A 66061-nucleotide genomic window follows, 5' to 3' on the forward strand; every position below is an offset into this window, starting at 1 on the left:
GAGGTCAAGCGAGGTCAACTGCCACCAAACAGTCTTGGGTGTTGTAACGCCTTGCAATCATAAGAATTTGCTAGGGCAAAAGTAAAAAAAAAAACTGCTTCGTGGCATTTTTATTAAAACAGGTAAAGGCATGCATATCGCATGTTGTAGCAAAATTAAAAGTTAGAAATAAATGACAATTTACATCTTCACTGCAGAAAAAAAAAAATAATTATGAATTGTGTAACATAATTAATGTTCACCTTAGGCTCACATTATACTGATTTACTTTTTTACTAATTAAGAGGTAAATGTTGAATATGTATCGGTGCATGAACAGGACTAGCATATATCAAACACTGGAAATAAACCAGGCACAGTGGTATGCGTTTCCTTTTCCCATTCCAAGACATTTCAGGTGAGTTTTTTTAATACGAAATGTATTTTTGGGCCTTTTTGGGGAATTATAATTTTTTAAAAACTGATAAAGTTTCAATATCAAACAGAACAGAAGGCGCGACCAGAGACAACCAATTAAATCAAATATCTCTTAGTCGCTTCCTCTTCCGGGTGAAGAGACTCAAGAGTACTCTGGCACCTAGCAACGGGGGAGGGAGGGTCAGGGCGCCTGGATCCTTCACTTTCTTTTTTCTAAAATGTAACTTTTTCTGATGAGGAATAAACTTTCAAGCTTTCATTTTTATTTGAATTTTTCGCTTTTAAAACTGTTGTACTCGCCCGATACCCGTGTTATTAATGTCAATTCATCACAGGCGAGACAATAAGCCGTGCAATTTGCGATTTCTTGGTATCACTTGCATCATCTGAATTGTGGTTGGATATGTACATTCCTGTGGTCTGTTAACAGAAACGGATGAACAATTCTCATCATCTACGTTTTATGAAACGCGTCTTTAATTAGTCATCGGTTTTTACGGATAGATTGTAATAGATTTCAATAAAGGTATGCAGTTATTGTACCTCGACCACAAGAGTTGTTTGTCGGTAAGATGATACGGTATTATGTACCGTAATACAGTTGTAAAAACCCATCATACCTCACAAAGGTACAAATCAGGAAATGTTAAAAAGGATAAGGAGTCTTTTGACACTGTATGAATTATCGGTGAATGACTTTATAACTTTTTTAAAAGACTTTATAAACTTGCTAAATGATGATTTCCGTATCAAATATCTAAAGTTTTACAGTTTCGCTCTGGTTTTCTCCCCCCCCCCCCCCTAAAAAAAAGACCTAGCACGGAAACATGTACATGTTTTATGGACACGGTTATGATTTTGTGTGATTATAGCACGATGCCCATGTACCGTAACGTTCACCTGAAACTTTATGTTTGCAGGCTAAATGATTGTCCAGCAAACGGTCTTATCGACTCTGATTACAAAATGTTTGATGAAGTGTTCTTTTCATACTTGGGAAATAATCAAGGGGTTTTTTCTCTTTTTTCCGAGATGCAATGTTTCACAAGTTTTCAAAATTGAAAGCTTCGAATATATTTTTATGATGATCTAAATATATCCCGAAAGCCTTTGGTTTTACAGCCTTGTATAAAATGACCATACATTGTATGTTTCATTACAATAAAGAACGTCTGCTTTCAATCTAGTTGAGCATAAAAAAAAATTCAAAATGCATGTTTCTTTTTAACTGTCTATGGAAATGGGGACAATGATAGCTGAAAAGAAAGAAGAAAAACTGGTAATGAACTGAATTGACAACCACTGATCATGATCACAATAGGTCACCATGCAGGGAGAATCAGGTGACCTCAACATGCATGTGCAAGGCATTATTATATGTTAATTTTCCTCTCCAACGACCAACATTGCCCTTTGTCAATGAGACGAATTATTGCATTACACAGACTGAAAGTGATACAAAATCAAAGGCGCAAAACAACTGCCAGTGAAGCGATGTTGATCGTGCAAAATGCGAAAAAGAATGACTTTGATAGCATTATAAGAAACTTGTAAATCAAAAGCTCACGGCTAATTCTTAGGTACCCCAGGACGGGTATACAGTGACAATGTAAAGCCACGGAGTTATCACTACAACTAAAATGTTTATTTTGCCACATGTACGAGCTCTCGAGATTTTGTAAGTCAAGATTTCAACCTCTATACGCGTTTTGGAGGCGGGAATCTAAGGAATGTCTTTTATATCTCCTCATATGAAGATCCAATTAGTTCTTTCAGGCCTTTTATCGCCATATTATACTAATACGATTGGTTCTGCTATCTGACCCCCTCCATGTATAAAATGCAAAAGAATTCTAAACAAGATTTTTTAAATCTCAACATAAATTTCTATTGGCGAACTTTGCAACTTGTTGAGATAATAACGAAAAGACGCAAATGCTAAAAGGTAAAGCAGATAGTTTAATATGTTCGGCTCGGTTTCCATCTACTGCGCTGTGACATGCTATGTAACGAACTAATGCGGGCCGTCTCGGGCCTTATGTTGCCAGCCTTTCCAGACCGACCGATTCCTGAAAGATTACATATGACCCTTGATAAACCATATTCTGCAATGCCTGGACGTAGTTCTGAGACAGGAGGAGCCGAGTGTTTTAATTTGCGTCGGTCATTCACGTAGACGCTTTGGTATTTAAAACAATCTAATAAGGACAATGCTGCCTTTTTCATTCAAACAAAAATTACTTACGTCATGAAACAACAAATTTCTTTGACAAATATTATGCAAACTCACTACATATTTCCCAAGTGTCCGAGAATATTGCGACACGGTTAGCTACAGTGAATACGGTCCCCTTTGCGTACTTTTGGTTTGTTTTTATGTCATTTTACTCGTTTACAATCAATAAAAACGTCTTAAGTACTATGTCTTAGACAGTCTCTCACACTATTTTCAACACTTTCGGTGGTACGGCCAGTTTATAGTGTCATAAGCGGTCCCGCCGTTTAATTACGCCCACCAAGGAGACGGGATGACCCGTCTGCTCGATCTCCAAGGTCAAGACTTTTATTTCCTTAATTAGAGAGAAGATTCTGATTCGGACATCATAAATCTTGACTTGACCCCCCAGACCAAAAGCTGTAAGTGACCAAAATTGTGTGGTTGTGGGCTAAGGTTTCCTGCAGGAAATTTCAACCAACCTTATGTTGAAATCTGAAGGTTGAAATTTCTATTTATTCAATCATTGCTCTTAATGGATTCTTGAATTCAGATTTTGTCTTTGCAAAATAAAGATGTTTAGAAAAAAGGGGAGGGGGTGATCATACATGTATTTAGTTCATTTTAACGTTAGCAAGACGTTGTGCAACGAGACGTAGACAGGTACCCCAGACAATTCTGTAAGAAAGAACGGACGTGGGGGCGTTGTGTACTCTATTAGTAGGAACACATTCGCCGTCTTTTTGCTTTTATGTTTTTGTTATAAATGCAAGTTTAATGACTTCTCCTAATTTTTAAAGCAAACAAAATGGCAAGCAGTTGTACGCAGACACTATACCACCTAGTGCTTAAATGCAAAATGAAAAGGCATGCAAAAGATTAAGATCAAGGGGGCACTTTTAAATAATAATTAGACATACTGCTATTTTATTATCAATGTTCAAAAAAATCTAATAATACACTTCATTTACGAAGGTCAGAGTAACTTTTATGACGTCACTGGTATTCTATATAGACTACTAGGATAAAGTTTTAAAATAACAGCTAATAATTAAAAAATCAAAATGAACTAAGAAATGTGGATGTTTCTGAGTTGAATTCGCTCTGTGGCGTCTGACAATGGATGACCCTGCACTTGATTACTTCGTTCGTGGTTTCTTTTTAATTTGTAACGCCGTTATATTGTTTCAAGGAGAATACCACATTAATCATACGCCAGAATCAAAAAAAATGTTGAAAAGGTGTAGGTTTGTCAATTATCTTTAAAAACAAAAGAAATGGGACCACGAGTGTCTGTAGACTTTCCTACACGCAAAGACTGATGATAAAATACGGTCAAATTACACAAACAGTGAAAATAACGACAACACAGAAGAGCGCCATTAGCATATTAAACCAAAAAAGCACCTTGTCAATATTATCAATGGGATGTTAAAAACCTGCATATCAATAAAAATAAAACGAAAATAGATTTGATTTTTTTAAATAAGAATATGAAATATCTATAGAAAAGTTCGCAAAGTAGATAGAGAACGTGCATTACCCGACCAGATACTGAAATGTATGAATGCATTGGGAAAATTTTGCTGTCTAGGTGCGCATGGAATCTTTGGGGTCTACCAAGTGCTAAATATTCTATCTTGATTATCCAAAAGAAATAATCGCCAAGTCATCGTAGATTTTTGCATAACACAAACAAGATAGTATTGTAACAGGGGTAATGAGGTATAGTATCCGATATATTGTGCGAATGTAACGCGACGAAGAGAGGGGGAAGAATTTTTCCTGAGCGGAACAGGTGACTTTTTTCATGCAATTTAACGACCTAATGAGAGACTTAAGACATTCACTTAAGACACCCCCGGGTACTAACGAGCATAGCACATTAGACAATGACTAAATGCTCATTTAACTAACTTCAAACAGCAAAAACTATGCTCTCTGGAGTTTACGTAGCGAGCAAACAAATTCCGATCCTCCCACACTCGCATCCGAACTCCATCTAAATTACTCAATCAAGATATCTAATTTTACACAATTTAATTAACGCGCCAAAGTGTGAGTCAGGTAGTTAATTAGGAATGCGGAGGATATATTTGTAAGAGCTTTTTAATACAAGGAAACTAATGCTCTCTTTCTGTACAACATGTAAAAGAATATCTTATTTGATCTTAAGGTGGAGAAAAGTTTCACACCCGATTTGACGAACAAGGTTCCACTTTGACGTTAATGTGATCTAAAGGGTTGCCTTTTGCTGACATAATTACACCATTTGTCCAAAAAAAACCGGCGCTATACGGAAATAGAAAGTGAAGTTAAGGGCCCTCTTCTATTTAGAACTACATGGAGATATCAGTTGGATTTCGCATACCCGTGCGATCAATTTTTATTAAAATTAAATAAAGCACTGTCTGTCATTCAATAGGACTGAAATGTGACAAAGAAACCCCCAAAAAGTAAGAAAAGAAAAGAGGATAAAAATCCAGCAACAAATTAAAACTTGGGGTTGAATAAAGGAAATGCTCTTTTGATGTATGGGAACAAAATTAATTAATAGGGGTGGGCGGGATTAATTCCCCATTTATAAAGCGATTACATTGCAGAATAAGGGCTTAATAAATTGCCCAATAGCCGTCCCTGATTTATTGGTGGACAGGGATAATTCATCTTGTCATCAAATTATACCCTACCATTGAGCGCCACCTTTACAAGATCTTTGTACTTAGCAGTATGTTCTGTAAAGAAAGTTGAGCATTATCAATTAAAAAAAGAGCATCCCCTATCTGCCATTTACGTAACGGCAAACAAATCGCGCCCTCCCATTATGAGTTACTGGTACAGTTAAATGCAAGACGTGCAGAAAGAAGAACGCAGAGGGATTATCTGTGAAGTTGTGTTTTATTGTAAAGCAAATATTTGTTCCATTCGATGCACTCATAATCTTTGAGAGCCGAATTTGCAATCTTGGATTCATTTTTTATTAATAATAAATTCTTTCGAAGAAAGGAAAATATTTTAAACATTATCACCAATGTCCTCTTACATTATTTTTCGCTTTTGTCAACATGATTTTTTTATTAAATTACTCTTTACCGTACTGCCATTATATATGTGGTATAAAATTTGCAAAGACAGAGTAATGTTTGAGGCTGTCCATAACAACATTGAAATATGGATGCCGGAACTGCATGAAATGGCGACCCCTACCGGGATTCTGCGTCGTTATGTATTGTTTATTACCTAGGGTGCATATTTACTACAAAACAGTTCGCCACGTAGTCATTGCTATGCCAAATATGCCAACCACATGCCATCCCTGCTAATTGGTTGTCTAAATTTGACATCTATTGCACGGTGTTATGTGAATTCTTGCATCACTACGTATAAATAGTACACTTAAAATCATTTTTGACGTGTGCATGTTATAAAAATATATACACAACATGCTTTATATTTTATTTGATATTAACACGTTCATATTCTTTGAACATATATATTAAATGGGAAAATAAATTTACTTGTGTAAATATGAAATTAATTTACAATATTTTCTTTTAAAGTGGATGTGTTATTCCTACCAAAAATATCTTAACAAGCAAAACAAAATCCTTTTAAAAAAAACTTAATGAACTTTGCCAAACCTCCTTCAAATTGCTTATTCATGGGGAGGGGGGGGGGGGGGGGCTCATCACCTCTTGAAATTTGTTTACAACACCAATTTTCAGGGTTATATTTTCTGTCTCAAAATGATGTTGGGGACCAGTTTACTTATAAATGTAATAAATACATATCATGTAGTAGAAAACTTCTTTTTCCAAGAAAGTGTGTTCTATATTTTTATACAAAGCTCTTCTACTCATGCAGATTATTATAGTCTAAAAAGAAATAGCCTTGACCCTCCAACCCTAGCTGTTTATATATATATATATATATATATATATATATATATATATATATATATATATATATATATATATATGTATATATATATTGTACTAGTCGCTAAGACTTGTAAATAATGCAACAGGTTGTGTTCCAGTTTTTTTTTAATATTGAAACTGTTTAATATGTTTTCCATGGTCAAATGTCTTCCTTCCTGTGGATATATCAAACCCCAATAACCATTGTTGATAACTATTTATAAACCAAGACGGATTAATATCCTATCACAAGATATAACATTTCTAATTATTGTTTTAAAAAGACCTGAAAATCGCAATAACAACGGTGATATCAGCAGTTCTGTATTAAAGGAAACGGCCGGAAGCGACGGGGAATTCGTTCCCAATCCAATTCTTATTGCGAGGCGCCACATTTTGGAATCATTTATTGACCAGATCATTGTTATATTGCTGTCTGGCGGATTTCTTTTTCAAGAAAGTACACAAGGCAACATTTTGAGCGGACAACTAAGATCTAAGATCACATGTTATATTAAAAGTTTCAAATCAAAGATTTCCAGATTAACACGACATTGTTAATAATAAACAGTTTTTAATTATCGGAATTATAACGTTTTTATATAATACATATGCTGCAAAAGTTATAAACATTTACATGCCTAAGAAAACGTATGATAAGGGGATTCAGTGAGTATTCTTATGTATGGAAGTCTTCAATATTTATATTTTGTTTAAATTAAGACGATTGAGAGGGAGTATAGAGACTTTCAAATAGGAGAAATGAAGCAGAGGAAACTCTGGAGAACCGGACCTTCACAATTGCAAATTGGAGTAGATTAAAAATTATTAGGGAGTGAAATCCCTGCATTATTGAGGTTCTGTTTGCAAAATCTCGGGGGTTTATATAAGGCGATAAAGTACCAATTAAATGCAATCGCGGACTCTTATAAACACACACTTGCGAAAGTTGGCGGCGAGAGAGCACTTTGCAAACACAGATTTTATTTACCGGGAACAAGTTTAACACAAACATACAAAAGATAATGTGTTTTGTGTCAAGAAAAGGGCTGTTAAAGGCGTTTGAGTTGCCAAATTTAGCCGTATTTAGTTTCATGAATACATTTTCATAACTTGGGGGTTTCTTTTTCAGTGCTTGCAATTCACATTTGCCGAAATGCTACTTGTTCAAGAATTACAAAAGTTGTATGGTCACTAAATAAATGCTCAAGATGGACACGAGCAGGGTGAAAACACACAGGAGGTAGTGGCCCTGTCTCCGCATCTAGCGTCGCGAGGGTCATAAAACCATGTCCGAGCCCAAAGTCTGAACAACTAGTCAACTTGTACACAGCGAGTAACTCCGTTCTTTCGGCGGAGCGTTGATTTACGGTCCATGTATGTCGCCATTATAAATCGACCGGGACGAGAGACCACCAATCAGGATTTGTAGATTTCAATAAGAGGGGTCTGTAATTTCGTTAATTGTAAAAAGTGAAGCGGTCATTTACTTACAGCCGTATGATTATCACAGTCGGAGCCCGAGGGAATCCGAGTGATTTACCAGCATCCTGTTCCATTCGATACAGCAAGATCGCCTTTCTACTCAGTTTAGATTAAGCGGTTGATATTACATATAGCTTTAAATTAGCAAAAGAGGCCGTAATTAAGCCATGACATTAAACAACGTGGCGGATAGCTGGCGGGGTGAAATACTTTAAAGAAAAGATCATCTTAGAACGTCGCCAGCAACTCCCTCGGAATACCAAACGTCGTTTGTAGGTCCTGTGATGACGTCATGATATATAATCCTTGTCTAGGCACTGTCCTACGCATATTGCGGAGGAAAAATGAAACAAAAGAAACAAATCTGTCTAAACTTCAAACTTAATTTGAAAATCTTGTTTTTGATCAGAACTTTGAAGTTTGGTACTTTGTTCTGTTGAACTTTTAAAAACAGTGAGTGGGGGTGGACAACTTTAATATATCGTGAGATTGGGAGGGGGGGGGGGGTATTTATCATGATTGGAAGGAGAGGGGGGTCCGAATGAACGTTGTTGTTTGAATACCATCTGTGGTCAGGGATCGTTTTGTTCCTGAGGAATGTGTAAATGAAATCATTTGTTATCTTTTTTGCTAATACATCATGGATCACAAGTAACATAATAATCCGGTAATCACAGGTTACCTAGTAGACTGAAAGTTAATACAGCTCTCTTCACAGGTGATATCAAATTAGCCGTACATCTTCCGAGGGCACCTTTCAAAAAATTGACAAAGCTTGTTGGGTTTTATGCAATAAAGCGTACCGTTAGTGACTTTGTGAATCAATTTTAGGTGAGAATAAGATTTAATAGCATGTCAAACTCGAAAACAGTCTGAAGGAGAAGAAACTTTTAAAAAATAATAAATTCCTTTATTTTGATATAGTTCCTGGCTTCAACTAACCACATAAAAAAATTTAAAGATTCCTTCTTATTTTTGTGAAATTTTGTTTACAATGCAAGCATCTGAGCCAACAAATGTCTTTAGACGAGGTTTGAATCTCCGGCAAATAGTTTGCAGATTAGTAAATTTGTTAGCTTTTTATTTCGAGATAATTTTAATGCGCAACTACTATAAAATTGACGCAAAATATCATCATAACATATAACATGCTAATCTCCAGTTCCCAAATTAAGTTTAACGAGGGTGAAAAATATGCGGCGCGCAATCCAAGGCACCGCTACCTAGTCTATTGAACAGGTATCTGTAATGTACAAGGAATTCCATTTATTGGGAAAATGTTGTTTATCCAACAATACTGTTAGCACTGGGTTTTTTTTCTTTACAACCAAAATTATTCTGTAAAAAAGGGGATGTCAAATTAGGCAGAACTTCGCAAACACTGACTAGAATTTCAGGTTATGTCATTTCATACTTTACCCTGTAGATCAATGTTTTGATTGTTCAGTCAATCGAATCTTTAAAAACTGAAATTAAAGATTTCGATTCTGATTCTTAAATAATTCCTCAATTTGAAAAATGTGAAAATTGTTCTTGGATGAATAAGATCTCCGATGGCAGTTTTTTTTTTTACAAAGCCTAGAAACTAACGTTGTTTATTTTTGTGCAATTAACTTTTTTATCTCGATAATGTGTCTTGATATCAGAATAAAATCATTACGTACAGGTGTTTGCCATTAAGAGAAGTTTGTAAAGTAATTTATCACAATGAAAATTCCATGACAAAACGTTCAAATTGTTTGTGCTCTCTCTCTCTCTCTCTCTCTCTCTCTCTCTCTCTCTCTCTCTCTCATTGCACTACGAATTTAAAAAAACAGCATTTAAAAGCAACGTGAAATAAAGTCCAAAAATTACAGTACGTGCGCCCATAGAGAAAAGGCTAAATCTTCGAAAGTGTATTTTTAAATCTTGCTAGTAAAATACTAGAATGCAAAACCAGAAGATTTTGATATATATTTTACAAACCATTTCCTTTATCATTGAAAGTTAAGTGTACTATGTTCACATTTTTGCACTGAATGTACCTTTTTCTTAAAAGAGCGGTAAGAATATTTATTATTTCAAAAAAAGATATATTAATACCATTAAAAAGGTATTAACGCATTTATACAAAATTTATTGATCAAAATGCTTTAGAATTCGAGTTACAGCATTGAATCGAATGCATTACAACAATCTGAGAATTGTATCAAAAAATGGGAATTTTTTATTAAGTTCGTAAAATATTCTTTGAAGTTACTATCTGTGATATTTACAGAAATAAATTTTATCTTATTAATAAAAATTATGAAAAGGATGTACTTTTTTTTAAAAACATTCCATTGCCAGTACGTCAATGAAATAAATATAAATTTAAACCATCATGCATTCTCCAGAGTTAAAAACCCGCTTTATTTCTATCTGATTTGAAGATAGCATTTCAACTGTCTGTCTATCATTAGCTTATTAAGTCTGTTAAAAAAAATCTCTATTTCCATGTGGTTATAACTCATACGGCACTTCTCTCGAGCTCTTACACGTTAATCATGAATTGATAATCCCTGTGACAGGGCCTGATTTATTGCTTCTTATAGAATATTTCTATGATACATTATGTAATGAGACATATCAATTTGCCCATACAAAAAAAAAGTTTGATTCATGATGGCACTTTTATACATTAAGAGGGAAACATCTTTATGGTCACGCATGATCGCCTGTTGACCTTTCAAACAGAAGGGTCAAGCTTGGTATCCGAAACTTGTGAGTAATTTTCAAACCGCAATTGTCATGGCGGAGCGGAACAATAAAATGCAAAGGGACCCAGCCCTTCTGGATATAGAATTCGAGGTTTATAATGATTGCATGAGGCCGCAACCATCTATGTGGGGTCAGAAGAGTTTATTTAATATACCATGCAAGCAATTCAATATTCAGTAATATGTAACAGAGGGTGGACAGATTTTAACGAAAGGGCATATATCAATTTTTTCTTTAAAGAATTGAACATTTTATTACAATCTACAAAAGGAAAACCCGGATATTCTTGCAGCTTGAAATGTGAATTTAAAAAAAACTAGCAAATATTCTTTAAATTTGGACTATCAATCAAACAAACGAAAACTCTCCAATTGGCACAGTCATGACGTCATCAGAATAAAAGGTCCTCCATCACTCAAGGTTTCTTTCCATTCATAATGAGCTGCATATCGTCCATACATCCATACATGTATAAATTACGAAACTTTAAAGTTGTATGTATACTCAAGATTCTTAATTTTTTTCATTTTGCATTCCCAAAACACTAAATATAAATTGTAATTTACACGCTAGAAGTCTAAAAAGCACCAGTGTCCCTATGAAAAACGATAAAGCCATTTGTTGATTTATTAACGCATAAGTGTGTAACATATTTATGTATACATTACTCTCCATGCTGCCCTGTACTTAAAGGAGACTGTGATAATAATAAGTTCATAAGAACGACATTTTTTTTTATAACATAAGATGGTATCCCGCTGTTCTTCCTCGAGTTACGACGATATATCACAATAAAATGAATCGTATTTTTTATGACATTCCATTGTTTGTGATGGTTTAATAAAGTTATACATCAAATTTTAACAAAGCACAACTTTTCTGAATGAAAAAATGGGACTGGATATGAATATAATTATAAGAAAATATGCGCATTTTCACTCCGCCAATTCTACAGTCGCTGGGGTCGTAATATCGAGAAAAGACCCATGAAATATATATGACTTATTTCAAAACGCCTGAAGTTAATGAATAGAATAGCAAACAATGTGCAATATCTTCGATGAATCATACCCACAAAAAACTAAGATTTTTGGTTTTTCAATCACAAACCGTTCACAAAAAAAATGCTGGAGCAATAAATCCCGAATTTAAGCTTCAAATGATGGAATCATGGCATATCTATCAACGTTTGTTTAATTTGGTTTAATACGAAACCAAACCAAACCAAAAAAATAGAATCCAAATTAATCATTTGGTGGGGTTTTTTCAAAAGAAAGAATTATTTTCTTTTAATGCAATAGGACACAATATTGCGTCATGAAGATCGACAAACTGAAGTAAAAATACCATTGATTAATACATGTTATATATCTGCAATATGAAATTTGGGGACCTACATGTAAATACGAAAAGAAGTACATGCCTTATTCTATATTTGTACTACATTTACCTTAAACATAGATAGGAGAGAGCATTTGAAAATCTGAATACCATGCGAGGATGGTTATAGCAATGAACACTGGGGATAGATCACTTTAAACTTTTATTTTAACAGAGCCGTTTTTTAAATTAATTATATGCCCTGTCGTTTACATATACTAAATACATATATATACAGACATGTTTGATAGCTTCGGGCTCTGACCCTTTTTGATGTTATAAATATACACTTAATTTACAACAATCTATTCTCACAGAAATGTTGGCTGATTTCTTAGTGTTTCCTGGTGCAATATTTCAAAGTAAATTGCACCATGCGTTGTAAATATGTAGATGATATGATATCTATTTTACTGTTCATTTCGGTTCATTCTTTTTTTCTGTTTTGTCATTTCTTTGCCAAGTTTGCTTACTTCTTTTTTGTTGTTGCGAAAGTTGTAAAATTTGTTTTATGGATATTTTTGATAATAGTTTATTTCGATAACAAAATTTACTTCAATTTCAGAGCGTTTTTGTTTTAATTTGAATTCTTTATTAAGTGTACCATGAAGTATGAGTTTGATTTTGTTGAATCATACGTGGCTATATGGGTTGTCTTGATACATATTTTTGTGCAATACCTCAATAATTTTGCTGACAATGACAAAACGTCAAAGATTTTTGAATTTCAAATTTAATAGCAACTTCGTTATTACAAAAAAGAACACAATCATTGTCAATAAAGTCAGTATGCACTTGTTTAAAAAAAATGTTCAAGTAAAAGTATGTGTGTGTCAACAGCGAATCCGGAAAATGTTTTATTATTCTGAATGAAACGAAAAGACGACGAAAATAGTTTTGTTTCGAGAAAAGTTTATTTTTGTTGATAATTTCACATTTACAGTACATAGTTCTCGGCAATTAGTATTTTTTTACCTTCCGTAATGACAATTTAATATTTAAAAAAATATAATTATGAATGATAATTATATGAGAAACAGTTGGTACATGTTTCTCCCCAAATGATAGGAAAGTGAAATGCGTGTTTATTCCGTATTTTTTCGTTATACTGCACCCTCCATTTTCCGCCCTTACCCCTTCATATAATTGTATGTACTTTTCAGCTTTGTACAAAATAATGGAAAATGATTTAGAAGAAAGTTTTCCGGTAATGGGAAGAAATAATGCACGACCCAGTCGCACTTCTGTAATTTCATTCATAAATTATGTAATTTATTGAAATGTTCATCCATTTTAATGAGGAAGCTTTATTATTATGATGTATTCCGTTAGCTGCTAATCACTTATGTCATATCCTTGAGGTGAGAATTTTTTGTCTTAAAATAGTACATCTCCACCCTTTTCAATCTAAATATAGCTATACATGTATATAGTGTGTCACAAAAACCATAAACCATCAAGTTAGATGAGTCTGGCTTTTTTCTTTTAATTCTTTTGGTAATACATGTAAGTCCTATGTAAATAATGATCGAACATGCTATTTGATTAGACAGATGATTAATAATATGCTTTTATCGTCTTTGATGAAATGAAAAAGCAGAGGCCATTCATCTTCTGAGTGTTTCAGGAAATTTGTTGCGGGCGGGAAACTAGCAACGGCAACGAGGCCACACACAACGTCAAAAACGTCAAGTTCAAAGGTCATCATTAATTCGCATCGTGAAAACGTTTAAACCGCCACTTTTCCGGTCCGTTCTTAAACAATTAACAAACCTGGAAGTGTTTGACAACCAAATTACCACAGATTTCGTGTTCAATAAGGTCAAATGTTAATCTTGAGAAAAACAAAAAGAAGAAAAAAGAAAATATTCATGTGACCTTTGAACTCTAAGAAGACATTGTCATTCAGAGCAGGTGCCCGACCCTTACGCCCCGCCTGCTGCACGCCGCGTGCCAGGCACAGCGAGGAGTGGCATCGTCTGGCCCACCGTCCTACTTCTGTGAATCATAAACCGACAAATATTAACTAATCAGTCATGATGCAATAATCCCTTTGTGTTTTTTGATATTATTTTCTTCTAGTCATCATTTCATTTCAATTCAACCACAGAACCCAACGAATCGATCATTTTCATTGAGACGCTTGTGCATTTGGGAAAACGTAAATAACACACCGCAGTATTGTCATTACAAATAGCATCATCATGAAGAAGCTTCACGAAGACGGATGATGTGAGATGTACTTTTTACAGTTGCTCAGATTTAGTCATCTTTAATATTTAAACAATATTTTACAAGATTAATACAGATCGATCTAATGATTGATAATGCAATTTTCTTGCTACAATCGATATTGTGATCCCGTTTGGTGTCTTTATTCTCTTTTTTTTTTTTTAAATTACGATTTTATTAGTTCAATGGTTTTATTTGTCCAATTTGCTATATGCTTGTAATTGTTAATATCTATATTTTCCTGTGTGTTTTTTTTTCTGTGATAACACTTCAAATCAAATAAGTAACCAATAGGACAATATACATTTCATCAGTGACGCAAATGACGTACCGTGGGGCGCAAGCGGGTTTTGCATAATCATACGAAATAAAAATAAAAATAACCTTAAAAAGTCTATAATTTTATATTTAATTGAACAATTGGGGTATATATATATATATATATATATATATATATATATATATATATATATATATATATATATATATATATATATATATATATATATATATATATATATATATATATATATATATATATATATATATATATATTATATATATATATATATATATATATATATATATATATATATATATATATATATATATATAATAGTTAATTTTTTAAAAATATTTTGAGGTGATCAAATACGGTCGGGCGTGATCAAATCTATCATAAAGCCAGTCAGGTTTTATTTGATTTTGATCACCCCGATCGTATTTGATCATCTCATAATACTAAAATTCCCATAATATAATTTTAAAAACAATCCCGTTATGACCGGATCAGCAATTTCTCATCAATATAAATCTAGATCCAGAAGAAGGGTAGATTTTCATAGACTTCTGGACATATTTGGGCAATTGGGCGAGTTAGACGGGAAGTACCAATGCTAAATATACAAATTTCAGATTGATTTATAAGCCCACCTTCTGTTTATGGTGCACAAAAACCCCGAATTTTATCTACAGAAATCGATGCAACCGAATACATCCGCTAATTTGATCGTTATAGCGGATGTGACGCTTTATATGACATTTATCGAAGAAGGTTCATATACTCATGAACTTCATTGAAGCTATACCCTTTCGCAGTGATGCTGAATTGAGATTTTATATCTGAAGGACGGAGACTTTTGTCGATTTTTAGTTACCTATAAGGTTACATCCTTTACATAGCTGATAATCACAAACAACTGTATTAATTTCCTCTGAAAGACACATTATCCCTATCGGGAAATCAAAATGTCGACTTTAAAATGTTAATTCGGGCTTTTAGAAATACTACCCGCTTTACTTCCAATAAAAAAAGAGTCTCAGATTTTTATTTGTTGAGCAAAGCAATCTCCATCATTTTTCTTCTAAATGAAGAGATTCAACTTTTGGGCTGCGTATCCCCCTTTAATGATTTCCTAATTTGTGGAAAATCCAACTTTATTACATTACAATTCGCATAATTCTCTAGAAATTGCACAAAGAACTTATTTTGTTCTTATTTGGTGATATATGAACATAATTGCTATTTTCATTTTACAAAATAAATCATGTACATGTATAAATTTCCAGTACTTATGTTTGTTACGATTGTGAAAGCGCTCGTAGGGATATCATGAACAAAACAATGGAACTTTTATTGCCTTTGTGTGTTGAAAATATTTGAAATTTTACAGTTGAATTATGTGAAATAATGATACGCACAACGAACAATTTGTGTGGACAAAGTGAAGTTACTTTCCTTAGAAGATGCCTGTAAAATATCTACTAAGTCAAGCTGAATGGATAAAAGAAAATGCAATATTACTTCAACAGAACCCTCACAAAGGCCGAAGGAATGTTCACTGATATTTTTGATGTCAAAGCGATGCCCAATTGTGAAAGGGATAAACGATTTTAATCCTTTTTTCTTTCCCACTTTCGCTGACCTATACACATCCTGATGGGTCGTTTGTTATCGAGACAAAAATGTAAAACATTCAACGAATCCAATAAAAGGTTTTTAAAAGGAATTAATGGCAGAAAATTAACTTGGAGTTTGCAAAACACATAGAAACCGTCAAAAGGCTACTCAAGGCGTCCCAGTGGTGAAAGCTGCCCATACTTTGTTATACGGGACAATTACATTTACGCATAACTCTAACATAGACACCGTTCTTTGTCGTAAACTGACCCATAGCTTGTCTAAAGGACACTCCAGTAGATACCTTATTTTACGCAAGTATTAAATTCCGTGATTCTATCGTTTTGTATCAAATCGTGAGAATAGAAACACAGTAAATAGCTAGTACATACAATTTGACAACGTCATTATATTAGTCGCATGCAGTAACAATCGTAAACTGTTCCATAGCTTGTCTACATAATTAGTACCTTAGTTTTTACGGATGTACATTTGTTTTAGTACCATTTGTGAAACGTACGTCCCAAAAACTTGTCAACAGAGCACTTCATTACTAGTACGGCCACATGTACATAATTGTAATCGACATCTGTTTTAGTACCAGTTGCATTCTGTCTCAAAGCTTGTCGATATATAGGACACTATAGCTTCTATTTTGGTGTAATAGAAAGTGGTATTATGACATTGGATCTATAACTTCGTCATCAGTACCATGCAGTCCCAAAGCTTGTCTACAACCTCTAACAAACTCTTTCATTATTAAGCAATCTTCCTGATTTTATGATTCATTTGGTGCGATATATTACATGTACGACATGCCCGGTGTATTAAGCTGCGTGCGATGGTCATGTTTGGGTTGTGTTTTTTCTCATTTTGAGTTTTACCGGGTACGTATAAACACCTGACAAAGTCAGACTGAACACTTTGATTTCTTTGATCCAAACCTATGCCATTTAGTGGAATGCAAGTCATCTTTGAAAAATCTATTGCATCCCTTTGATATCGCATACCTGATGTCTCGCGTTTCCTGATTGGCCTGTTTGGGTCAGTGAGATGACCTCCTTAAAGTAGGTAAATAATTGAAAAGAGAGATTCAGATATTTTCATACCAGCTTGAATATTTTATTTGAACTTCTTCCAATTTCAAAATTAGATGTTTAACAAAAATTTAAATGAATTTGCTCTGCCTTTGCAGAAAATTGGTTTTAGTAATTGGCTCTAATGAATTCAATTGAGGATCATCGCAGACATTACTGACATTATATCCAACGTTGTTTTTCTTACTTGATACATGATTGACGTTTTCCCCTCCATTTATAAATATTATATTTTTTTTTCTATCTCTATTCCCATAATGAAAACAACAGGGTTTCTGAGCAAAATGTATTAACCCTGAAAACCTACCTGTAAAAATTGCCAAGCTGATATTTTTAAGGATTGGCCAGCTATAAAGCTAACGGCGAATGGTGATTTGAAAGAGCACCTGTACATGTATAAAAAGATGTAAAAGGAGGAAACGTGGTCGAAATTGAGACGGCGCAGAATTTATGTGAGAGAGCATACTAGAACATATCACCGGTAAATATTTATTTAGCTTTTAATCAAAATAATAAAGTGTTGACATTAAAATTCTAAATCCCCCCGATGTGGTTGAGATTCGGTCAGTTTGGTTTGTTCTCTTTTGAAGCATTAAAAGCTGAACCGATCTTTTCCCAAAGGAGTTGGTTGTTGCTAAATGTTTGTACAAACAATGTTGCTGCACTATTGTGCTTGGTGGAATGGTTATAACCTTCTCGGAACAATAATGCTTTATTGAGCAGTAAATTATGACATTTATCTATGATAATCTTTAAAAGATTAGAATGCAACAATGAAATTAATTATTTCGGGGTTTCTTTCAAATTTGATACAATGGGATTAGAAGGTGCATTCTTCTGCGTGTAGCGCAAAAACGTTTTTGTGCGACCCTTTGCTTTGTCTCCTGATCTGGATTGTAAATAAATACTAACAAAGTTCTGATTTACGATACAAAATCCGAAAAGGAACGCTCTTTATTGTGAGCAGGATTCTCCCATGACATAAAAACATACTTCTGACCTTGAATATATGTTTCGTCATCCAAGCATATGCTGTGATTTTCGGATTAAAAGAACAGCATATTTGCAATTATAGCTCCTACTGAGCACATTATTTTCAATGTTTGTCCAAAAAAATCGCGAAACTTTTTGCCAAATCCGTGAATGCATTGTAATTTGAAACGATGTAGTCAAATTTAGGAGAATCTACCCGACTTTCATTTGTCAAACTGTCGTCTGCGGCTGGTCTGCGCGTCCCTGTGCAAATATCCATCACAACGCTAAATAAGTTGTGGATATTAATTAGAATCTGATAGCATATAATTGCACATGTGATATGAGAGAGGACAAAAATCAAAAGCGAACGAATGGATAATGGGTTTGGACAATTCTTTTTTTCGTCTTACTGTTCTGCTTCGTCATTTGTTAAAGCCTTATTTATGATTTCAATAAGGGAGGAGAAATCCATCGTTTTTATTTTTCTGAATGAAATAAGTAAGACGATCTCGAACAAAACAAAGCCTCGTTTGACATCTCGCGTTTCCCCGAGAACATCTGGGTACGCCATTAAAACGTCTGCACATTAGATAAAAAAATATTTAAATTCAAGAGATAATGATGCAATTTCTCACATGCTCGGATTCAGTAAAATGTTTCATATGATGAAAATAATTAAGACATACGGTTTAGTATAACATGTTTCTAGTTACGAGGCAGACGATACCTATGGTGGTTGGACCACCCAAGAGACAGAATACATGTACACCTATTCCTGATTAAGGTGACATCCCACTGTTGTAACTACTAATTAAAACAGCACAATCTATGCCTCGACAACTTTTGTATACCGTTTCTAGGTGGCGCTAATAACCCCCAAAGCTAGAACACCAAACGTTTGGTAGTGTAAGCCGTAAGACAACTTAAAATTTTCAAATAGATATTAAACCGAGTTTCTTTTGAACTTTAAAGCAAAATAATGTCAGGGGCTTCAAATAACCCTTTTTTCTCGTTTCTCTGCCTGTCTGTTTGTCTGTCTGTAGCTCTTAATGTTTAATTCTCCGTCCATGGATTGGGATCGAGGAAAGAAACCACGAAACAAGAGGCCCATGGGCCACATCGCTCACCTGAGGAACAATAGGTATGATAAAATCAGCTTAATGGAGTCATAATACAAACTATCTGGACAATGTACAATAATACATGTTGATCCTGTATAAATAAAATCCATTTTCCCCTGGATATTCTTATGTTTATAATCATTAGTCCCTTTTCTAACAGGACGATTTTATAGTCATATCATATGTTGAGTATTTCAGTTCTCAAAAAGATCCTTAACAATTGTTTATATATGGGATATAAACGTACATAAACTCTGAACCTTCTTGTGAGGCCAAAGAATTGTCCTGGGGCCAAAGTCTTAACAATTATAAAGAATCATCTGGCTGATTAGTTTCTGAGAAGAAGATTTTTAAAGATTTACCATATATATTCCTTTGTTAAACTTTGACCCCCCATTGTGGCCCCATCCTACCCCTGGGGATCATGATTTTCACAACTTTGAATTTATACTAACTGAGGATGCTTCCACACAAGTTTCAGCTTTCCTGGCTGATTAGTTTCTGAAAGGAAGATTTTTAAAGATTTACTTTATATATTCCTATGTTAAAATTCGACACCCCATTGTGGCCCCACCCTACCCCCGGGGGTCATGATTTTCACAACTTTGAATCTACACTACCTGAGGATGCTTCCACATAAGTTTCAGCTTTACTGGCTGATTAGTTTCTGAGAGGAAGATTTTTGAAGATTTACTCTATATATTCCTATGTAAAACTTCGATCCCCCATTGTGGCCCCACCCTGCCCCCGGGGGTCATGATTTTTTACAACTTGGAATCTACACTACCTGAGGATGCTTTCACACAGGTTTCAGCTTTCCTGGCTGATTAGTTTCTGAGAAGAAGATTTTTAAAGATTTACTCTATATATTCCTATGTAAAACTTCGTCCACCCATTGTGGCCCCACCCTACCCGCGGGGATCATGATTTTCACAAATTAGAATCTACACTACCTGAGGATGCTTTCACACAAGTTTCAGCTTTCCTGGCTGATTAGTTTCTGAAAGGAAGATTTTTAAAGATTTACTCTATATATTCCTATGTAAAACTTCGATCCCCCATTGTGGCCCCACCCTACCCCCGGGGATCATGATTTTCACAACTTTGAATCTACACTTCCTGAGGATGCTTTCACACAAGTTTCAGCTTTCCTGGCTGATTAGTTTCTGAGAAGAAGATTTTTAAAGATTTACTCTATATATTCCTATGTAAAACTTCGACACCCCATTGTGGCCCCACCCTATCCCCGGGGGTCATGATTTTCACAACTTTGTATGTACACTACCTGAGAATGCTTTCACACAAGTTTCAGTTTTCCTTGCTGATTAGTTTCTGAGAAGAAGATTTTTAAAGATTTACTCTATATATTCCTATGTTAAACTTCGACCCCCCATTGTGACCCCACCCTACCCACAGGGGGTCATGATTTTCACAAATTAGAACTAACACTACCTGAGGATGCTTTCACACAAGTTTCAGCTTTCCTGGTCTTATGGTTCATGAGAAGAAGATTTTTAAAGATTTACTCTATATATTCCTATGTTAAATTTCGACCCTCCATTGTGGCCCCACCCTGCCCCCGGGGGTCATGATTTTCACCAATTAGAATCTACACTACCTGATGATGCTTTCACACAAGTTTCAGCTTTCCTGGTCTTATGGTTCATGAGAAGAAGATTTTTAAAGATTTACTCTATATATTCTTATGTTAAATTTCGACCCCCCATTGTGACCCCACCCTACCCTCGGGGGTCATGATTTTCACAAATTAGAATCTACACTACCTGAGGATGCTTCCACACAAGTTTCAGCTTTCCTGGTCTTATGGTTCATGAGAAGAAGATTTTCAAAGATTTACTCTGTATATTCCTATATAAAACTTCGACCCCCCATTGTGGCCCCACCCTACCCCCGGGGGTCATGATTTTCACAAATTAGAATCTACACTACCTGATGATGCATCCACACAAGTTTCAGCTTTCCTGGTCTTATGGTTCATGAGAAGAAGATTTTTGAAAATTTCTCGAAAATTTTCATAAATTCCTAATTATCTCCCTTTGCAAAAGGGCGTGATCCTTAATTTTCACAAATTTAAATCCCCTTAGGCTAAGGATGCTTTGTGCCAAGTTTGGTTGAAATTGGCCCAGTGGTTCTTGAGAAGATGTTGAAAATGTGAAAAGTTTACAGACAGACGGACAGACGGACAGACAGACAGACGGACAGACGGACGGACAGACAGACAGACAGACGGACGACAGACAAAATGTGATCAGAATAGCTCACTTGAGCTTTCAGCTCGGTGAGCTAAAAATGAGATTAACAGTAGCTGGAAAATCTGCTACTACAACCTGCGTTAAAATAACAGTAGATAATTTAAAATTAGATGAATTCATAAACATTGTCATATGTCTAATGCAGTGATAATGGATGCCAATCATCGACATTCCATCTATAAATTGAGGAGTTTGCGAAAACATTTAGTGAGATAAAAATGATCAAACAAACTGCTTCTAAAATTGAATGAACTATGGATTCAGTAGGTGTTTGTTGCTATAGGAGAAAAAGTCAGCCAAACTAAACAAAATCAAGTATGCTTTGGGTGATTTTTTCGCTGCAGGAACCGAAATCCAGTGTTTACTGAGAAGTTAATAAAACCCGGAATGGGCCCGTTTATCCTGAACTCTAAACACGACGATTGGGGCTAATATTGGGACGCGTAATGAAGACAAATTTTCAATGACAGCTTAGTCTACCTTCTTGCTGAATTTAATAAGCACTCGGTTTCAATTAAGTGATAAAAACCCAAAACCAACACCTGAAGTACTTTTCAATTTGTTTGGAAAACTACAAATCACGGGTTTTTCACACCAAAATTGGAGATATCATATGTTCTTCCTCTTGTGTAACTTTACACATTTTTTTTCACCAAGTATTTATTGATACCATAAATTTGATTCATGTGATAACGATGAAAAAGCGATTTTTTTGGTAAATTCTCGAATATCCGTCAGAGCAATTCATCTCAAAACTTATACTCTAAGCGGGTCTTTTCTTGAGTATCTAAAATATGATATGCATAGCTACACGATAACGATCGCTTTTAAACATTCATGGGAAAAAAGATATTTTTTTCCGAAAAGAAAGAATTAAATTGATAGTTTCGCCAAAAAAAACCCTAAAATTAATGCGACTCTTTTAAAGTGCACGCAGAGGAATAAAGGATCTGGGGGGTCATCCTACAGAGGTGATGCTATTTCCGTTGTTGCAAAAACCGATGTTATTTGCCGACTCCCATGTTGATATCTGCTTCCTCTCTACCCCCAAGATCAGGTACCCTTATCAAATAGACCCACAGCTACTCACAAGTAACAGGGCAAATTGATACTTGAGACATTGAATCTCGACAAAATTTTACCCACATCGTGTAAGTTATCTAACCCCCTTTTTCCTCACCACAATGATGTCAGCAGAATGGTACCCGCGCCAAACAATGAGCGCCAACAAGCACGTGTTCTCGCTGTCATCTCGCCCTACGTCACTCTCGTCTGCTGTCAATTATCGCGGCGGGATGCGATATCGTTGATGGCTACCCGCTAGGCTTGTCGAACTCCAGCGGAGCAGTGATACCGGAGGTCTATTTGCATAAAAAATTCCTCGCATGTTCCGCAACTCTCCCGGACTGGGAACAATCGTTGTAATGGCCAATATTACCATCATTACCCCTAGCTGTGCTGTTGACAATGGCGTTCAAATCAAACAAAAAAATTGTTATCACACAATTGACTTTGTGCACTTTGTGCATGAGGTAAACTTGACCTAATTGTCTCTCCGTCTCTCCGGTAATTAGTATTGTAACTCAAGGTGAAGGGGCCAAGGTACGTGCTCTTACACGGTAATCTCCTGTGAATGTTTACCAAAACATAAACATACTTCGTTTATGAATCATATCAGGTCCGGTTTACATGGTATACAAAATCCGGACAACGAAGGGAAGTCAAAGCATCCGCGGGTTAACACACCGAGCCCCGAATAGATTGTTTTGATTACAAGTCACATATTTATTGATATATGGATATGATATGTCTGAATAAAATCTGCAACAGTCCTATTTTTGAAAAGTTACAGTACTATTTATATATACAACTATTAGCAACAAAAGGTTTTCTCAGTACAAATCATTTACATCTGCCGAGTAATTTCTTCTCTATTTTAGCTGCATGGAAACAGGGCTAAAATATACTCGATCCAGTCCTAACCAGTTAATATTCGAAACCCTCAGCGACCTAAGAAAAATCACGGACTGCACGAAAAAGTTACGATGATGTAAGACTCCATATCCCCATATAAGACGACATGGCTATTTCTTTTATCTAACATACTGATGTACATTGATAATAATTTAGATACGTTTACTTGTTCTTTACGGTCGATTTATTCATTTGTTCAGAAAGATGTAAACATAAATTGTAACATGCTTTATTTCGTGTTTCATGCGGGTAAAGAAGTTAGCGATCATTGCAGGAAAAAATACAGAACTCGTTAACGCGGGTAATGTATTTTTTCTGCAATTTCGCCACCTTCATATTCCGCATGAATCACCAAAGAAAGCATTTTAATTGTTTAAGTGTTTCATTAATTTTACGAATGTCGATTACATGTACGTTTGAGCTCATACTTAGTTAACTATGCAAAGTATACTTGGTTCATTGACACATAACTGTTGTTTGTCAGAGGAACACGATGTCTGTAGAAAGAAGCAAAACTTCCCTTGACTTTGTTGGAACCAAATTTTTAAGTGGAGGCATTCATGATAACAACGCGACTTAAACAAGAAATAATACTACGTAGTCAATCTACCCCTTTGCCTGCCAGTATACGAGGTCAACGACCTTGAAACTGGGTCAAGGTCTTTTTAACGGTCAAGGAAAATCTCGGAATTCTCCAATATTTATTTACTTCGAACCTTCAATATTTGATCTACCGTCTTATTATTATTAAAAACATTGGAAATTAAAAAACCACCGACCACATTCTTTGTCTTTATTCGAAAGCCAATACATCGTGAATGCTTTCTCGGCAGTTCACTATCGTGTCATACGTCATACCGTAATGTTGGAGGAGGGATTTTCCCGGGAAATGCCGTCGATACTCACCTGCCATTTGTCTTGGACGATAAGCCAACAGTTAGGTCGCGATCGGGTACACGGTTACGTAACGGAAACCTCATTCAATGTCAATACTGAGAAAACACCATTTCCTAAACAATTGTAAAATAATATGGCCCCAAAATAAAAGAGTAAATCTGTCATGAACTGAACTTTATCTGTTTAGTTCCAGGATTTGACTAATGTCCGCTGACATCACTGTATATGCATGCATGTGTCATCTGCAAAGGAAAGCGTTAAACAATACCCCCAAAGTCTTCATCCACCCACGTTTCGACATGCATTGAATTTACAAAAGAAATACATGTATACGGTTTTCGAGGGGAAAACTGGATGCGATCAGTTAAAGGGCACATGTATTAAGAGACCAAACATTTGATCATTTGACAACGATACATGAAGGAGAGAAAGCCCTGCATGATACCCAAAGGAGGCAAAGAAGACTACAATGAAGCTATATCATACGGGACAGGGGTTTGAGACCTGTACATCTACATGTACAGCGCTTCTATAGTTATGATATATATTTTAAGCTCTGTGAAGGTGGCTCAACACACCACTTTATCACTTTATGAATCCATATACATAGTATCTTTTTTATTTCACGAATATGAGACCGATATCGACTTTAAAGTTTTTTACATGAATTATTTCGAGATACTAGAAAAACTGTTTATGCTGCAAATAAGATATTTTAGAGCTTCAAACCGGGTATCAATTATTAATTGAAGAATTATAATGTTTAAAAAATAAACTTTTTCGATCCATCACTGGTTTGGTGTGTTGAGCCACCTTAATGAACAGTACATCCATCACACGTGTTTTCGCCATTTAACCTAAAATTCCAGAAAGGTACGTTTATAGAACTTGCACAGCAGGAAGTACATGTGCACCGATCGGGTTGGACCCCATCAAATTCCCATGCACCTATCAATGCCACATGTATGGGACATGTCTACAAAACAATGTCATTTGTGTGTGGTAGCGATTTCCCGTTAATTTTTTTAAAATTGATATTACAGTGCACAGACATGAAGAATTAAGACGAATTGGTATCATCTGGAATACCAGTTCGAGTGAGAAACGATCGAATTTCAGAAATTTGTCCTCGGAGACGAACAGCAAGAATTTGTCTCTAAGAACAATGGCACTTTTCTGGGCGAGGTTTCTTCTTGTACAGTCTATGATGTACGTGGAACGCAATAAATGCCACATAAAAACTTGAACTCCAGGTTTTAAAAACATTTATATACCAAAATTTGCAGCAAAAAAAACCCTATGTATTGCATAGGTCGAGAAACACAAGGACAGTGTTTTAAGGAGTGCTCGTTTTAAAAATTGGAAGATAATTGTATAAACGTCATTCTAATTAATTCGCACAGCATGCAAATTCCTGTTTAAATGCACCAAAAATACCTTAAGGAAAAGAGTTGAAATATCTATGGCAATACCAATCAAAGCAAGCTTAAAGTCAATACTTATACATGTACATGCATAAATTTGTTATTTGGATGCAATATGAACGTTTTGCTCTATAAATATGTTCATACAGTAAGTTGAAGACAATACTTATTGGACTACGTTTAATGCATTTCTTGTTTATGTCTGAGCAACGTTGCAAATTTTTGCCAGGACAACATGTTTCTACATACTGCAGACAGTTTGAAAAGGAATTATCAACGTCCTTGAAGATTTTAATGAGTGCAAACGCTTTAAATAAGTACAAGTGTATTTAAGAAATGCTGTTAGCGCGCTCTCTCTCTCTCTCTCTCTCTCTCTCTCTCTCTCTCTTATGCAAAAGGAAACAGTCCCAAAAGCAATACAAGTTACCAATACTTCTATAAAAAGATATTCTGGCTGAAAATGCAAGACATATTTTCTGTGATGCGAACCAACGAGTTATTGATTCCTCTTTCCTCAACTGGCATTGCCAATATACTTTTGATTAAATACATGTACTATAAATCTAATAATCTACTTTCATTTTGAACACACGTGAAAATTGCCATGACCCCTTTCCCCCACCTTGGCAAAAATGATCTGAAACCTTAATGTCATTATCCATGATCTATCTCCATTGGATTCGGAGAATGCTTTATTAAGTATCCGGATTTTTTCCATTACTTTAATAGCAAGTTGATCTAAATGTGTCGTATGTAATAATCCGGTTTTTTTCAAATGCTCCAAATAGTTTAGAGAAAAAAATAACTGTCTCCCTAATTTCGTAAAATGTTTAGTAAAAAAGATGCTCTAAATATGTCCTTCTGTGGACACAATTGCCTCTCCTTTATGCCTAGTAGATTAATTGTCCACGGGCCGGGGGTTCAAATCTCGCACGGGCTTAACCTTTCATATTTCTCTGCTTTAATTGTTAAACAGCTGCAATCATATATGCAAATGATAAAAAAAGAGCACAAAATCTAACCCAGAAGAACATGCTCTACAATATTTTGTTTTCCATCCCCTGACTTCATGCAAACCGTTGATGCGTACGTTTCACTCATTCCTCTTGGTAAGCAAAGTATCTATGAAGGCATGGTCCAAAGTCCGTATGTGACGCCCTCTGTGATTGGAGAATGATGATCGTACTTTGCGACGACGAGGATCTAGATGAATAGGCAATAAAAGTTGAAGCAAACGATTGCTTGTTATTAAAAATAAGGTCTCAATGATTTATTTCAAATATTTCAAAACATCCATTTTTAATTTAAAATTATCTTTTTTTATTTTTATAATACCAATTCTAAAAACAAACACTATTTTAATCAACAAAATTTGTTGATTTCGTTTTTTATGCTAAAGGTAACAACCAAGTATTTTCAATATTTTTCCTTCATTTGAAATATTTTAAAACCAGAAACTATTTGTGCAATCTTAATGGCCTAGCCTCTTTTTATTCAAATAGTTGCTATACATTATCACGAAATCAGTCAAACCCGATTGGAAATTAAACTATTTACATTTGTTTGGAACTAACCCCAACCAGAAAGGGTCGCGTCTCTTCGTAAAACCGTTAAATTGATCATGTTCAAAATTTTGTTGACCATCCAGACTCCTTGCAGTGCAAGTCGCAACAATCAAACGCATATAAAATACTGTGGAACGTTCTTCTATCATTTTTATAAAGTTAAACTATGTTCATTAACGCACAGTGGACCAACAAAATTCGTAGTATAATGAATAAAATCCATACTTTTTAAAATCATTTAGTCATTAAAACATTGACACCAGGCCCATTGTACATAAAGATGACATATTTATTAAATAAAAATATTCGGAAAATTTAATGTTCATCCTATTGGCACTATTCACGCTTTATTCGCCTATATTCTTTTTTATTGCTTTGATCATCCCCGCTACGTCATAAAAATCAACGTCCAGCAATTAGTTTATACTACAAATGTATGGAGGTTTGCAAAATATCTTTCACTTTAAACATGGAACTCCTTACATTTCTTTGCCTCAAGATATCTGGCAACTGCACGATTTTGCAAAAGCATAAAAAGACAAGTCGCATTGTACCAAATGATAGTTTGATGACTTGCTTGAATCCCATCTTTTATACATTTACAAAATAAAAAAAAAAAGTTGTGAACATGTTTATTATGCAGCACTAGATAATTCAAACAAAACATTTCTAGGTTAGGCTCTCCCGAGATTATTTTTTGCCCTTTTTGACAACTTTGCCCTTTTTGGCTACCTTCTTTCCACCCTGAAAAAAGATAAAACACATTTTTTAATTAAAAATAGCAATGCAAAACATATATTTCAGACAGATCTGATCTTACATGTCCTAGTTTACACGTGACAAGAAATCAAGACAAGTCAGGTAAATCCCTAATCAATAGACTGTCCAATAAGTTACCACAAATGAGAATGGGCAAGATCAAGAGAGTCCGAGATATACAACATCTCTACTATCCCTCCCTACGGGGGGCACCTGCTGGAACAAAGAGACAACTTATGGCATGGACCTCGAGTGTCACATCTGCTCCAACCTGCGCCCAGGTCCCCTCACCCGCTCCATTAATCAGAGCCCGTTTACCTGTTCCTACCTGCGACGTTCTGGGGAGCGACAGGCGAGATTAATTTAGACCTCAACCCCTCTCCCTCCAACCGGCATTTCACTGTTGCTTGGCTGGTTCTCATTTAATTGAAAATTTTCATTCATAAATTTAAAATTGGAAATCATTTTGAAGGACAGAGTTGTTTTTTCGGCGACCCGAGGGTCAAGATAAACACAATTGGAGCACTCCGCTGAATGGTGAGCTAAGATTAGATGCTCGAGTTTGAAATGTGAATGAATGATCAAACTAGCTTCTTTGTGTGGATATCATGTAGTGTTTGGAAGCCCTTTCATTCATGTTTACCCTGACATAGGTTCCTGTTTTAAATCTAAGTCAAAGCCCTTATTTGACCACCAGCGGCTTCTTCCCAGGTAAAACAATCACATACTCACAGAGTGACCTATATTCCTGGCAGTACCCCGAGTCCTTGGGAGAAATGCACCACTCCAAATCTCCAATATCATTACACATAAAATAGAGTTCACATCATAAACTTTTAAACCCCTCTCATTTTTTCTGTTTTTTGTTTACTCAATCCATCCAGTCAACAAGAGAAAGGACTTGCTTATTTGCCGTTTTCCTTCCTTTTAATTGGTTTAGCCAACAGAATTGACCTTTCTGCGTACATTTCATTTTTTTGGCACTCTAACTATATAGTGGAGACTTATGTTTTCATATTTTTTGCATAAACATTCAGTGGAAAGTTTGTATGCAATCTAGGCAATTTCAGAAAACTTGACTACACTGTCTGTTGCAGGCAAACCTCTGCTTTAATATATATGACTTACATTAAAATAAAATGATAATTTTTTTCAGAATGTGCAAACACAGAACTTAACTGTTCATCAAGGGTCCATAAAAAATTCAAACAACAAAAATCAAGTACCTTCAGTTGGTAAATGCACATAATTGAACACCAAAAGTGTTTCGCAGAAAGAAATTTAATGTTGCAAGCAAGGAGATCATCAGTTACTAATTCAGTTGCTAGGATCAAACTTGACCTTAACTTGTGACCTTAGGCTTATCTTTGATTACCTTTGACCTTGAACTACTTTCCTAAAACCTACAGCCCAGTACTTTGGGCAAAACATGGAAAAAAAACTGTTAGATATTATAATATTAAAAAACCCATTAACTTAATTATAAGTTTTTAAAGTTTTTTGGTATTGTAATTTGACCCTTAGAAGTTGATAGTAATGCTATGAACAGGTGAAATTCCATGGTGTCTGAAAAAGTACTAGAAAACACAAATTTTATCTTTAAAAAATTCTTAATAAAAGGATATTCTTCCTGCTTCAATGCTTGGCAATATTTCAAGGAATTTAATTTACATATCTCAAAATCAAAGTGGGTACGAGAGGAAGGCGCCATCTTTAAAAAAAATTCATTCATAAAATTCATCATTATGATCAAGGCATATTGTATCATATCTAAAACTTGGTACAAACTTAAGACATTATTTTCATAACAGTTTCATCCATGACTTTTTTTACATATATCAAATATGATCGTCCAACTCAAATACATATGCAGATTTAATATTTCTAAAAGTTTTACATATGTAGCAGAAATATTTCACATACAATTAGATGCCATGTGAACTAAATAAATTCACTCCTTCCCCCCCCCCCAAAAAAATGTTGACTTAAGGAATATCAGTACTTTGTTCTTATAAAACTTATTGATAATATCTGCCTTTCCTTCAGTTAATATACCTGTATTGCATGTAATTGAAATAGAACTAAGAATTCTAAGATTGTCAGATAAAACAACTGATTACAAAGAATATACAACAAGACGTGGAAATCCCCTTTGTGATAATTTTCCAGGAAGTTCAAACTGAATATGGTATCTAATGTAACAAGTTTTTAATTCGGTGAATTATCAATTTAAGAGCAACAATCCCTTTTCTTTTTTCAACAAATTAATCTCCTGCACAGAAAAGATTATATCCTTTCACCAACTCTCTACTATTTTCAACAATTTGCCAAATAGCGGAAGGGTTAAGTAAATAATTAGGATACGCGCTCAATGTGTGAAAGTTGACAAATCGGAGCAGTCCGCTTTTAAGGTCCCTCCTAAATGACCATCATGCACTTCAAGTGAGAGACAAGCGATGGGTACCAACCACTCGGCAAATATTGACCCAGAACCCCCCACTTTGTGTTTTTATGTTAGTAGATCAGATTAAATTAGCTTCACCCAACAGTAAAAGGGAAAAAACTCTCTTTGGAACTTGGGTTTTTTTTTCCTTCTCAATTTTGAATAAAAATGCATAACATTAACTCATTGCATATTAAAAAACAAATATGGGGCAGTTTACTGGTGCATAAAAATATGTGCAAGTATAGAAAGTTTAACCTTTGAATTCAAAGTCAGGGTGCGTTTTTTTTTTCTTTAAGACACTTTTAGCTGGTAATCAAATGGCATGAAAAATGCATAAAAAGGTGTATAAAAATTGAGCATTAACAAGATAACTATCAAATTACTTAATCATTTTACCCACTTTAAAGTGGCGTAATGCATACAGTGAAAAGACCACCTAAAACATTATACAACAAAAGAATTTTTTTATTGCAGCACTTTCCATTAGGGAGTGGGTCAAGGGCATGCGATCATTTGATTAATAAATTATCAAATGCCAATAAAACATAAACCCTAATGGAAAATTTATAGCCCGATTGATACTCAATGTTTGAAAACTAACAATTGAAATATGAAATGAAAAATTATTGTGGCTTATACAATGAGTTCATGCACGACTGTGGCGATTGAATTATCGGTATTGCCTATCCCACCTGCATTATCCTCCTTGTGCAGGTGTTGGGGAATTTTATTCATGGAAGGCACATGGAAAACTAGGAGGCATCAATTACAGTTTAGGGTGAGTTGATACACATTACGTAACAACCATTAGTTGTAAATGTCCATTAAACTCGCAAAAAATTTACCCAAAACTATGCATGATGATGATAATTCATAAACAGAAGTTAGAAAGAAAATATTTTCTGAAAATGAAATTTGATTATTTTTGATAAAATAAAAATAAATTAAGATTTGAAACTCGAGCAGAAAAACAGTCAAGACCTTCCCAAAGATCTAAACAGCTTTCAAAAGTAAAGATACTGCCTCCATTTTAAGAACTTTGAAAGAAGTTGCCCAGGATAAGAAAAGATCTTCCCTACAATACTGGCAATGCTTGTTGAGGAATTATGAACACACACACTTCTGAGGGACCAGTAAATCACCGTCTTGGAGGGGTCCGCAAGTGCCGGGGTTTGTTTGAAGTCAAGCTCTCATGGCACGAAGTCCACACTTCTAGACACAATCGGGGGAGCTTGAGCAGACCCATAATCCCCACTTCAAATAAATGGAGGGCCACTTCTTGGCGTGTACTTGTGGCCCTGATATTGTTTATTTTGCCGTTTATGAGGACTTTCCTACTGCATCTTATGGCCCCTGTTAAGTAGTGCAGTACCGTCCTTGAGGATACAGACACAGAGCCTTATTCCACACCTGGATGGGGACAACAGATTGAAATTTTGGGAATATTGGACTTCGGGAACATTTGATTTATTGTTCGACTCCTTGCATGTGGAATTTCCCAAATGCCAAAAATGTTAATTTTTCTTTGAGCAATGCATTTTTTACCATCAAATCACTGTCACATATCAAAGTGGATTGACAACATTGTGTTTTATTACACGCAGTCTCCATACATCAAAGAAACGTTTATAGTTACCTATATTATCTCTATCAGTCCAAGGATACGCAGCTGGTGCAAGATTAATTGTTATAAAAATAAAGATGATATTCAGATAAATAGTTCCAATTTAGGAATTCTTAAAAAATTATGATACATCATTCAATCATGCAACCATGCATGATTTAATGTACGTTATTCACTTCTGAATAACAGCTTTCAACAGAACCCAAAGAGTGCTTAATCTAATGTACATTTGTTGATTTAAATAGATTTTTGATTTTTTTTAAAAATAAAATAATTTAATTGATATTGAATAGCTATGCCTTGAATTAGGTTATCAGCAATTTAATGTATAATTTCAAGGTCCATTTTCCTTCCTCCAAATTTTGGGTGATACATCAGTCCATTAATTAATATGATACTGATCTTTAAACACAGTAAATCAACTATCATGACTGGGTGACATACATCTGTATGTTAACTTCTATGACTGGGTGACATACACCTGTAAATTAACTACTATGTCTGACCATACACCGATAAACTCCCATTTCTGACCATAAACTGGTAGATTATACATCTGTAAAATTATAATTACCATGACTGACGATTCACCGATAAACTACCATTTCTGGCCTTACTCTGGTAAATTAACTACCATTTCCTTACCATACACTAGCTGGTAAATTAACTACCATTTCCTTGCCATACACTAGCTGGTAAATTAACTACCATCACTGACCATAGATCTGTAAGTTTTAGCACGCTACAGCTTACCTTCGCACTGTCCTTTCTTGAACTTTTCCTATTTCATAAAGAAAGAAAAAACTGTTGTAGATATTGCAAGAAAGACAACTCTATTTGTCAGTTAAAAAGGGGCATCTTAAAGTTTTAAATAAATTTTCTTTTTATAGTCAAACTATGAGATTATGATACAGAGTTCGTAAAATACACCAAGCGCCCCCCCCCCCCCCCCCCCCCAAAACAATCTTAAGTTAATTATTTTGCGATTTTATTCCTTGATTTACATGCATTTCCTGTCTGTAAAAGTCTTTGTAAAAAATGTGTCACCTGTATGTTTGATATTAGAAATGAATTCTCCTTACTTGTAAAAATTGTGTCAAATTTTATAATAATTAATATAAAATCAATTTAATTTAAAATCACAACTGATCACACATACTGCAATGCAAGATGTACATCCCCACAAGTGAGATCTCTAAAGTGAAATACTCTGCACTGCTAATTAGAGGTCTGTGGCTTTCATAGGGGTTGTATGGATAGCGCCAATGAAAGAGAAATATGGCGGACAATGCCTTTGCGAGTCATGCTCAACCTTAACATTATCAATACCAAATAACAAAATGACATGTTGCCCTCTGATCATGCACATTTAAATCTATTGAGTGTACTGATACACTAACTTTTTCTCTGGACTGCTCTCTTCTTCCTCTTCCTCGTCATCTTCCTCTTCTTCCTCCTCACTCTCCATCTCCTCGTCTTCATCCTCAGACTGAGCAAAACAGAAATCATGTTAATTTCCCTAACTGTCCATGTTAAGAATAAAAAATATCTAACAGCTCAAAAATTTGGATGAAATTGTAATATTACTGATGTTTTATTGAAAGGACAGACACAATGTCAAGAGGAGAAGGATCACCTTGGATTATACAAGATAAAATGGCTGGATGACTTTGGATTAAATTATCAGGGAATATACAACTATACAAAGAACCAAAAGAATCAAATATATACCTCCTCCTCCTCACTTTCCGATTCGGTTGCCTTCTTTTTCTTCTGAAGTGATAAAAACATCCCCCATTAAATCGAAGGTGCCCAATTCTTACTCTACATTTGTGTCTGTGTGACTCGACTACTTTTGGCCCTCACCTTGGCTTTGCCCTTGCCCTTGACTGCCGATGCCTTCCTCTTCTTACTTTTGGCCTCCTTCTTGGGCGACTCCACTTCGTCTTCTTCCTCCGTTCCTTTCAGCTCGTCCTCTTCCGTCTCTGTGTAATCTTCCGTGTCCTCTTCCTGGCTGAGGTTTCCATCTTCCGGGTATTCTATGAAAAAAAAAATAAAAATCCAGTTTTTCACAAATACTGTGAGTTAATTATCTGAAAAGTAATTTCAACCTTGCAACTTAACTTGCTTACAGAATTGAAAACAATTTTTGAATTGAAAGATTTTTATGGTACAAGTACAAATGGGCTGTATGTTTGAAATTTTGAATTTTGCAACAATATGATTATTAACTGCCAATAAAATAGGAGAAACTGAGCATGCTTTTCATCAAATATAAGTATAGTATTTGCACTGTATTTAATTCTATAGCCATGCAGTTTAAGGATGCCTCTGGTATTTTCAAGGTACAATAAAATCAAGCAATGCAAGCTTCTGAATGTTACACGTTTTTATATCAACAATATCAACTTTTAAGAAATCTCTTATATATTCTTATTTAATTTTTCACATACCCACAAGTTCCTGGGCAGAGAGGAAGACAGGCCCTGATCCTTCCACCAGTCTAAACGTCACCTCTTCTCCGAAACTTAAATCTAGTGCACACTGAAATAAAACACAGAATTATCAACACAAGTTAGGCCAAAGAAAATGATGCTTTGTTTCTTGGGCATCCATGCATCAGATTAAATACTGCTTTTCTGCCATATTAAAAAGGGGAGTAACTCAGTTTTCAGATTTAGTTAAAACACAAAAAAAAATGAGTTATTGCTCTTTGTAAATTTATTGAATAAACTAAAGACTTCTTATTTGGGCGGCTTTCATGATGCTAGTACAGTTTTTTGGTTTTGTTTGTTTGTTTGTTTTTTTTGTTTTTTTTTTTTTTTGGGGGGGGGGGGGGGGGGGGGGTTAGAAAGCATATAGTGCTAGGTGCAAGCTTGAACATGTAGCATTAGCATTGTGCATTTAATTAATTGATCTTTCAATCATAATAAAAACCAAATAGAATGAAAAGTCTATAGATGTTCAATAATAATGCAGACATACAAAACTTAAGCTCAGTGAGGGCTAGCAATTAAGGCAAAATAGGAATCATAATGAATCGACAGATAAAAAGCAATCTACATGAACAATTGAAAGATCACTGCATATAGGCCTAAAAGATTAAAAATTTACAAAAATGTCAAGAAAACTCATTCATTCCCTGGGTTGTCAACCTGCAAATAAACAACAAGGTGATACATGACTAAAAGATATTTCCTTTCTTATTTGCAGATCAAATTTCCAACCATCATTAAAAAAATTGTTTGGAATGCAACCTTTGGGTTTCCAGACCCGAGAGAGAGGGAGGGAATTTACTTTTTATTTTCAAAACAGTTTTACTAATTTAAATTTCATCTAATCGATAAAAAATATAAATCAGCTGGGTATCTCAATGAAGCGGGAGGCAATTCCAGACAGACAATTTTACTTTGGCTTCAGATAAAAATTATTAGTTGATGCACTTGCCCCTACATTATTCCTTAATTCTGCACATGTATCCTTAAAGATTTGTTTGTGATAATCTATACACTTGGGAAAAGAATTTTTTCCAACATACCATGTCCTTTTTGCCCAGGGTCAGGGAGACAATGGGGGCCTTTAGGTCTTTCCTGTTGGAGTCCTTGGTTTCCATCTGGATCAAATTCCTCTCGCTTTCCACCGCTGAGGCACCCAGGACTGCCTGAAACATCAATATATATATTTTCATTTTAGTCTAGGTATCAATAAAAAACATTTGTGCTTTGAAGTAGTGCAAGAAATTTGGTCATATTCCACAGTATTAAAATTCATTTTCAAGACTGCTCCATGTGATACTGTAGATACATGTAATTTTTCCAGAGGGGTCCATGGGATTTTAATTATTCCCGAGGGAAGGGGGGGGGGTCCAAAGCACACTTTTGTTCATTTTATGATGTAAATTAAACAAATCGGAGTTTTGCTGCAAGTAAGTCAGGCATCACATTTCCTGTCTTCATTAAAACATATGTTCAGGTACGTAATATTAAAAGCAGCCATGGTAAAAATCAGTGAGTTATCACTACTGCCAATCATAAGAAATCCTACAAACTACATAAAATAAATAATACAATCACTGAAAACTTCTCCGGATACTCAATATAAGATAACTATTACAACCACTGAAAACTTTTCCGAACACTGTACGAGTTTTCATGGTTCCAAACAAGAACATTCATTTAGAAAGAAAAGTTTTATAAACTCTGCTGTGTAGTAATATACAAGGAATAGCGACGCAACACGTTTTGTAAAACTAAAATATCAACAACGTGGCAAAATGGCTGCATGCATGATTGACTATCAAACCGAGCGAAACAAAAACTCACATTTTTAAGGAATAACGTGTGAATGAGGTAATCTTCATCTTCATCCTCTTCTTTGAAGGAAAACACAAATGTGGGTTTTTCTTTGCTTAGTTCACAGGCTGAAATATTTAGTTACAATGAAAAATTTGAACGGCTACTCTGCTAAAAACCCATGTATTGTTTGAGGGAAAAACCAAATTGTCAACGGTTATAGCAACAGCGAGCGGTTTACATTTTATGTAAAATTTATTTGAAACAATTGAATCTAATTTGAATCCCTACCCCACACATATTCCCTTGCCTGTTCTGCCATGATGTTATTGCACGCCTTCCCTTTTCTATGTGTTGTGGCCAAATGCGACAGATTCTTGCCTTGTTCGAATGAAATTCTCGTGCGCGAGACCACGTGGCGCGAAACACGCCCACGATAAGTTGACAAGAAAACCGGTTTGCACTGACTGGAATGTGGCTCCGTATTTGCGAGTATTTCATGCGCGGATCCATAAACAAATTCCCTTGATCCCCATCCCCAACCACCCCCGATCTGCGCATTTATTGTTTGTATCATAAAGCTGGCCCTACCTGATGAATTAGAACCATTTAACAAGAGATTGGACTTTGGGCAATTGTGTCAAACAGCAATGTGACGTACGCATGTCTGTTTCATTGTAGGCCACTCAGCCATGGCTCTTTGAAATCAACAAGACATTTGTCTGGCTTGTGAGCGAAAGCTACGCAATCGGTGTATATATTTCGCTTGAAACCAGTGTCATTTTTAACTTGTTTTGATGCAAGAATAAGATAGTTACGTCCTACCGAAAGTCCAAGGTCTTGCTATAGTGCAAGGTTCTATTATTGAAAGAGGAAAAAGTGGTTTTAACATTCTGTGATTGCTGGAGTTACTTTGAATTTTCCAAGAGTTTGTTTAAAGGCAATGTATATTTGTTAATGGGTTAAAATAAAAACAAATACACACATCACAAACATAGGTACAAACATACATGGTTGCTTTTTTGTTCACTCCGGTATTATATTATGAAAACAGGCACCTTATTATTGGGCACAGTTTCACGAAATTTTTAGCGGGTTCACCCCTTTCCCCGCCCCTCATAGGCGTCGGAACCGGGGGGGGGGGGGGGCTAGGGGGGGGGGGGGCTTAGCCCCCACTTGTTTTGCAAAGTTAGACCACAGGGGCATCGTATCCGCTCTACACTCTATGACATACGTGTATATAAATGTATTCTTTATATATATCATAGAGTGTAGAGCGTATACGATGCCCCTGTGGTTAGACCTAACCATTAGGCACATAGCATAATAGGGGCTTCAGCCCCCCCCCCCCCCACACACTTTTTTCGCAATAAACATAATTGATCTGAAATTGACAAATTGAAAACATATTGAAATATTGAGAAGTTAGAGTTATAGGTATACTTCCCCCCCCCCCCCCCCCCCCCCCCCCCCACGGATTAGGATTTTCATGATATTGGGAATTGGGTTTTGTCAAGATTTCTGAGGATTAGTCTAGCCCCCCCCCCCCCCCATTTCAGTTTGCTTTCGACGCCACTGCCCCTTAATGATTTTTTCCAAAAGAAAATTTTCCAAATGCCGAAATAGTCAAAATATAAGGGGACAGGATGATCCAACGAAGTTTTTTTCTTCCCTACATCTCTTGCAAGTAACACGAACTCTGGCACTTTGTGCGTGAATACCGAAATATACCGAAATACATGTAGAAACATTTTGTTCAATTTTCACTAATCTCTTCAAATTTAAGTCCTTTAATTTCATGGCGATTGTATTCGCGATTCATCATCTTTTGAATTTCAAGACCCCCCCCCCCCTCCCCCGAATCTCTATTTTATAATGATTTTCAACTGTTCAAGGCCTTGATGTACACCGAAATTCGTTAACATCGTGATGATCAGGATTCTTTTAGCTCTTATAGAATTTTCAACACAACTTATAATAGTATTTATAACCAAATGAAATGTTCACAAACTTTATTGAGGTCCCAAAGCGGTCCTTATACAATTAGATGGGGGTGGACTTCTACGCGCCTTTTTTTTTTTAATCATATCGCATCTTTTTGTAGTTCGTAATTTGATATACCAATTTCCTTTCTGATTCATTTTTTAGGTGAATATTTGCCTATTATTGATAAGGATTTACTATTAATACCGTTTTTTTTTTATTAAGAAAGGGGCATTACTGTGGCACATTGAACAACTCAATAATAACAATTAAAATGTTAGAGTTATCTCGCTTTACTCTCTCTCTTAAATATATTATTTATAAATATGAAATACAGAGGAGAACAGTACATATTCTATTGTTTAGTACAGTACTGTATATACCTCTAACTCAGTAAATATGCAAGGCATGGATATTAATTTGGTTTCAGCTTAATTTTTTTTTTAAGTAGTGAATACACAATCACATGTATAGATGTTGATTTCCTCTCTTGTTTGCATTCATTATATACATGTACATACACTCTCATGATCAATTTGTGCACTTGTATTAAATAAAAATGTATGAAGTTGCCTTAATTTCTTTAAAACTTATTGAAGTTAAAATTCTTTCAATTTATCATACTGCGGTAGTTTTCAGAATTTGTTGCCTGACTATAAAGTAAAATTTAATTACAGTAATAGAGTATATATATAGTGTGAGAGTCATCTCTCTCATCCTTTGCTGAACGTACCTACATTAAGGCAATATGAACTGAAAACATGTATTTTAGAAATCAAAGATTGGATGTAATCTTTTTAAACTATTGGACTAACTCGATCACTATTGGACTATTGGATTAACTAAATGCAATTTTTTTCACATAAAATAATCTCTTTGTAGAATCTACTGAATATATCTGTCAAGACTAAATCTTGTTTTACTTCAATTAAGCCTATTAAACTGACTGCATGAATTACTTGAGCAAATGTTTTAACTCATCCTTTGACTGTTCAGAAAGATATTATGCAACATTCTAACAAATACTTTTCCAACCGTTTATGATTATAAAGGAGGCCGAGCGAGCCAAAACTTTTAAGTTGTTAACAAATTATCCATCAGATATACTCAACTTAATTTTTTTTTTATTTAGCTATATCCTATTATATAATGATGAACAATTCTATATATTTTAGCTCTTAAGGTGGCTCACTACACCTAGAAATATTTTCTCCAATCAGCAGAAAATTACTTGATTATGATAGATATCATAATGGATACGAAGTATCTATGTCAAATAGGCAAAAATTCTGCAATTTTGGACGAAAAATTACATTTTCGAAAATTTAATTCAGTAAACATAAACAAAAGCTCCAGGCGGATTTGAACTCATGATCTGAGATTCAGAAGCCCAATACTTTAACCACTGACCTACGACGATATACAACCCAATCGAACGATATTAACAATTTAACAAAACATTTAAATCGCAATCTTGTGACGTAGTGTCTTAAAAAGTATAAGTCTGGGTGTACCTTAATTCTGAATGTTTTTCCGTATCTTTAGAGAGATCTTCCATTTAAGGAAATCTATAAAGCCTAAAATTGGCAACAGCCATCTAGCCCTCTTTAAAATTACAGTTCGTTTGTTATAACTTGGATGTTATTACTATGTTACTTCCTCTGTCTTAATTAATACAAATAACAACAGACATTGTGAGATTCCATATCATTCTGTTTATTTTTAATGATAAGTGAAAAAATTATTTTAACTATGTCATGTCTGGTAAGAAATGACTCAAAAAATATTAAATATGAACACAAATGAGGCAAATGGAAGGTTTAAGACACGGGTAATCCTATCTTTTAATATTTTCACTGCATTTATAAAAGAATTGATATATACATTTATTTGCAATATTATTAACATAATAATACACAGGACTTGTATAAAAATTTATAAATAACATAAAAATGAACCAATGTTCGTAAAACAAACAAGAAAGACATTAGATAAACCTTTAATTATCACATTTTGGGCTTTCAAAAAAGGAAAAATAATAGTCATTGTCAAAATCTGCAGATATTTTCAATATTTTTTAAATTTTGTTTCAGAGTTAATGCCTCTTGTCAAACCTATTCTTAAACTAAATGCTTGACCGCTGAATGATTTTAAACGGTGAGAGATGTAGCTAGATGCTTCCTAAATACACGGACAAAGCAAATCGGTCATAAGCCACGAAGAAAATGCAATCCTAAAAACAAGGAAAAAATAAATCCAATTTCTCTTTGTAAAGAAGTATGGAAGTTCTTCAATCTATAAGAAATGAACTACATCGTCTCATCAGGTAGGTCCTGATGTGATGCTTTTTATTTTCTTCTAGTAGGACGGGCATGGACAAATGATATAATGATGGGTTGCACCCAGAGGCTGTTGTTTGGACCAGCCACAGTTTACTGACTGGCTGAGGGAGAGGGTATCTTGTGACCACTCTGAATGACCAGTATCAGTAATTGTAACTAAAAAAGCTTCTAATGAAATTTGTGTCATATAACAAACATGTATAGCAAGTTAAAAAACAATTCCATGGATAACAAAAAGTCCATGAAAAAAAAAATAAGTTTATGCTTCAATGATCGCAAAAAGAACAAAAAACAAAATTTGTAAAACTTTTTTGGGGGATGTACATCTATTTGGATTTATTGTTCAGTGTTCACACAATGCAAGAAAAAAAAAGAAACTCAATTGTAAAAAAAAATACTTTCATCACGAATAGACTAATATATTTGACATAGCAAGCAGACGTGCGATCTACTTGAGATTCCTTTGCACAGAGTGCATTATTGATGTGCTCTGGCAACCAAAAATAGCTATGACTTGGAAACAGAATTGCGCAATACTGAGGAGCAGTACGAGAGTTCAGCACATCAATACCTTTAATATTTTATATAAAATAAAAGCAAGCTGATCTCACAAACTGGGGGCTGGATGGCAACCATGCTTGAGATTTCTGAGAAAGGGGAACATCTCCACCCCAATGCTACTAGTAATCTCTATAGGGGAAAGATGCTCCCTCTTTTAATTTGTAGAGATTATCATTAAAGTAGGTATTGCAATGTAAACAAATATGGAATTTTTGTTAGTTTTCTAGTCCATTTTCTCCTATACTCTCTTTCCCCGACTCTCGTAGTCGATTGGCTACAGCTGTTACAATGGCTGCCCCCTTTCCGCTGCCGTCATGTGACAACATTAGTTTAAACTGAAAAATATAAAAAAACAGGAAACTTACTTAAATATTAGTACATACATTTTCTATGCATTACTATAAGATTAGCCAGTTGTCAAGTACCATTCAATTTAATGATACATAAATATCATTTGACTTATGGATTTGAAGATTAAAAAATAGTTCAGTACCATTGTTCAAAATCGTTTGATTCAAAGGTTTGAAAGTACATGAACTTATACAATTCACACATGACATTAACGCCCATGATTGTCTTTATTCAGTCTCCCTCACACCCCGTTTTTACCTTAATTCCAGGTTTTACAAGTTGCTGAATTTTTTCCACCATGAGATCATGGAAGTGGGGGTGGAATCTGTACAGGGACCCATCAACTGCCACCGTCACATCCTGTCGGTCCATCTTATTCAGGAGAGCAGCCACGCCTACAGAAACAACGGGATATTGTAGATTCTTCTTTTAATGCTTATTCTAATATTGCCTTGTATGCTATCAAATCATGAGAATGTAAAATTGCAAGCACCAAACTTTTGTTCCATATATAGTTTTCTTCAGTTTCCAACTGTCAGAAAATAAAAGGCAGATTTTCAAATTTGCTAAAGATACCTCTTAGATTAATAATTCTTCCCATTCATTAGAAATAAAAGAAGTTAGTGTTAATTAGCTGAACTGGGCCAGCGGCCATAAAACTACAGATGAACTTACTTTTGATCCCAGTCTCACTTTTACAAAATGAATATGTAGCAAAGAATTGAGACTGTGATCAAAAGTGAGCTCATCTATTTTGAATCTCAGTCTCCCTTTTTCAAAAGAAATATAAAGTGGAGAACCGAGAGTGAGCTTGTCTAACTTTTATGGTCCCTGGGCCAGTTCTCTATGGATCAATGTAAGCAATTAGATCTTGCAGGGACATGGCATACAAACTTACCAACGGAGGCTAGGAAAGCTGCCCGTGTGGACACCAAGGAGCAGACGTACTGAGCGATCCGACAGTCCTCATCGGAATATTTCTCTAGAGCCAATTCCTCAAACACCTGTTTGGTGTTCTTGAAGTGATCATCTACATCACTGAAATAGAAAAATAGGAAAATCTTCACATACAGAAACAATTTCATGTATCTTTGTATAAATTTTTAGCTAGTACTGAAGATCTTTAAAAAAGTTGAAAATGGCAAGAAAAGTACATTTACACTTTGAAGCTTAAACAGATGTACGAACCTTTCAATTTCTGAAACATATTTTGTGTAGAAGCGCCCCCTGGTGGATAGTTCTTCTGATCCTTTCCCGCCGAACAGAAGTCCATGCTTCCGTAGCTTCTCCAGGGCCAGTCTGACGATTTCTCCCATGTACATACCAGAGATCATTTTTTCATATCTGGGAACCAAAAAACAGATAAAGATTCTTTCTTGCAGTCTTACAAGGAGAGACAATAGCATATAAAAAATTGTAGAAAACAATTCATTCATGAAATTGTACAAATGAATGTACATGTATATGGCTGATCAATTGATTATATGAACAGTTTTGAATATGATGATGGAAAGCATGAAAACAGAAAGACATACTGAGGTTTTCTGGTTTTTTAAAATTCCTACAGGGCCAAAGAAGAATAACTAAATAATTTCTTAAATTCAATAAAATTGACCTTTGACCTACATTTGTCTGCCTGGGTTAATGGAGTGTTTGTCCACCTGTCGGTCATACTCGGTCTTGACAAAGTCCAGACACCCATCGTCTCCCAGCGCCCCCCACTCTGTGTTGATCATGACCTATAACACAAACAGTAAATAAACTTAAATATATTTAGGTTATAGTATAAAACTCAACGTCAAATCAGCTATCTGTCCTATTTTCATATCAACAATAAACCATAAATCAAAGTTGGTCAATAGATTCCATGGAGGGAATGCCGACATATAAATCACCAAATCATTTACGATATTCAACAGTAATTTTGACGTAAATCACAATAATTTACGATATAACATAATCGAGTTTTGAAGTACCTGCTTTGGTTCATTGTAGTCCCCATCCCATAATTCCACATTTTCTAGTTTTTCAATGTAGCAAGCATTAGTTCCTGTGCCTATTAAAAGAAATGCAAAAATTCAACATTGATAAATAATAATTATTATTAACAAAAATTTGTGAGAGACTGTGACTGCATACTGTTTATACTTTTTGTGATGCATGCTTGCGAAAAATTCAAATACCATCTACATATTATTTATATGGGAATATCATTAAGTTAGAAGAGCTAGTGCAAATTTTAAAAAAAATAAAATTTCTTTGAAGAAGAGGAATGCTGTTTGTAATTGATGTTTTTTTAAATTTTCATAATCATTTGGTGTTAAAACTGCGCATTTCCCACTATTTTTACTATTTAATGATAAAAATATTTTTTACTAATTATATCAACCACGTGACTTAAAACAGCACTAGGGCTACAATTACCAGTAAAGTACAGATGTACCGATTCACAGATTTATTACATCCGACAACAGTAATATGCATTAAAGTTGGGCGTTTCGGATATAATTTAAATCGCTTCAATTCCTTGTGCAATGTTCATGTGCATAATTGTAATTACCGATATGCATTGGAGCATAAAGATAAAGCCAAACAAAAATCCCCTGAAGCGTGAAGGGATTTTTGAACCACACATCTAGCCATCAAGAATCATTGAAGGATTTAGAAAACGAGGGTTTTTTTATTTTTAATTTTTAAAATGACACTCTTGCATCTTTCAGTAATTGTTCTTAAAACTTGTCCCTCGTTGCTTAGTACATTGTACATGCATGTGTAAAAGTCTGCAGTCAACAGATACTAGTCAACATACCAATGATATAACTGGTAGAACTCATGTTCTTCGGACCGTTAAAAATGCGTTTATTCAAAAATGTAATTACCAAAGAGGTATGATGTTCTAGAAATAGATCGAGCCATTTTATCAGTAAATACCGGTAATAAAATACATATGAATATTTATCATTAAGTAAAGCCTGTTATAAAACTACTACGCACTTAATATTACCAGGAAATCAATGGTAAATTTAACCTTAGTTTGTACACAACCAGCCATTGACATGGCATTAACTGTATCATCACACAGTTGTGCAAACAGGACTTAATTAAGAGAAAATACATTTATTTACAGTCTGTTTTTACATGTACTTCCTTAGTGTACTATGTTTCTTAAAAATGATTTGTTTACATCAAGCAGCCTTAAAAAAAATAACAACCCGCCCAGCACCAGAACTTAGATGGATGATAAATCCCCCCATATGTCACATGGCAATGAATCAATGCTTCCTAGACAGTTAGCAAAGACAGACGTTTGTCAACAATTTTTGTGTGGGCATGTAAGAAAAGGGCTGAATAAATGTGATAAATAATTCTGAAGATATCTCTCCTGGATAACAAAACAATCATATTGATCTCGTATCAAACTATAAGTGTTTTGTTCACGCTTCGATCAGATAAATATTTTCAGTCACTGATAATACAAAGGGGGAAAAGTGCTAAACATACATGTATTTGTTTTGTTTTAAAAGTAAGGAGAGGTACACATATGGTGGTCCATGTCCTGTATTCACACTTCGTGACTTGGCCATTGATTTTACAAAGGAATATTGGAAGATATTACAAATACAAGTATAGTCAAACTTCGTTATCTACAACTTGATGGGACTGTTTAAAAACTTTGAGATTTCAGAGTATTCGAGATATCGAGGGTAAAATACTTAAAAAATAAGGGGTTGAGACTTACAAATCACTTCGACATTACCATTGTATTCGAGATAACAGTGTTCCAGATATCGAAGTTCAAATGTATTTCTTTAATTTGTTGATATTTATGTTAAAATGCTTGCATAGCATGAATTCACCAATATTTGTCTGCAATAAAGTGCTGGTTTATAGTTACATGTAGTTAGTTAACATTTTAAAAATCACAAGGAATGAAACCTATTGCACATCCTCAGTCTGTCAAACATGCATTTGTTTGGTTTATAAGTACATCCATATGACGGTGTTTCTGTACTCACCTAGTACATACTCACGGTCTGTTTATACATGTATTTTTTTTTTTGGGGGGGGGGGGGATCAAGTAAGGAGAGGTACACAAATAGGACAGTTGTTCTGTACCTACCTAGAATTAGACCTATTGCACAATCTCGGTCACTGTGTGCACATGACATCAGTGCACCAACTGTATCGTTTATCACAGCTAAGCATTCCACATCTATATCCTGTCAAAACAAAGCACCCAAATCAGCTACAAAATGTCAAACGTAGCTCCAAATGTAAACCAAAATAAACTCAAATAACCCCCACTACCTCCAAAATGTAAATCAAATTGAACTCAAATGCCCTCTCTACGTGAACGAATTTAGACATCAGTACAATTTCAATAGTTTTGAGTCCAAAGTTTAAATATCAAAATAAAGTCATTTAGTTCATTTTTGTAACACCCTAGGTCACTTTGTTTGAGAACCCACCAAATGAATTTTTATCTCAAATGTGGAGGGTCCAGAGTCGGCATTTTTAAACTGAGTCATGAATTACATATCTTTCCATTCAAAACTCTCTAAAGCTATACTCTTCTATATTTGACGAGACTTACCCCCCTCCTTTTGATTGCTTCGTGGAGGAGTCTGACCACATCCTCCCCTTCCACCCCCTCACATTTGAAGCCTTTTGTCCACTGTGTCAGGATGGCGTGGTTCAAACCTATCTGTTTACAGGGGAAGGAGAAGGTGAATCCCAGGGGAATTTTCTCCTTCAAGAGATCGTGGTTGCTCATGAATTTGTGGATGCATTCTGCGATGTGGTCAAACAACTGAAATAAGATTTATTTTGCCATCAATCTAAAATGTTTAATATATCATGTATACAAATACTTACAAAGAAATTCTGTACAAAAACATTTTTACATATAGAATACAATTAAAATTTTCCAACATTAAAAATTATGACAAAATCATTCTTTATAAAATCGATTCCATGCAGTCAAATTTTTATATTTTTTTGCAGTAGTAAAGGTCATGATGATTTCAACTTCATCAGTTAATTTTTTTTTTTTAAATCTACGCCATTAACAAAGTGATGAAATTAACACCATCATATTTCCCATATCTACTGTAAATAAATAGTGCTCAGTAAGCAATTGCTAGTTAAACATGACTAGGTCAGAAGGTTCTGTGAAGTTGAGTTAATGTGCTCACTGGTGCTTATGCATGGTCAAGATTCCACATCATGAACAAAGTGAAATCAACACCATCATTATTTTTGTGAATCAAGCATAAATTTTGTTCTGTAAATAGGTACATACTTGTTGACCACAACAAGTCATAAGCAATAGCATCAATGGTATACTGTGGAATCATTTAATTTTGTGTGGGGCCAATTTTCATGGATTGTGGGTTTTTTGCATATTTGTGAGAATGTAATTTGGTGGATGCGCCAGTTTTCAGTTTCAGATATGGTAAACTTACTCTTTTATAATTAATTTTGTTGAGTATGCAAATTCGTGGACGAGGACTACCCACGAATACCACGAAAATTGAGCCACCACGAATTTTAATGATTCCACAGCATATTGTTATACAAGGAATTAGCAGGTCATAATGTTCTGTGGGGTTGAACCTACTTGTTCACCGGTGCCGGTCATGATGTGCTGGGGGATCAGGTAGATCTTGCTCTCCATGGTCACTTCCTGACCATTCAGGTTTATGAGTAAAACCCGGAAGTTTGTCCCACCCAAATCCAATGCTAGGAAATTCCCATTTTCTGCAAAACACAAAGTAATCACCCATATATGAGCATCTTTCACAACAAGCAATTTTCTGCAAAACCAAAAACAACCCATATCAATGATTCATTTCACAAATCTAATTATTGCAGAGATGGGGTTATAATGCAATCAATACACATTTGCTGAAGTAACAGACAAATGAAAAAAAATAGCAATTTGCTAGGAAGGGAATATGAATAAAAATAAATATTTTGTTAAGGATGTAATATGAAAATAATGAATAACTCAAATGATTAACTATTGCAGGAAGAAGAAGCAGCCATTTGTTTATTCCTGATAATTGATCTAATTGAAATGTGCTGGTAATTTATTCCATATTTTTTTTTATCTTTTCTTACAAAAAATTTTAATTATGATTATACGTAATTAAAAATTTGAAGATATAGAGTACCCATTACTTTAAATTACATAAAAATGTGTAATTAGTTACCGGTACACTCAATTACAACATTACACATTAATTAGCGTTGCTCCATCCCTGTCTAGAATTAACTGGAGCCTACCTGACCCATCCAGCTGATTATTGCAAAGAGGGGTTTATGACACAATAAATACATAATCGATACAAATCAATACATATTTACTGAAATTCAGTTGAAACACCCCCAACCCCCACACCCCACCTGAGCTATCTGGCTGATTATTGCAGAGAATAAGAATATGATCCAATAAATACATAATTACTGGAAGTCATCTCAACCCCAAAACAAATGAAATGGGGTCTTACCTGATCCGTCGGGGACGTCCCTGACGTAGGTGGGGTACATCTTGACCTTAGCGGTGGGGTTGGTCTCCTTCCCGAGCCCTTTGTTGAACTCCCCCAGCATGATGTCCATGAGCCGTTTGTAGTCCTCATCTTTCAGAATGAATGGACGAACTAGGTTTTCTACCTGTAATACAAAAGCAGAAAAATGTAGGATAAGTCAACAAATTTAACACCGTCACCTGCATCAGTGCCCGAGAGATTGTAAGTTTTTTTTTTCAATCTTAATGGAGACAGTTTCCCAAGATGAAGTAATCTACTGAGAATCCTTTTCTCTCATTTTTTTTTTTAAATTACCGTGCAAATGTCTTCTCTTCGTTTTAAAAAACACCCAAAGGGCGTTTTTATTATTACTCGGATGCAAACAAGTTCCATCTATGAAAAACTTTCATCAACTGAATGAACATGTTTGTGTCTTCTTATTCGGAAATCAATGAAAGAACTGTCTGGAATGGAAGGTTCTCCAAAGCCTGATGTTGCTATACAAGTATTGATTGGAAATGTTCATCAGAATGTATGAACTTGACAGGAATTCCTAGATCAACATCAAACACCACTGCACAGTCTGATGGACTACTGCAGAAAGCCCGCAGCGCAAATAAAACGCAATGATTTGACAGAATCTGTCGGAGAAAACTGCGCAGAACTGCTTTTATGCAGTGAAATCATCACAAAATTTTTGAAAAATTCTATGAATCAGGTGTCCAAGTGCATGAAAACTTACACTTCAAAAGACAGAGACATTTAAGATTCTTCCTTCTATTCTCATCTCAAAATATTACTGGTAAGTAAACATGCATGTACGGGTACTGAATCATTATATAATTGTTTTAATTAAATTCATTTACCCCTGGTATCTATACAGGATACAGGATAAACCTTAATCATCAGTTTTATTGTCTTGTTTTTTGATGGATTGTAGCTGCAGGGACTGCTTGACAATTACGATAAATATAAAACCCTGATGGTGGGTGCCTTTAATTAACTTAAGGGGACAGGTTCAGTGTCCACAACAGTCAAGGACAGGGGACACAGGTCAAACAACTCAATGACCAGACCACCAAGAAGACAGCTAGGAGATATGTCATATACCAAGGACAGACAACAGGTATAACAAGTCCACAGCTCACAGTCCCCACTCCCAGCACTGTCTAACTTCATAGCCACGTTGTTGACAAACAATCAATTACATCAGAATTCAGGCAGGTAAAAATTTAGTGCAAAACTAGCCTTACAACAAGGAGAAGGGTTCAATGGGGTCATTTTAAGTGTCTGGTAAATTTCCTCGCTAGCATTGAACATAAAACACTTCTTTTACCTGGATTTAATTCCTTCACTGATTCATCTTACAAACACTAGCGGCATTAAATCAGCTAGCCTGCTCTGACAGCTAGTGCACTCCTCCATTTTTATCATATATTTTATCAGAGCTATGGGGTCAATTTCTCTAGTTAATCTGACCCTGATGAACTTACTGTGGTCTGGCCTCTTTCCTTAGACTTAGTTGACCGTTTCTTGGCCGGCTTTTTCTGACTGGAACCCTCTTTAACTTTCGGTTCCTGGCTACTGGTATCCGGCAACATGTCTTACACTTATGAACTGTGCACCGAGTCACAAAGGTAATAAACAATATCCGGTTCACATACCAAAGAATCTAAACACTGCACGCTACACACTAGAATCACATGTCTTACTCAACACTACTTTTAACAATCAAGAGTTTAAAAAACTAGATATGATAGATTCTTCTTAGTCGTCTCTGTCTGTTTGACCTTCAAAGAGAAGGCAGAGGAATTTCTGTCTGTCCATGTATATTGATCTGCTATCGGCTGGCAGACTGCCAATGTTTTCCTTAATGAGATGTTCTGGGTAATTACATAACCTAAGTCATGAACCATGACAGGACAGCTAGTTTACTTTGGTTATTAAGTACATGCCATTCAAACAAAAATAATTCCTAGTTTGAATTATTTCATCATTATAAATTCAGTTAAAGTTATACCTGTGTACTTTTGAACCCATATTTATTTTTTAAACTTTAAAATGTTAATCAAAAATTCAACACCTGCAATCTGTTTATTATAAAACATGCATACACCTACTGATAAGGTTTTCCAAACAGAATAAGCTTTAAAAGTGTCTGGAACTATTCTGCCAAAAGATATTGGCATGAAACCAGACTAATTGTAAAACACAAAAGAACTGATTAAATCCTGAAAGGTTTATAACAGGTATACCAGCACTTAGTTTGTTTTGAAATAATGAATTACCTTAAAGGTCTGAAACAAGAAACAAACTCAACGTAGAAAACACTTTGTAAACAAAACTACAGCCATGAACCTTTGAACACTAGCTGTAAATGAAAGTATCAAACATTGAACGATTTATGAACATGCAAATCTAACATTGGGTTTTTACCAAACGAGTCCTTTTTGAAGCTTTTCTTTGAAGCAGATCCTCTGTTCCTGGCATTCCTGCCTTAATGAAAGTTCAAAGTTGAAATATAGAAACTGCAAGTAGACTCGACTCATTTAATGTAGATGACAGCCATGTAACCCAGTCACTGGTGACTTCCTGGTACACATATATTTCCCCCAATGAAATATGATGGAGAAAGTGTGCAGAAAAGTCTGAACTAATGTAGAACTCAATTAAATTTTCCACTGCAAAGTAATTGCATGTATAGAAATATCTCCACCCTAACACCAGTCTTTACACTTCACCAACTTTTTTCAACAATTATGCAATTTATGAAAAAGATGTCATAAGATCTCATTTAAAGTCCTCCAACCAAACAGTTTGTTGATCCCGCTGGCATTCTAAGAATAAATATCTAAAATTAAAGTCGACACAACAAATAATCCAATAATTAACAAGTTTTTAAAAGAAAAGTAACAATTTTGAGCACAGTTCGCTTGGTAAATAAAGGATCTGCCAGTATAAACACTCAACAGGAAATAACATAACCCTCGATCGTTACTTCGTCATACTAAGCTTTACAAGTATACACATTGTGATGAACTTCTTGTATGTCAAACTTGACGTATATATAATATGTATCAAACTCGCAACACCCACACACTAGGATCATTAAGAAAATTTAAGTTCAAATATCCCATCTTGACTTATATCATATATAATATCAAACACCCAACACCTACATTTATTCAGGATTTTTTTTCAAAACATGCAAACTTAACATTTTTAAAATAAAAGTATGTCATATCAAATACTCCATCACTTGAAATTTACAGCTTTTTTGCATGTTATAGGTTTTTTGAAAATCCTTTTTGTTCATTTGACACTTGTCAAAACAATGATGCTAGAGTTAATTTGATACAAGATATAAAGTAAATGAAAGCAAACAATTTTATCTTCAAGTTTCACAAATAACGTGACATTACAGCCCTAAAATCTTTATTGCCCAAGTAAAACTGGTTCTTAAAAAAAGATCCTACAAGATATCAAAAATATCGCCTGTATTCAATTCTCACTTTACACTGCCAGTATACAAATAAAAATTTATGGAGCAGAAACCTTAATCAAACCAGGTCAATGTCCTTCGCACCCAACTGGAAGCTAGCCTTTTAACCAAACAAACTTGATTAAATTTAAAAATAAATGCTTAGAACATGCACAAAAAAAATAGATTTCAAATATATAAAAAAAATGAAGAAACAAATGGTCAGTTTGATATCTGCAGTCTTATGAAATCTAGATATAAATAAATAAATAACATTTATAAACAAAACACATTTTTTTTTTTTTACATAAATGTGATGCTGTCTGTGTGGTTTAAACATGTTATCAATATTTTCTTCCGCCAGATACTGGGAAAGCCGTTGAACTCTTCCTATGATTATACACACCCTTTTTTCCAACCAATCAAATTCAAGGAGAGGGACACACCGACCTTTCGCAATACAAAAAAGAAAACAACAACACACACATTGCCCGGCATTAAATATGTAACTTTCTCAGCAGAAAAGGTTTATAAGAATGAAATGATTAAAAAACAGCCTCATAGACCCATTCTGAAACCTTTCAAACTAAAATAAATCCTGGCCCAGTGCCCACATAGCTAGATTCTGTCGGACATGCAATATGTAACAGCTTGACATATGTCATGTTTCGTGAAATTTCATTTATTGAAATCAGCCAAACATTCCAAATCCTCTGTAGATAAAACAGATGGACACATTTTTCATTTATCAGCAGATCAGAACACAAAAACTTAACAATTTCAGGTGAGAAATCTGAATCTTATACACTAATGTCCCTCATTATTTGAAGCAGCAGACTTGAGGTTTATATGAGCAATGGTCAGTGTGACTATAAAGAGAGGAGTTATTAATATGAACTTTACCAGCATATCCTCATAGTCGGGGAGGATTTTGAGGAGGGCAGCCAGCACGGTCTGGAATTCCCGGCCCATCATCTTCTTGGCCGCCTCAAAGACCTCCTCGTTCTTCACGCTTCCCTCCATTCCCGGCTCACTCACTTTGACACCAGCAGACATTTTTGAATTCTGTGTGTATATGTGTTTGTTACACAAAAAGTCCTTGTGGGTTAAATTCTTCTTTTGACGGGAGTTAAAGAGTCTTGTAACACTTCACACACACACCACGGCCAAGCTCAGCTTGTATTTAAAGGAAGGATTACTGTTCTTAACAATCCTATATATGTACCGTATACACTGAAAACAAACGTCACTCATAGTCACATGACTAGCTTGGTGGACCAACACAAAACAAATCCTGAATTCAATGAAGGCTAGCTAGCTGTTTCTCTATACAGAGCTAAAACATGAAGAAAATCAATTTATGTATGACAATTATCATTTGAAGGCTTGCAGGTCGATATATCCACTCAACTGAAACTATACAGAGCAGCTAGAATCTGTTCTGCTCAGAGGCCATGTGGAGAAGATTGAGAAAGCAGTATTTGGATGCATATAAGTAATTTTTAGAAACTTAAAAGCTGTCACATAAATGGTAATTCATGGACTTAATTACATATAGACAACATTTTTTTTTCTCTGAAAACATAATATTGTTCCATTTTTTTCATTACTGAAAAACACTTTTAACAAAAAATTTATCTTGTGTGTAGACAATGATATTGCCCATGGGAGAAGTACTGCGATATCGGTATTTGTACATGAATGAAATAAATTGACAAACAGCAAAATAGATGGGGACGAAAGAGAACAAATGAAATTGTTTTTCTTAATCTGAGTTTTTTCTAAAGCCTTGGCATTCAAAAACGTGCTGACCTGAGTTACATGTACATGTTACATGTCCTTCTTGTATAAACATGTCGGTCAACCTCTGCTTCACTTCATGTAGGAATACATGTTCATTAAATTGTTCTTTACAGTTTCATATATATCCAAAACCTAAATTGTTAATCAATTGTTTTATGTATGAGAGCCAACAATTAGAGGCTAACTGTGTTTCACATTCATTTAACATATCTTGGTATATATTGCTTAAAATACAATTATCACTATTCTTTAACTTTATCCAATATTTCAACATTCTATAATTTCTATCCAACTGCAGTGGTTTACGACCTAATTCGTATATGTTCAATTTATAAGTAAATACCGTTTATCCTCTCATCAACTCGAGATTGAGCGTGGCAGATTTTATAATATCCATAGAAATGAGAGAGTTTGTAAACTATGTTCACTATCACAGATTGAAGATGAGTTTCATTTTATTTTAATCTGTCCATTTTATAAGGAAATAAGAAAGTTGTATGTAAAAAAATATTATTATGAAAAGCCTTCTGTTTTTAAACTTATTCAATTACTTTCAACAAAGAATATCAAAGAGTTGTGCAATTTGGGAAAATACTTATATAAATGCTCAAAATTACGATAAAATTATAATTAGTTTTTGTTTTGATAGTATACTCTTCATTATCCTGTTTACTTCTGTTATGTAAATTTTGCAGACTGCTGTGTGCACACGCAGTCTAATACAAGATTGTGATGGTCTTTCTTTTTTGTTTCTGTTTTTAAAAATTGTTTTCATATGTTTGTTCACTTATGTATATATGTTAAACCTATGAATCGTATGGTTCTTGGTAATAAACAATACAATACAATACAATACATGAAAAACTACGCAACAACTTCACTGTTATTAATTACACTAAATAGACAATCCTTGTGATAATTTCATACTATTTTAAAGAGAAAAGCAATAGTTTTGTCGGGAGTTTTTTGAGCAGTGAGGGTTGGGAGAAAAAGAGGCCCATGAGCCACATTGCTCACCAAAGGTTTTTGTTTCTATGGTGATCATAAAATGAAATTCTTTCAAGGCAGATAGTACAAAAGAACTCATCTTAACATAGGATACAAGAAAAATTAGGTTAGAGGATGGGGATTCCTATAATTTTAGGCTATATCTTGTAGAATAATGTATCACTTGAGATTTATCATATATATATGTATTATATATGTGTGTGTATCGTTACTTTTGTCATAACACAATAAGGACAAGAAAAAATAAAATCTAAGGGTCTGTTTTTCTTTTTGAGGCCCCTTTTTTAACATATTTGTTCATCAACTCATGTATTGAGGAAGATCAGAAACAAGTTCTTACAAATTGCAAATACTTCTAATACCAATAAAAATATCTTGCCATAAAAAAAACATACCCGTAGTACATGGACCTATAAATAGTTTGAATAAAACAAAAGAACACCTAAAGTTTTTATAAATATCTGAGAAGTTCGAAGATGATGATCTGATTTTGTAATGGGTATATCTTCTGATATTCCTCAAAATAACATGTTTTAAAAATACTTGCAAAAAAGGTTTTGACCATTAAAAAATAAACCAATGTTTTCTACCTAGTAGATACCGTACAATGCATTTATTCTGCAGAAGTTTGTTTAGTTATTAAAAGACATACACACTGAAATTAAGAATTCAGTGTGTATGCACCGAAACAATTGTGTAACAAAAGCTATAGAGATTCTCTCTGTTTATATTTTCATTGCACATCCACATTGTATTTTTTTTGTAATTCATTTTTTTCTGTTAAAGAGTATGATGAAATATTATTTGAAATCTGGTACATGTACTTTCATTTACAGAAAGAGGGATACATGTATCTCACTTTAATTTTTTATTTCTTACAAAGTCTCATTTTTGCAGTTTTAATTAATCAAATTTGACAAAATGATAAAATAAAAATAATAATTTAAAAATAACCATGCAGGCTTATTTATAGAAACATGATTTTTTAATAAAGATTTCTGGGTTCAAATCAAGCTAGTGTTCAGAAAGTTTTGTCAGATTGCTAGTACATTGTATATATGATCTCATCACCAGTTCTAAATGTAACAAACAAGTACACAAGTTCTGAACTTCTCACATGCAAATTGGACACTAATCATTTTTTCTTCAGAGTTCTGGATGCCAAAAATAGCACCTACACAACTGCCTGTCACATTTTTCCATATTCCATATTAATAAGTTGGCCAATTAAGTGTCACGGTCTTGCTCTGTTTCTTTTTGGGGCCTCAAGTTCAATGGACTGGACCCAATCCAAAACCCCGAAAAGCTGACACGTGTGAAGGCCGGTCTGGTTTTTGCTTTGTATTTTTTATTAAGATCCTGTAGGCAAAAATCCAATTCACTGACGTCAGATTTTTTAGAGACTTAATATATATGGGGCATTCTGTTCAATGGTTATTGACAATATCAATCTATAGGTGACCTCTGGAGTGTTTGTAAACACCTTGGCCATTACACAAAGTTGAGTACATGTATTGTGATAGGTTTTCTGGACTTGAATCAATAGCATATTGTGAATACAAAAAAAAATCTTTGTCATCCATTCAGTTCAATAAACTTATTTTGTAATATTATATTTATTATTTTCATTACTGATTAGAAAGTGGTACATTGACTTCAAGATACAGTAAAACAACAATATGATAGTCTATGAGGTATACATGTAAAAGCTGGATTCTTATTGATTTCCTTAATCAATTATTAATTACCTTAGTGAATAATGAAATGAAAAATTTGATCTACAGAATGTCTGAGTTAGAAAAACCACTACACCGTACAGGTATTTGATATTTATTGATACATCATCAACCGATTTTTTAATTCCCAAGACCCAAAACCTTTTTCTCCATCGTTTCTTTTTTTGTTTTGTCTATGTTTGCATTTAGGACAATATTCATAATGTTCTTAGAAGTAATTAATTATTCAGTATAAACAGAGTTTAATTATATTCGTTCCAATATAACATCAGATGACATGCTTAATTTTTACATAGTTTAACCCAGGTCCCTGAAGCATAATATGATCATAAATCACCAGGTATCTTGGACTATGACCGCCTCCTGCAAGATTGCCAATCTCCACACACTTTATTGGATGTAAGGTTGTGTGCATGCATGTGTGTAAAAGGAGAGGGGTATAGTTGCATTGTACTTTTTACTTCACTTTTTTAATGATGTTATAAATTTTATGTATTAAAAATAACCCCATTTTGCTGCAAAAATTTAAAAATGTAAAATTGAAGAAAAATTGTAACCTACGATCTGTGATTTACAGCTTTTTATCATTGAATTTTCTATGCTTTCTCTGACCCATACTACCACATGCATTCATTAAACTTTATATTATACTAGGTTTATTTATAAAAAAAACCTTTTATTTAAATGACAAGTCCAATCTCCTGAACATAATTATGTACGTTGTATATGCATGCTCAACTCTGCTTACCGTAACTCATTAAATTCTTTTAATGCAAATGCACAGACATTTAACTAATATCGTTACCTCTTTGATAAAGAAAAGCCCTATGCGTCAATCTACCAATAATTAATTCATCACATGCGGGTTTCCAAGTAAGTGTTATGTTGTGTTCAGGTTTACAGAACATTCACGAACACTCTTATATAACCTTCAATTGCACAAGCACTAAAAAGGGATTAGTTCAGCAACAAGAAGACTTTATCTTAGCTTTTTTTTTTTATTCCCTTGTGTGTTTATGAAGAAATCTTTTTGCACACTGTACATGTACTTGAAGCGGTATTTACCATACCTTTCACAATAGGTAAAACCAGCAATAAACTTATGTAATTCCGACATCTGGAACACATTGGTTTGATAACAAAAATATTAATACACTTTGGATGTACACCAACTTTTTGCTTCATGCATCTAACAACGAACAAGATCACCAATGCTTAGTGTCATTATTATTTTTTCCAATTATCTAAAAATTTCTTGCATTGAATTATTAAATTTTTGGGATTCTGATGAAAATTTGTAATTTATCTTGAGTGTCATTTACCTGTATCAAAAGGTAAAACATGGAGCAAAACTGTGCATAATTTAGTCAGATTGTCAATGTAAATCTTGATTACCGTATATAACAGTGGACCCCCCTCCCTTAATGGATTAAATTCTATGATTCTTTTTTAAAAATTTGCTTTATGGATTGCTAGACATCATATTGTATATTACATGTAATAAAACCACAGAATCATTAGTTGGTGAATGTTACATGCATAATGACTTTTGTAGAATGGTCCCATTTATTATTATGTAGAGGGTATATATTTGTTATACATGTACTTATAAAACAATAAGCATTTGCCTTCGATAACTTGTAAATGGTCCTATTTGTAGTTCTATATGCTAATCTGTATACATTGGTTTTTTTCACCCCAATATAGTATTTACCCCCACCCCCCCCCCCCCAAAAAAAAAAAAAATTCAGAAACTGTCTCCGATAAAAATGAAATAAAATATAAATTTGTCAACTTCTTCACAAGATAGAGATTGCAAGAAAACAAGAAAAAAATTCTCAAAAACTCAATGTCTACCTCTCTGCAATGTTTGAAAACTCTGAAATATCATTATTTTTTTTCGTATCATAAATTTTTGGCTTTTATACTAGAAAAAATATTTTTTAAAATTATCTATGTTTACATTTATACACTTAATTATTAATCTCAATAAAATTAAAATAATTAATACCTTTCATCTAGCTCTTATTGATAGTATTTTCTTATCTGATACTGGTTGTATTCACAATGCCTTAGTACATGTAAGAAAAATATTCTCAAACCACTTCTCAAAATGACTGAAAACTCTAAAATATCACCGATAAATACTGTTGTCTTAAGTGTGTGTGTGTTAAAAAATTCTATTTTGTGGGGGGGGGGGGGGGGGGGGGGGGGGTTAAAAAAAAAACTTGAACATCAACTTTGGACATTCCTTGGAACTTATTTTTGTAATCATAAAATTCATGCATATATCTCTTAAATCTAATATTTGATTACCAGTATATTGATATCTGTTAGCTTATACCTAAATGTGCATACAAGCAGCAAAAGGCCTAAGGGGAATAACTGGTGAAAATGGGTCAATCAATATGAACTAAGTTTAATAAATCTCTTAAGTCAAGAAATTATACCAAAAAGTATTAACAGTTTAATACACTGCAAAATTGTAAAAATACACATATAATCAGAAATCTTCAAAACCCAAAGGCAATAAATTTGGGTTGTGAGAGAAAGTCAATTCACAGGAAACTCAAATTATTCAACCCAGTGTCTTTATAGATTCATAGAGTAAGCAGAGCAAATAAGATCCACAAAATCTGCAGTGGATGATTTTGTTTCCCCAATAAACTTGTAAACTGTCAGTGGACAACACTCATATCAGAATCAAACTCTTGGAGATCCCATCGACTATCACACTGGGTGAATACTCTATATAAATGTGCAGTGACATTAACTGCCCAGAGAGAGAACTTGCAAGCTAGGTTAGAATCCCTATGTCTTTGAGTCCTTCAATTTGAAATAGCCAGTACAGTAGTAATGCAGACCGACCAATCGTTGTGTATTATATCCTGTTGCAAAGATTTTACCGATTGTAATGGATACATGGGTTGGTCACTGATCAGCTTTCGTCATCAATTCCTCAAAAATTCCAAGAGGATAAATCAACGACATATATTACACGTACCATAGTAGTAAAACAGAACATATAAAATATCAATAATATAAATATCAAAGGAATTATTTTGCGTTTATATTCAATGAGAATGATTTTCCACTGGAAAAAGTATATAAGATAAAATTTGTTAGTACATTCATGCTCCTTAGCTTAAATCAACCATTCAATCAATATAGTTACATGTTCTGTAGGCATTGCCTTTCATTTAAATTCTTTACTAAACTTCACAAAAACATGGTAGTCTTTTTCAGTAACATCCATTTTCTATTAGCAATTGTTGTACACAATTGTATAAAGAGAAATTCAATACTTGTGGAACATATTTATTGCTTCTTGTCCATTGACAAATCACGGGATAGTTTTAACAATTTTTTTCAACTGTAGTACTCCCATATGATAACAAAAAAAACACCATGACTCAAATACAGTACATGGACTGAAAATATAGGCTAGCCATAAAAGGGATAAAATCTGAACTCTTTTAAGTTCCACTGTTCATTAATCAATGAATTGGATACATTAGCTATCCATGCATGCATTAGACTGGTATACTATAATATATGTAATAAGAGGTGTATTTTCATTTCTTATTTCACTTGAAAATTATTTCCTGTGTTTAACTATCTATAATAACAGAACTACCCCTCTTTGAGAGAGCAACAGGTATCTATAACACTGTTTTCCAGACCAATCTAAACAGACGGAAACAACAATCAATATTTTGGAATATTCTGCGTTGTAAATATGAGTAGAACGTTGAGGAGTGCCGGTTCTCACGTCCTCCTGCTTCAATCATTAAAAAATTGGAAATATCGGAAAGAATGACTGAAAAAATGTACTTACCGAATGTTTGTCGACAGGTTTTTTGAAAATGTCTCTCTTTGATGCCGGTTTATTTCCCTTTGATCCCTTTTTCTCCAGAGACATCCCTACCGAACCAAAACAAAGGGTCAGCTACAAGACCGGAAGTGCATCAAAATATGTATTAGTCGAACCGTATATGGTTAGCTAATCCGTATAGATCTATCATCGGTGCATGTGTGTGATCTGCAGGTTGTTGTTGAAATAAATTTGAAAAAATTTTAGAGTGATGAAATTCTAACCTGTCATTTTAAAAACATAAAAAATGTTTAATAGAGAAAGCTCTGCAAAGAGAAATAGAATCAAGACAAAATTAATGGTATGCCCGTCTGTCTGTATAAGGCTAATATTTACTGGCCATTGCATTTTCATATCACTCACGACAGTTACATTGTATTAAGTCGAATAATACAGTCACGATAATAAGAATATAAATGATATTAAAAATATGATTGACCCGTTTTATCGCTAAATATAAAATCTATACATTAAATATTACCACACTACATGTATCATGCTAATTAGAACAAGTCTGACTTAAGCGCAGATTTAAAGGGAGCCCACTGGAAAATTCAGTTTTATTAAATTCACATTGTAATTTTTACGAAAAAAGGCTTCGGGCCCATCTAGCCCCCCCCCCCAATTCCTCGGACCCCCCCCCCCCCCCCCCCCCCCCCGAGGAAGTTTTCTGGGTCCGTGCATGTAACTGAACTTGTAGTGGCAAAGAATGTCAGAATTAATATGTTATTTACATGTATGTGCTTGAACAATATCTAAATATTTCCATATTTTTACATTGGTTCTTGTATTTTTCCAAACGACGCAATATTTTCGGATCGATAGGTGGAATTTTTTCGAAAAATCTATGGAGGTTTCAATTTGTTTCACCATATTTAAAGTAGATTTAAAATCAATCAGACTTCACTTTAATAATTTTTTCCAATATATTTACTTTTTTCTTCAATGTAATACATTATTTTGTATGTGCATTTAAGGGGGGGGGGGGGGTCTGATATGGGTTTGGATATAGTGGGTTTATGAACCATGCAGTGTAATTAATAGATCTTAGAATATAATTATTTTTATTTTATCATATATTATCAACAAATACATGAAAACTTTTTGCAGAAAAAAAATCTTAGAATTATTTTGAAGCATATTGTCACACTGTTATCATCGTGTATACTTTATTTTCCAGATATTTCGATACTGTGTACTTCGATGCCACCAATAACAAGAACAAGAGGCCCATGGGCCACATCGCTCACATGAGGAACAATAGGTATCAGCTTAATGGAATCATAATACAAACTATCTGGACAATGTACAATAATACATGTTGATCCTGTATGAATAAAATCCATTTTTCCCCTGGATATTCTTATGTTTATAATCATTAGTCCCTTTTCTAACAGGATGATTTTATAGTCATATCATATGTTGAGTATTGCAGTTCTCAAAAAGATCCTTAACAATTGTTTATATATGGGATATAAACGTACATAAACTCTGAACCTTCTTGTGAGGCCAAAGAATTGTCCTGGGGCCAAAGTCTTAACAATTATAAAGAATCATCTGGCTGATTAGTTTCTGAGAAGATGATTTTTTAAGATTTACTCTATATATTCCTATGTAAAACTTCGATCCCCCATTGTGGCCCCACCCTACCCCCGGGGATCATGATTTTCACAACTAAGAATCTACACTAACTGAGGATGATTCCACACAAGTGTCAGCTTTCCTGGCTGATTAGTTTCTGAGAAGAAGATTTTTAAAGATTTACTTCATATATTCCTATGTTAAACTTCGACACCCCATAGTGGCCTCACCCTACCCCCGGGGATCATGATTTTCACAACTTTGAATCTACACTACCTGATGATGCTTCCACACAAGTTTCAGCTTTCCTGGCTGATTAGTTTCTGAGAAGATGATTTTTAAAGATTTACTCTGTATATTCCTATGTAAAATTTCGACCCCATATTGTGGCCCCACCCTACCCCCAGGGGTCAAGATTTTCACAACTTTGTATCTACACTACCTGAGGATGCTTTCACACAAGTTTCAGTTTTCCTGGCTGATTTGTTTCTGAGAAGAAGATTTTGAAAGATTTACTCTGTATATTCCTATGTAAAACTTCGACCCCCCCCATTGTGGCCCCATCCTACCCCTGGGGGTCATGATTTTCACAAATTAGAATCTACACTACCTGAGGATGCTTCCATACAAGTTTCAGCTTTCCTGGCTGATTAGTTTTTGAGAAGATGATTTTTAAAGATTTACTCTATATATTCCTATGTTAAATTTCGACCCCCAATTGTGGCCCCACCCTAACCTCGGGGGTCATGATTTTCACAACTTTGAATCTACACTACCTGAGGATGCTTCCACACAAGTTTCAGCTTTCCTGGTCTTATGGTTCATGAGAAGAAGATTTTAAAAGATTTACTCTGTATATTCCTATGTTAAACTTCGACCCCCCATTGTGGCCCCACCCTACCCTCGGGGGTCATGATTTTCACAAATTAGAATCTACACTACCTGATGATGCTTCCACACAAGTTTCAGCTTTCCTGGTCTTATGGTTCATGAGAAGAAGATTTTTGAAAATTTCTCGAAAATTTTCATAAATTCCTAATTATCTCCCTTAATTTTCACAAATTTAACCCCCCTTAATCTATGGATGCTTTGTGCCAAGTTTGGTTGAAATTGGCCCAGTGGTTCTTGAGACGATGTTGAAAATGTGAAAAGTTTACAGACAGACGGACAGACGGACGGACAGACAGACGGACGACAGGCAAAATGTGATCAGAATAGCTCACTTGAGCTTTCAGCTCAGGTGAGCTAATAATACGAAAACCACTTGAGCTCATAAAGTTGGTTAACAAATTCGACATAGACGGATCGTTTTTCGGTAACTGAAATTATTTTGTAACGCTCTATTTTTATAATAAATTCGCTTTTAGTTATTTAACCATTACTAATATATTTTTTTTAATTTTGCGCTCAAACCTTTGTGATTTTACACATGACGTATTTCTTCTTTTTTTCTGGTACATAAATCAAATAAGGTCTCCATAGATTAATTCAAATGTACATAAATAAGAAAAGTAGATTTTAATGATTTCTAAAAAGTGCTCATGGACCGTTGTATTTATATATTAGATAATGTAGATTTATGCATACATGTATATGACTTAAAATTCGGACACATTTCCTCGCAACTTATTAATCAATTAACTCTTTGTAGAATTAATTCATCGTGGTATACGTATATAATTTAAAAAAGTGCGTGTACATTTGTTTAATACACATGTAATTTTAGAAAACTTCTACGTTTCTGTATGGAGAAATTTTAAAAGGGCACCTGCCTAATGACGTACGCCACGGACAACCCAATCCAGCTGGGCTAGCGTTGGAAGGTAGAAAACGTCACCAAAACGACTATTTACATATCTCTGACGAAATGTCAGGGGACGGAGAACTTTGCGTGCTTGGATGGATCTACTGCGTCGACAAAACTTCAAAGGAGAGACGTTTTCGGTTAATATATCCTTTATTACGCGTTACAAAACTGTTCTATTTATGTAACATTTATTACTACATTTTAGTGTACGTAAAAGAAAATTGAATGGGTTAATTTTATTCATAAGCGTAAACGTTGATGAAACTTTTAATGCATGAGAAGGGAAAAGGGGTTGACTTTTGTAAAGTTTCAAATGTGATGTAGAATTTCACAAGATATTCCCGAACATTAAATATCAAGTAGATAAAGATTAAATCTTGTCGACATTTTGGCGAATATATAATAATGTAAAATTTTATCAATAGCTTCATAAATATGATGTTTACTTGTAGCTGTCAACAGGCAAACAAGTCTGTGCAACCAGTACACACACAAGTCACAGCCATTTATTTTTGTTATTAAAATCGCGTTTTTTCAACACACAGCATTAAAGAGCTTTTTTCATTATAGTCATTCGAAAAACGCAATTTTCAAAACTAGTTCGTATAGACTTATAGGCTCCATTATCGATTAAATATTATGCATTTATGCTCCATTATCGATTAAATATTATGCATTTATGCACATTGGGATAGTTAAACAAGAAAAAGGGGTGTTACAGCTAAGCCATTTTAATTTTTTTTTTATTCTCAAAACACCTGAAGAGGCGAGGCAGGGACGTATCTGGGTGAGGATGGGAGGGGGGGGGGGTGTCCATACCCCAAGTGGAACAAGTACCACTAAAAGAAGGCAGTCTGGTTGTTGACCGGAAGGAAATAGAAACTTTTAAATAATGCTGTATGTCAACACTTACGTTCTTGAGGGATTACAGCTCATCAGAGACAATGACACTGACATTGCATCCTTGAACTTCAGTCTTTGTTGGCTCGGGCTTGTAATAATAGAAACATTTATTTAACGCTACGAGCTAGTTTCCATCAACTTATTATTTTTTTAAATTAAATAATTACTTAAAGTAGATCCAGTGTTCTGTGACGTCACACTTTTTTGTAAAACTTTGAATTCTTTAAAAATTGTGCAAGATAGTTTTATTTATTTTATGTGAATATAATCACATGGGTGTAATTAGAATTATTGGTAGGTTCAAGATATTTTCGCACTTAATTTTATATTAAATTTCCAAATTTTTATATATTTTATCTATGCAAAGGGGAAATAACTCTTTTTCTGACTTTTCTCTCAGTTGTATGTCTAAATGCTATTGTTTTTCTTATTCCAACGATTAATTTTAGAATATTTTTGTAATTTTAGTTTTCTGATAAAGTTGACATTAAAATTAAAGAAGAAAAACAAATTTCTGCCTACAAGATTTTACTTTTAACAAAAAAAAAAACATTTTTCTAATGCTAAAATATGCTTTAGTTTATGTTTATCTGGCATCTTAAAAAGTGTGATGACATGTATATTTTTTCTAACAATTGATGACATTTAAGTCTATTAAGTCGAAATCAGTTCAGTTTTTCAACTTTCCTCAGAGAATTTTACGAGTATGGAGCTACCTTAATCTACACAACATACGTGTACATTTCACACAATTACATAGTACACGCATCACAGTACCAAAATCCTAGTGCTCATCAACTGGTAAAATATAAACTGTTGCTAAAGCAGCTAAACTGCCAATTTACCATATTCAAGAAATATAAGATGATACTTTATAGTATATTCAAAACTAGAGTTAAACCATGCTGGTACTTTATATGATGGGCAGTGCTTAATAAAAGTTCCTGAAATCTTTAGATGGCCATTAATTTGATGCCTCTAAATTCCTGGCAAGGTTAATTTGTTTTCTAAATAAGAAAACAGTATGCATTTTTGCATAATGTTTTTTAAAAAAATTCCCATTGAATGAAGTCGCCTTCATCTGTTATGGAGACATGTTTATGCATAGTCATTACAGAGTTATCTGTATTGGTGAAATTTGACGGGTGAATGGTTTGACATGGGTTTGCAAAAAATCTTCTATGGCTTCTGCAACACTTTGATCCATCTAAGGCAAACTGATGTACGAACTCTTCCATCTTATTAATTTAATTTCAATCCAAAATTGGCAAGAACAATTTATTTTCACATTCCCTTTACTCTGAGATGGGAAATATGACTATCTCTACATCCATGAATTGCTTGTTGAATTTAACCGATTTTCTTT

At 34.4% G+C, this 66061-nt stretch overlaps 2 protein-coding genes across 6 annotated transcripts; both read right to left on the bottom strand.

The window, feature by feature from the left end:
- Nucleotides 1-28232: 28232 nt before the first annotated feature.
- LOC128182483 (mitotic apparatus protein p62-like) lies at nt 28233-37179 on the bottom strand. 2 transcript variants are annotated; one of them, XM_052851117.1, is made up of 9 exons: nt 37027-37179; nt 36766-36863; nt 35982-36104; nt 34897-34987; nt 34310-34482; nt 34175-34216; nt 33844-33932; nt 33197-33224; nt 28233-28358 (listed from the first exon to the last, which is right to left on the bottom strand). In XM_052851117.1, the coding sequence occupies exons 1-9, from the start codon at nt 37055-37057 to the stop codon at nt 28305-28307; spliced, it is 729 nt and encodes a 242-aa protein (XP_052707077.1). In that variant the 5' UTR covers nt 37058-37179; the 3' UTR covers nt 28233-28304. The 2 variants fall into 2 exon arrangements, with proteins under 2 accessions (XP_052707077.1, XP_052707078.1); XM_052851118.1 differs by lacking the exon at nt 34175-34216.
- Nucleotides 37180-40410: 3231 nt separating this feature from the next.
- On the bottom strand, nt 40411-60508 carry LOC128180407 (hexokinase-2-like). Of its 4 annotated transcripts, none has more exons than XM_052848509.1 (11): nt 60369-60508; nt 48485-48647; nt 47593-47732; nt 46567-46782; nt 46093-46192; nt 43949-44028; nt 43599-43711; nt 43161-43316; nt 42871-43010; nt 42231-42367; nt 40411-41956 (listed from the first exon to the last, which is right to left on the bottom strand). In XM_052848509.1, exons 1-11 carry the CDS (start codon nt 60450-60452, stop codon nt 41837-41839), a joined length of 1449 nt encoding a protein of 482 aa, XP_052704469.1. In that variant the 5' UTR covers nt 60453-60508; the 3' UTR covers nt 40411-41836. The 4 variants fall into 4 exon arrangements, with proteins under 4 accessions (XP_052704469.1, XP_052704467.1, XP_052704470.1 ...); XM_052848507.1 differs by lacking the exon at nt 60369-60508 and adding an exon at nt 52887-53185; XM_052848510.1 differs by lacking the exon at nt 60369-60508 and adding an exon at nt 50939-51141.
- Between the last annotated feature and the right edge of the window lie 5553 nt (nt 60509-66061).

Source organism: Crassostrea angulata, chromosome 4 (assembly GCF_025612915.1).
Source record: "Crassostrea angulata isolate pt1a10 chromosome 4, ASM2561291v2, whole genome shotgun sequence".
NCBI classification, from domain to species: domain Eukaryota; kingdom Metazoa; phylum Mollusca; class Bivalvia; order Ostreida; family Ostreidae; genus Magallana; species Magallana angulata.

Bases quoted from the DNA above. Each gene is read 5' to 3' on its own strand.
- LOC128182483 (XM_052851117.1), bottom strand. From the start codon at position 37,057: ATGGCAGAACAGGCAAGGGAATATGTGTGGG. The intron at 33,225-33,843 runs GTTAGTGTATCA...TTTATGAAATAG, and splicing joins GAGAGCAGTCCAGAGAAAAA to GAAAAGTTCAAGAAAGGACA. The intron at 28,359-33,196 runs GTAAGCTGTAGC...ATCTTTTTTCAG, and splicing joins CAAGAAAGGACAGTGCGAAG to GGTGGAAAGAAGGTAGCCAA.
- LOC128180407 (XM_052848507.1), bottom strand. From the start codon at position 53,039: ATGTCTGCTGGTGTCAAAGTGAGTGAGCCGGGAATGGAGGGAAGCGTG. The intron at 48,648-52,886 runs GTAAAGTTCATA...TTTGTATTACAG, and splicing joins CCGACTATGAGGATATGCTG to GTAGAAAACCTAGTTCGTCC. The intron at 46,783-47,592 runs GTAGGTTCAACC...ATCTTATTTCAG, and splicing joins TGACCGGCACCGGTGAACAA to TTGTTTGACCACATCGCAGA.